A 61591-nucleotide genomic window follows, 5' to 3' on the forward strand; every position below is an offset into this window, starting at 1 on the left:
TAGTCACATTTGATCATGCCATCTTCCTTGAGACCCAAACAATTTAAGAAAATACTCTTAAGGAAGCAACTCTGAGAAAGTATTTTAATTGTTTGCACATTTTCCCTCGATATATTGTTTTCTGTCCTCAGCTGGTTAGCTTACCTTAGGTTAGCATTAAAACGGAAGGATATAAGATATTACATGATACTTTTGGAGCTTTAAACGTACTGGTAGGCAGATTTAGTTCCCTTTGGACAGAGGCAGAAAAGCTTTTTGAGATGTTTTTCAGTCTTTATGCTCTAGCATTACACTGAATGATATGAGTATCTATCTTTTCATATAACTCTCAGCTCGGAAGCAAATAAGCATTATACTCAAAATGTCAAATTCTTCTTTCAAAAGAAACAATTCACAAACCCACACTGACACTTTGCTTCACACTCACGCATCTATGGCAGGAATTGCATAACGTCCACAGTTGGTCAGCATGGCTCCTTTTATGCTGGGATCATCCACCTCGACCATGAAGGATCGAGGGATGCCTGTACTCTTCTTTATCCGCGGAGGAGCCTCAAAGTTTTTATCCTGCTGACAAACACGCACATCTGCATTTACTACTGGGCATAAACAAATTAGAAGAGCTGATAATTAACACTTGACTACAAATCTGCAAAAGCCAACAGCATTAGCACTCAAATAATAATAGGCCTGGATAGCAGAAAATGTAAAGTGCACGTAGGTAAATGTGAAAACACATTCATTAAGACGGTTTCTTTGCACAGCAAGATTTGTGCAAGTCGCTGGCTCATTTAATAATATCAAATGATGTGCGATTACCCTGCTGGAGGGACAGTTTCTAATGTGGTGTCCAGTATTTCCACAGCGATAACACGTGTAGTTCACAGGAAGGACGGTGCCAAGCTTCATGTTCAAACTAGAGAGAGACAGAGGCAGAGAATGAGAGGGAGAGGTGCATGATGGGAAGAAAGTGAAGTGTAAAATGTAATAAAAAACTAAGGATGTAGAAAGGAGACATGAGAACAGATTTTAAGACAAAAGGAAAGCAGGTGGAGAAAGGAAATGAAAACACAGAAGCAGACATATCTACACGTATGACTCACTTTGTGGATTCGTAGGAGGACTGAGAGATCATAACCTTGATCTTATCCTCCTCTGACGCATCCACATCAACCAGGTTAGCCATCTGCATCTACATGCATGAATGTATGTGTGCCACAAACATGTCGGGTCAGGATCAAAGGTTAACATGAACTGACACAAATATGTACCACAGAAACAGAAAGCGAGCATACCTTGGAGAAAAAGGTCAAGGCTCCGGTAGAACTCTGGTTATCCATCTGTTAGAATTAAACACATGAAACAATGAGAGCCTCCAGGTTACATGTGTTGGGAAAAGACTAAACACGGGAGAGCTACACATTTTTGAAAATAAACTTAAATAAAAAATCCTCAGAGATTGTCTCTAAAACATGAACGTTTGTCCTACTGAACTGGAAGCTTTAACCGCAGTTACACGTGTAACATTTCAAATGTTCACCTTCATGGTCTGACATGAAATTTGTACCAGCATCCAGCAGTGATTTTCTTAGTATGGATAACAAAACGTCACTCTTCCCAGGATTTCTGGCTCAGCGCCTCCAACGATCTCACTTTTCATCCCTCAAAACTGTTACATTGAAAATGAAAGCTCCAGCAATGCAACACAACGTATTCTGTGTTGGATGAAAACATCTTTGCTCTCGTAAGCTAACGTCGATGACAATTCTTCCGATCGCCTCGGTTCTTTATTGTTTCTGAGCACCTGTTTGCGGTTTGTTCCTTGACTGTGCTGGAGTTGATCAGTGAACCGAGAAAGCAGAATATACGTGAGACAGAAGACGCCATTTGAGCCACACAGTGTGCTTCTCTGGACAGCAGTGACGTTCCCTCAGTCGATCGATCAGCAACACACGTTCGGTTGAGACTGAAATATCTCAACAGTCACAGGATGGATTATTGTACAAATATTCATGTTCCTTTCAGGATGAGCTGCAACAACTGTGGAGATCCCTTCAGAGCTGTAGAGACATTTGTTGAAAAACCGGAGTGCGCCCGTGAGGTGCGAGCGTGCACGAGCACGCACATGGGCATGCTCGGTTATGTTTCTGAGGTCGTGTACCCATTGAAGTGGCAAGTTCACATACAATAGTAAATAATGAATATTTCCATTGCTTAAAGTAATAAAATCAACAACAATCCTTGTTGTCAGGCATGACGCAGCAACTTGAAGAGGGCAGACAGTAGTGGATCAAAACGTGACTTCAAGTTGACATCATGAATCAATCAATAAACCTTAAATGGCTCTCTTGCATAACATAAGCTTCAGAGATGATTGGATCTTCAAGTGCTTAAAAAATATAAATGAATTTCAACTGGATCACCAGAACTGTGAACATTTTCAACAAAAGTGGCAGAGTGTTGTTCCAGTGTGTCCTGGCAGCACGACACCCGCACCTTTAACTAGTCATCGAGAAACATCTTCAGGTGCATACTTTAAATAGGCCAAATAGTTGAATTATAACCACTTATATAACAAACTAGCAGGCTATAGTAAGACGGTGAACAGGGTACAATAAACATGCCAAACAAGAATGTTAACATGATGGCATTAGCTTTTAGCTCAAGACACCAGAGTACAGCGTAGTTAGGTTCAGCCTCAGAGCTGCCACCTTGTAGTAACAACATCAACAAGTTCACTCTCAATAACTGTCAAAAGTTATAGTATTCTGAAACATCCGTTTTGTCATTTAAAGCTAAAAGTCATCACTTAAACATAAAAAGTTACCCATACAATTAAAATCGTGGGTCCTACAATCAGATCCAGTCCAGAGCCAAACCAACAGGAAACTCTTTGACTGAACTACATAACGTTGTGATGGGAAATGTAGGATCCAGTGAAATACTGGGGATCTAAATCTCAGGACATCTCTGCTTCTGCTGCTTTGATTTTGGATTTTCTTTCCCAAGTCTGTCCCCTGAGTTGAAGAAGTGCAATATTAAATGGCTGAAGTAGCCCTGTAATCAAAGTCTCTGTTTCAGTTTAGTTTGATTTGAACCATTGATCAAAAATATCAATAATATCTGATGTGACATTTCAAATGTGGCTGTCACATCAGTCATTCTCTCCAGTGGAGTCAAACACATAAATACATAACACAGATTCATACAAATGACTTTATTTGTAGAGAAACACAAAAGGCAAAAACAAAAACAAAAAGTTTGTGTAGTCCAACAAAATCAAAGCACTAAGAAGAGTGGCAGACACTTCTCCTACTGAGAAACCAGAGAGAGAATCAGGTCAGGTCAGTGCACACCAATTCAGACGGCAGCAAGTTCAAGCTTTAGGCTTACTGGAATCTAAACAGCACATACCTTGGTTCCTGGGGAGTTGGTATAAAACACGACTTCCATCTTTTGTTCTTAGTATAAAACTAACAAGATTGTAAACTAGACCTCAACAAATATATCGACCAACCGCTTTAATTGGCTGAAATTGGCGTATGTATCGGTATCTGCACATATTTGGCAGCGAGGCACTGATATTCAAACTGTTTACAGAACATGATGCAGCAAAATATGCTTGAGGTAACTTCTTCTATGTGTTTGTGTTTTATTCTTAAATTAAATTGCAATTCTTTCAGTCCTCAAGACGTTCACTGTTTCAGTGCACTGATGTCAGTGTGGACGATGCACTGTAAAATATCAAAAGTGTTTGATAACCCCATTTGATATGTCATGGCAAAACATGTGTGCTTACATATAAAATATATATGTATTTTATATAATACATAAAGAAGATCGGATGATGTTTCGGTATCAGAATTGTTTTGCTCCCTAATATTTCGCCATCAGAAAATACCCCAAAAATCCAGCATCTGTTGGGCTCTAATGTAAATCCATCTTAAATAAAAATGCTTTTTAGGCTGGTAAATGTTAATGAAGCCATTTTCTTTTGAAAGTCTGGTGACATTTTATGCATGTGTAACCTTTATTTTAGAAAGTCTGAATCCTTCATTTTCTTGACTGGATTTAAAGTTTTAGTGATAATTTTGCCTGCTAGAGCTCAACAGAGAGTAAAATTATTCTGATGCTAAATTATTCATTGTGATGATATTTTACATTTCAAAACTTAAACATAAGCAGTCTGTAATGTCATCTCAACAGCCAAATTAAATATGGTACCTGTCCAGTGGCTGTAAGGTGCCTGATTGGAGTCAAACAATGATAAAAGCTACACCACAGGGTGCCTGTCAGCAGAGCCTGTGTCCTCTAACAACAGTTAGGTTTATCAGCTGTGAATAGCTGGCCAGCGTGATAGTGTTTGACCCACCCAAGCACCCCCCCCCCCCCCCAACCCACCCTCAGATAGACAGATACTGAATGAAGTTCAAAAATGAGCGCTGACTGGTGACACAGCAGCTTCTTGAATTCACAGCTGGAAACCTTCTCTTTTAAATAATATATACAAGCGTAGTTGGTTTTCTTTATGATTGAAAATACCTCATACCACTGGTTTAATTATAAACCTCACTGTGACTGCAAATACTACTAATATTTTACCCCTGTAAAATATGATTTATCTCAGGAGCAAACAACGTGATCTTTGCAACAGGAAGTCACACAGAAGAGGCTTTAAATGAGCTCGATCAAAGTCTCAATGTATTCAGCTAATAATACCTGGCAAATATTTGTTTTTCCTCTGTTAGGAGAACCAACACGGCATTTTAAAAGGTTCACGGATTCAGACCATTACTGAAGTCCGCTGTTTAAAATGTGTGTGTTTTGTGGAGTCGAAGGAGAAGTGCTGTGGGATTTTGTTTGGCTACATACGGCTCTGCTGGCTCCAAAGGCGTAGTGAGACTGGCCATCTGATCGCACACTGAAACACAAAAAGAAAACATTTTTCAAGGACAGTGACGAGGACATGTTCACATTTTGTAACGTCTGCCGTAAGATAACAGTCAGATGCTCTCAGTATAAAAGGTTAAGGAAAGAATCCACAGGTGACCTCTGAGTAGAAATTAATTCTAAAGTTCAGCCAAGGCTAATACAAGCTTAAGTAGTCTGTGTTGGACAAATCAACTGGATATCTTCCAGAGAGTCCTTATACTATAAATTCCCTCATTGTGTTTCAGACAGAATCATACAAGGGTATTTTTTTTTTAATATTAAAAAGAGTAACTTTGATAGATAACTACTTGATTTGCCAACTCGGACTGCTGAAGCTCGAGTTTGGCCTAAAATAAATAGGAAGAGGGCTTCTAATTTTGTCCTCCATCATTAGACCGGGCTCATACTGAGAATGTATTTCTTAATGTCCAGGATGAACAGGTCAGCACAACCTGTTTCAAAGTTCACATGCGCATGTGTTTGTTTTTCAGAATTTATGCTCAATATGAACTCTTTCTCGCCCCAGAACACCTACAAACTAACTATAAAGGTTTTCTGCCTCGACCCTGTTTGCCGAGCCTGAACATGCTGTCTGATTTCCTCATTCATACAATCGATATCAAGAGTGCATTCATTTGCAGAAGGTCACAGTCTTCACTGGTAGATGACAGAGAGAAAGAACGGCATCCATTCATTCAAACACCATGACGATGTTCACATGACACAATGCACCACATATCATTCCAATGATCACTATAAAAAGCCAAATCTGTGTGATGTTTTAGACACATAGGCTGTATCTTAATGATCTAAGTGGTCGGTCTAAAGTGTTTAGTTCGTGTCCAATCCCACTTTGGCTACTTTAATGATGGATAAGCTGAGTGCAAAGAGCAATGACGTATGATTTAAAGGAGCCCGAAAGAATCAGAGGTGGGTTTTAAGTGCAACATCGTCTCTGCAGGGGAAACCGATCTGCTCATGCGCAGATTGGTCTTCACAATAATAATCCTTCACATTGTATTCTGTTTGTTTCTAACCTCTGGGATGTTTGTGCGGTGCTGCATGTCCCTGTGTGTGTAACAAGCGGAGTGTACACACATTGTGCAGCTCCCAAATTGGGTGCGTGTTTCTATCTCAATGTGCCCAGTAATAAATGCATCGATGACTTGAGACCAGGTTTTTGTTGGTCAGCAGTGCAATTGCTTCCCGTTACCTCAACATAGCAATGCAGTAACAATGCACCCGACCACACCTCGTTTTAAGACCAACAACACCAATGGATGCTCAGATGGGCGCAAGTACATTTGCTATTGAAACAATGTGGGCGCTGGACAGGAAAATGCACCCAAAGAAACAAGCAAAGACACTTAGATTATGTTTGGTACCGCTTCGCAGCAGGTGTAACAGAGAGCCCTTAGACTTTCAGACACATCTCTATACTGGAAATTATGAATATTTCAGGAGCGAAGATTGCTGTAGTGCAGCTAAAGAGAGTTTCAGATTGTAAAACTGGCCTAAATATAACTAAATGTAGTTTTCAGTCTTTTTGGAAAAGTTTAGTGGAGCTTGGCAGGATATTTGGGGAAAAACAAAACAGAGCAGAGAGGAAAGGAGAAAAAGAAAACGGCCAACCAAGCGGGTATTTTCACCCTGGTGGTATTCATTCGAACCACTCAACCATTTGGTCACACATGTACTTTTAGAAGTGGCTCTTTGAATGTGGGCTCCATAAAGTCTTCATTTGTTTTAACACTATAGATATAATGATTCTTGTTGAGCAACATTTCTAAAAGAAAAATAGACAATTCAGTCAGGTTTAGTCTGGACAGACCTCATCATGATGCCTCGGACTGTAAAGTTACTCATTACTGCTCCGTTTGATTTCATCTTCTGCTGCCACATCAGGTTAAAGCTGAATATATATATATATATATATATATTTAAAAATTAAATGTAACATACAGCAGGAATCCAGCACTCCATCATCCATTAATGAAATTCAAGTCTTTTAAATAATGAATGAATTACTGTGAATAAAATGTGATAGTGTGACTCTTGTCTTTACAGCAGCTCAGGCTGCTGCTGTGTCTTTACAGATAAATGCGTCACACATATTTGGAGCTCTGCTGGATTAAAATGGAGGCTCTGCTCTTCATTTACCTGTTGCCATGGTGAATCATCGTGTCAGAGCTCCACTGTTTATGGCCTTTTTTTTTCCCTTTCTTTTTTTAAATGCACCACCCACTTAACTCCGAATGACCTTACTGAGAGTTTACTGAACTAACCTGGATCAGCTGTTATGAAACCGAAAACTCAGAGTCATCTCCGAGTTCACGGTTGCATTTAGAGTTTGTTATACCTGCTTTCGGCGGTAAATCCGAGATGCGTGTTTCAGGCACATAAAGTCAGTTTAATACTGGATATTCTTGTGCTTTTTAGTTTCCAGATTTAAAGACTTGTAAAGCCAACAAGAAAAAGCACAACAAGAAAAACATGCTCATGATTTGTTGTCGCTTTTCTCGGAAACCTTTTGAGGCTAAATGAGCCTGTTTGTAGAAGTGGAGCGTTCATTTTGTTTTGTTTTTGCATTTAATCTGGCTGGCAGCGCGACACCACCCTTCAGTCCTCATTCCTCTCCACCGGGTGGAGCATGGTGCTGACGGGGCTGCGGGTCACATGACCGCTGGTTTATTCCAGTGATGTCCTGCATGCTCTCCAACCATAAAAGCTACAACACTGCTGGGCGTCCTGTGTGAGCCTGACTAATATCTGGGTAATCCCTGAACATGTCAGCATGTAGTTACACATACACTCTTCTCTATGACTATTTCAGCATGGAAGCGTCGGGCCGAAACCTGTTTAATTACCACAATGATGTTTGTAACACCATAGAAATCATCCTTATATGCTAAAACAAAGTCTCCTCCAGTATATTATGTCCATTAACCAAACTTACCATAATAATAATAATAATATTAATAACAATAAGAGTTTATGAGCTACATTCAGTGCCAAGTCAAGTGTAGGTCTTTAACAGGAAATCCATATTTAATAAAGGCTTGTTGTTGAGTTTTTTGTGAGCTCATATTTTCATTTAACACGGAACAACTAAGCAGAAGCTGAGCAACAAAATCAAAACAGAACAGAATTTCTGACCATTATCTCAAATCATTTCTATATTAAAATGATCTACTGCTGAGTCTGAAGCTGATGAAGCTTGACTGGAGCTTCAGTCCTTTACTACCCTTGGTTTGTTCCTTGAGAGCTTCTCCTTGATGGAGTGAAATTACACAACTACAGGTAGACTTGGAGGTGCCAGGTTGATCACCTGCTCAGGCAGGCCGGAGACTTTGCTATCGCAGGGGAGATCAACACTGTGTACAGGGCAGCAATTCAGCTGCCAAACCCAGAAAATATACACTTACATGTTCTTGCTGCTGGACTTGCCTCCCTTGACGGGGATCCTCCTCACGATGACGGAGGAGCCTTTGGGGATGGGACTCTCGTCGTCAGTGTATTCTGACGGACAGAGTTCAAAGTGTCAGGATTAGTTCTCATTAAAGAAATTAATCTGAGAGCCAAATAAAAAGATCACCTGATGATCTCTCAGACTGAGTGTTAAGAAATCACACACACTGCTTTGATTGTCAGAGAGCCTACAGGAATAAACTAGTCTGGGACTATAAAAATAATATTTGATTAGTTTTCTGTGAAGCTTCTTCATTTAATTTATAGAACGGTGAAAAATGTTTGTGACATATTCAGTTGGCTTGTTTTCTCTGACTAACACACGGTTAAAGTTAAAGATATTAAGTTTAGTACTTGAGATGGCTAAGAAACCCAGTTAAAATTAATATCCAAGAAGCTGGAATTATCATATAATACATATAGACAAAAAAACAAACAATTTATCAATCATCAAAACAGCTGCTTATTAAATTTCTGTCAATCAAAGACTTGGTCATCTACTAGTTTTGGCTGGTTTTAGGAAATCTCCTAAAATATGTATCAATGTGATACCTGGAGGGAAGAGGAGGAGTCCTGACCATAAGATTATAAAACACACACACACACACACACACACACACACACACACACACAGGAAAGTCAGCAATATAGGAATCGTCAAAATGTCTGCTGACTTAGGTAAACTGAATTAAAGAATAGAAGAACCTGAAAATATATGAATGTCAGGTTACTTTAATTGTTCCCACAAGTACATTTTGTTCACAGTTGACAGGATGAAAACTTTTCCTTCCCTCTGAATCACCAACTTCTCAGATGTTAATCAAAGCAGAGCAACTAGAAACACTGACATCCTGCATTTGACTCGTGAGCCCTTCCTATTGTTTTAGTACACCCTGATGAAATTTCTGAACCGTGTGTGCCTTGTCTCTCAGTGTTTGTGCGAAACCCTCATCACACAACCTGGATGGCTTTCAAAGCTTATCTGCAGGATGTTGACACCATCTATGGTGAAACTTACTGTGGTAACCGAGTACTATTTCATCATATTTGTCTATTTTCTGTGGTGTTTTTAGAGTGTCTCTCCATAGATGCCCACCCCCTCCCCGTCTACTACAAACCAAATCTACCAGTGGTAAAATATCCTTCACCTGATCAGTATTTCACATCTTTAATTATTCTTACCTGCGAGTCAGCAGATATTCTAATGATTCCTAAACTGCTGACTCCCCTTTACCTGGTGTTCGTGTCTGCACTTTAACCTTATGGTCAGGACTGTGCTATTTTTAATCCACACCTCTCCTGGGACTTGCACACGCGTAGCACCGACACGGCTGATCCGCCAGCGTCAGGCCGCCGAATTGAAGGCATGAAGCGTAAATGCAGCAGGAATGTGTCCCATTCATTATCGCCTTTTGTCCTGGTTTGACTTTTCTGGACCCTCGTCAGCCTGAAAGAGGTGACGCAACCCCCTCCCACCAGACAGCTGTCAAATCTGGACCACGTGTTTACTTCCAAAGTTCAAACCTGCCACTCAACGGTCAAGGGGCGCACACACACACACACACACACACACACACACACACACACACACACACTCTTTATAAGTCCATACACGTTTAAAAAAAAAAAAAAAAGATTACCCTCCTTGGTCTGTGCGTTTGTGATCTGCAGGTCGCAGTCCCCGGCTCGCAGCTTCTCCCTGCCCATGATCTGCCTCTTCAGGTCACTCAGCGTGATGCGTGGGCCGTCAAACAGCACCGTGTCGTAGCTGAGTTTAGAGGAGAATTTATAATGAATATGAGTCATGCTGAAAGTGGGCCGACGCCTCGACCTAACCTGTCCAGAAACCCGACAGCTCGCAGGTTTCTGCGACGACGGAGAGCCGGTATCGCTGCAGTTGCTACGGGACCGCAAAGTCAGAGCTAACTGGCGTTAGCAGCGGTGCGTCAGTTGCGCGCCGCTAACGAGCCCGGTCCTTAACGAACAAGTGCCTGATAAAGTGGCGTTCACAGGATGACATTTCCCGGCGTCCGGTGGACCGGCAGCAGAGACGAAACGAAGCGCATTCCCCCCGGTTTCGAGTCTAATTTCAACTTTTTTTCCGCGCTGATGTCGCTTTCACCCGGAGTGTCCGCTGACAGAAACCACCAGCTGTTTCCACAAGCAACGGCTCGTCAGCACAGCGCGCTCACCGCCTGCTGCTGCGTTCAAAGTCAACCGCGCACAGTCCGACTTCTAAGCTTCCGTTAGTTTCCGTGGAGTTTCGCTGTAAAATTCATCCCTCCATAGATGTTACAACTCCGACCAAACACCAAATTCTTATCTCGTGAAAGTGCCTATTGTAGTAGCCTAACTTTGATTTTTTTTTCTCTCTCTCATTGTGTTGTTTATAGTGTCTTTGCGATTGTGAAAATGGTTTAAGATAAAATGGTTATTATTAAATAATGTTGCACTTTCTGCAAAGATAAAACAAAGTTGTTACTATCAAGTGTGCAACTTATGAGGTGGCAGTATTTTGCGCTGAATATGTGATTTTGTTCTGTACGGTTATGTACCGTCTGATGGTGCGTTCATTCAGCAACTGGGGAGTCGGAAATTAATATGTCGGAACTTTCTCACGTCCCAGCTGCCTGAACGCACCATAACAACTTAATTTTGTTTTAAAGGTAAGAATTTGGCGAGAATTTAGTGTTTATCAGATTTTATATTCAATTTAGCTTGAAATTTAAGCACCTGTTGGAGACTGGTTAAAAATGCAATCAAATTATCTATAGTAATTTAAAAAAAATTCCCCTCGGGGATTAATAAAGTAAATACCTACCTACCTAGTTCGAGTCTGAATTATAAAGCTCTGGTGTGACTGCAGGTTGGAAGGGAAACAGTAAAATGCAATTGTTACAAAAGCTATCAATTATTATTTTTTTTTTTTTTAACAAAACCACCACCAAACAATTACATAGGCCTATGAGGAAAACAACTATGCAGCCTACCGACACCAAACTAGCCTCTAGTTTTTGTGTTGACAGTCACCTAACAATTAAAAGGGACCCTGTTTGATTTCCACGGTCTCTTTTGTTTGATAATTGCGAAAAACCACTTTTACAACTGACACTTGAAAGCAGCATCTTGCCTCCACGCAGTGCACCTGTTGGGGCTCAGGGGGGGGGGGCACACAGGCAGCAAAGGCAGGCTCAAAGACAACCAGATTTACACTCCATAACGATTAATAAATAATCACTTTCACTTGTCCAATTCTTCTTTGGGAGATTTTACGTTTTCATATAGGCTGTTTTGTTTGAATTGCACTGAAATATCAGCGAGAGTAACTCCCCAAACCAGCCGAGCCCACTGAAATGATCAACACACGGGGAGAAACACTGTTTTAACTTCTTGAAATCACAATCTGATTTTCACTTTAAAATGACATCAATTAATAACTACAATTTTGAGTGCACCCTTAAGCATCCACTAGAGGGAGATAAAGCACCGTTTATGATGCTATTTTGTGTTTGCTGAATTACACTGCAGTGAGTCCACACTTGGACTCATTGGGAATCAGAGCCAAAGAAAAACATGCTCAATTCTTGCCCTGCACTAAAGACAAAGTGCGGAGTAACTGTATGATAATCATTCCTGACTTCCACCAGGTTTCTTTACGCTGATCATCTGCAGTTTTTTGTCACAGTGTGTGATCACTTTACAATGTTCCATATCCAGAAATTAAATTATAGATAGAATTAATTTAATTTGGAAAAATAAAAATGCTCATTCCTGATATCAGCACTTGCATTTGTGAAAAATAATTCTTGGCACCAAAAAAAAGCAAATTTTTGATAAATTCCATGTAATTCCTAGTGATGCCGGTCTCTGTTCAGTAAATGCCGTGTGCCAGATTATTTCTTGGCAGGGGTCAGTGACCTTATGGAGTCTTCAGTAGAAAATAGTAACAGCAAATTGGCATTTTTATGCTTTACATTTTTTTTTTTCATGGATTTAATGAACAAGACGTCGGGAGGATTTTGTTACCTTTAGAAAATTAAAGGAAGTATTCCTCTGATTAAGTAAAAGAAGCATTACAGTAATTCAAAATTACTCCAATAAAAGTAATAAAGTCTGCATGAAAAATTCTACATAAGTAAAAGTACTTAAGTTTTAGCAGCAAAATGTAGGCTAGTTAAAGTATTAAATTAAAATGACTGGTTTGGTCCCTCTGACTGATGTATTATTATATATGACATCATTAATAGTGACAACTCATGAAATGTGATCCCGACTACACACTGATTATTGTATGACGTCAGAAGACAAAAAGGTTGCAAATCACTGGTTTAACAATTTAATAAGGTTAACGGGGAGTATTCTAAAAGTTTGTTTAAACGTCTCAAATCATCTTAAAAGGAACTAACAGTCACATACAGTAAATGTGGAGTAGAAAGTACAATATTTGCCCCTGAAATGTAGTGAGGTCAAGTATAAAATAGCATTAAAAGGAAATACTCAAGTCAAATACAAGTACCTCAAAATTGTGCACAAGTGCAGTACTTGAGTTAATGTATTTAGTTCTTATAAATGGAGAGAAAGGCCAGATGAGAGGAGAGTGGTTGAGGAAGTGTTCTGCACTCCTTCTCTCTCCTCGGTCTCTCGCTCTGTTTCTCTCCTCTCCTGCCTGCTCTGCTCAGAGGAGGGATTTGCCCTATCTTCCCTGGCTTAGCACACCATTGTGAAAGCAGTGGGAGGATGGAGAGATGCAGAAGGAGAAAAGAGGGGGAGAGGATGAAAGGGAAACAGCTGCTGCCTTTAAACTGATGTTCTTCTTATCGTGATATGATACAGGATATGTTCAGTGACTCAGCCATCAAAGAGCTGCTTGGAAACAATTATATCCTCAGCTTTGTGTGTGTGTGTGTGTGTGTGTGAGGTTGCACATGTTTAAATTGTGAATTGCATACAACGTGTTTAGATGCAAGAATATCTGGTCATGTTTTTTGTCTATTGAAATCTATTTCTCCAAGAAAAACAAAAAATAGATGAAAACATATAATTTGCATCAAATAAAATATACATTGTACCCTAACTTGTTAGAATTATGACAGTAAGTCAAATGTGCTCGAGGTGGCTCATCCTCAAAGGTAAACAAACCTGTGCCTTTCAGGTGCTCGTATGCAGATCTTTTTAGGCCAGCTGTTTCTCCTTGTTTCTAGTCTTTATGCTAAGCTAACCTAGCATTTTCCTGCCTGAAGCTTCTGTTATCCAGGTACAGAGTTCAAAACAGGAGCAGAAGCTTTGTATTAAAAACCAAACTCACAAATCTGCCCATTGTTCCCTTTAATAACCGTTCTTTATTATTGTGTCTCAGGTACAGTGACATGAAATGTCTCCTGTGACAAATGAAGAGGCTGTTTAGACACGAAATGTTGTGGATTTCCTCTGTGTCCCAATAATTAAGAAGATTTTAGAAAGCGAACAGTCTACACTGAAGCCCGTATTTATCAGATACAGGAGTGGAGTTGGTCTCTTTTAATTTAGCCCAACTCTCATTACAGTAAGAGAACAGCAGGTGTACACTCTGATGCAACAAATTACACTTTTAGTTGTTTTGTTTTTGATTGAAAAAAAAAAATGAAGCGTGTAAAGTGTGGCGTAATTCTACCTTTTTTTTTTTCATGTTTTAGATAACACAATGTTTGAACATTACAAGCCAATTAAAACATGATTTAAGCCAGTTGTTAATTAAATGAAAACATTTTAATATCAAAATGTCCTGTAAAATGTCTCTCACAATTATCCTGTGCCAAAATGGGAGGTCTTGAAATTGTTAATTCTTCCTGGTCAACAGTCCAAAAATCAAAAGAAATTTGAATTCCAAATATATAAAACAAAGAATAGCAGCAAGTGTCTGTGTTTGTGAAACTGACAATTGTGAGGCATTTTAATAAGTTATGATTATGTTTGTTGAATGAATTTCTGATTGTTTCATTCCTCATTGTTCATCTGCATCTCAGAGTCCCTTTTGAAAGTTTAATTTCCTTCTTCCTTCTCTCTCTCTCTGGTACCTTCACCTTTGACTCCCCCGATCATCCCTCCTCTGCTGTCTCAAGCTCTCAACACTTTCTCCCCTCCACCTTTCACCCTTTCTGCTTTAGCAGCATTCACAGCTCCAAGGCTTTTTTTTTTTCACACTTCAGAGGGCCATAGTGTTACTCCACTCAAGGCGCGCGCACACACACGCACACGCACAGACATACTCCTCACTCACAGTTTGCCCTCCTCAGAAAAGCACAATTGTCTCACAAATCAATTTGGTTCACCAAGTCTGTCGCTGATCTCACGGCATGCGTCTCTACGGTGTCTCTACGTTCAGGCTGGATGGAAGTTCATGAACGCCGGACTAACGTCACGTAATGGAGGGAAAGTTTCTCGGTGAAGGCCAATAATTCAATTTGTCAAATCTTTTGGTTTGAAGTCAAATATTTGCAGCACTAATGACATTACCAAGGTCACTCACATTTGTCAGGAGTGTCACAGTGTACACATTAGCATACTAACATTATGCAGCTCTACGTACAGGCCGACAGAGCTGCTGGCACGGCTGTAGGTAGACTGTCAAACTTGTTATCCTATAAGCAGCTGGCGGATTTTCAAGGAGAGTTAGCGTTTCAATATTTGTCTAATATAATGTCATTAACATTTGCATGCTGTGAGTCAATTATGAAGAATTATAAAAAGGGCAAAAAGTACCAAGAAGACAGAGTGTGTTGTGAGTACAAGTAGGACCCAGATGCAAAAATGAAACATTAGAAAAAGATTCACAAGGGGCTTCACAAAAACAACAACAGACTGACAACAGGCCACAACAACAGACTGACAACAGGCCACAACAACAGACTGGCAACAGGCCACAACAACAGACTGACAACAGGCCACAACAACAGACTGACAACAGGCCACAACAACAGACTGACAACAGGCCACAACAACAGACTGGCAACAGGCCACAACAACAGACTGACAACAGGCCACAACAACAGGCCACAACAACAGACTGGCAACAGGCCACAACAACAGGCCACAACAACAGGCCACAACAACAGACTGGCAACAGGGCATGGACACTGAGGGAACATATAACTGAGGTGATCGGTAAGTGACTGCAGCTGCGGCTGATTAGGGAACTGAAAGCAGGTGAGGTGTGTGTGGCGGGCAAGAGACTGAACATGGGAATAAACATGCTGATGACCTCTGGTGGGAAAACACTGGGAACGACACAAATACAAACAAGGGAGCATAAATGAAAGAAAACAGGGACAGACACAAAAGGAAAGTAACTTTAAAAATAAAACAGAAAACATCAAACTGAAATAAATAACAGAAAAAAAGTTTAAACCATAACAGATTGCCTGAACATTCACATTAAAATGCATTTTAAATGTTAAATGTTAACATTTACAGAGTGAAATGAAAATGTGAAAATGGCTATACATTTTTATGCTCCCACCAACCATGGCTGCAGTCATTATGTTTTGAGTTGTCCGTCCATTTGTCCGTCCATTCGCCTCGAGGGAGTTTCTTCAAATGTTCACTGACCCAGGGGTGAACTGATTAGATTTTGTTGATTGAAGATCACTGTGGCTTCACAAAACACGTTAATGTCTATAACTCAAGAATTCATGTGCTACTTATGACAAGTTTTCACACAAATGGGAGGACAAAATAATGAAGTAACAGCATTTTTATATCCAAAAGGTCAAAAGTCAACATCACTGTGACACCATAATGTCATCTAAAAGCTATTTTTCTGGCCGATATTCAACACCATAACTCGGGAACAAAAGGAGAGTTTATTTGCACATTTGGTCAGATAATGAATTGGTGACTGATCTCGAAACTGTGCTGCTTGTAAAGATCTTCTGCTCTGCTGAGTTAAAGATGTGTTTGAAGCATCCATGTTAAGGATTTATAGCTGGCAGCAACATCCATATTTGAACCATGCCGTCATGGCTACAACTGTGTGCTTTATCGGAATTAGATTTATTTATATAAATCTGAACAGAGATGGATGTAAACTGCAACTTGACTGGTTGCTTTGTAAAGTGCCATTGAATACTGAATGAAATAGACGACAGCAAATTCAATCTCATATATCAGCGGCACAGGGACGCTAACCACGGACGAGAAAATGCTGAGTTAGAGAGCAGAGTAACTCAGATTTAAACACATTCACATGATAAACTCAAAACAGACAGGCTGATAAATAATTAGGACATCAAAGCTGGCAGCAACTCTCCCTCAGAGCCTCATTCAGTCACAAACAGCTGTTATAGCTGCGTCCAACTGGGACACAAACACACAAACATGCAGACACTTGTATTTGTGGTATAATATCATTAAAGCAAAACAAGTAACTCGGTGCAGCAACCTTCACTATTCAGAACAAGTTGTCACAAATCTGTGTTTTATTTGTAGACCATGTGGAGGTGAGACATGTGTGCCTGGTACAGATGCGGGCTTCCCGCCGGGAAATGCTCCGTGTCTTTTGTGGTCTATCAGCATAAAGGGCCATTTTCGCTTATTGGGCCAATGGAGCTGAAGAAAGCAATTACTACAGTACCATGCTGCTTGATGGGAGGGTGGGGTTTCAAAATAGAACAATGTGGCAGAGGGAGAAAACGGCTAAGAGGATCATGGCAAAGGGAAAAAAAAAAAAAAACAGCATGGTGAGCCGGGGCAAGAAGGGGAAAAAGAAAAGTGGAATAATAAAACATCGGCGATGGTCACAGTATCTCTGTGCAACAGAAGAGATGAGGGACGTGAGAGAATGAGTGACAGAACGGCACATATAGAGGCCGTTTAGAGGAACAAAAGTGGAGTGGCAGCCAATCCCAGTGTGGCGCTGAGACTCTCCCATAATCCCGTCATCCACTTTAATCTCTATAACGACGACACGGCGCTCCGTCTTTGACGTCATAGTTATGAATATTCATCAGGTGAAACTGAGCTGAAACCTTCCTTGTCATATTACGCATCCTTAGTGCCCTACTATTAAGTTGGCTGTATTCAGATGATATATAATATTGGACCTGAAGCTAACCAGTGTAAATATTTGTAAGCACAACCTTAAAGCAATCTCATTTCTCAGCTGCCACTCAAAATGCAGAAATGCTTCAGCTATAATTTGACATTGACATTGGAGGCCATCTGTCTTCTTTGCTTTGAAAGAATGATTGCTCTCGGGGATTTCCAGATCATCCATCCTTGAACTGGGCTCAAACTCTTTTGCAATGCCTGGAAGAACTAATGAGCTCGATGAAAAAATAAATAAATATGTGCACACCTCCAGATTAAAACAGAATTACTGGGAAAATGCTTAAATTATTTTATTCTGAAATGAGGAAGTGTTAAAGCTCGGTATGCATCCAACCACGTCACTTGTAGCTGTTTTGAATGGACACATGGGAAGGCAGTGGGGCACACATTTTCTGACAATCATTCAGTCATTTTCCTGTTTGCTGGATGCACCCCTTCAACATGTCTGACCATGTAACTGGCCCTTATGTTGGAGCATATTGATGTTCATGTTGTAGAAGTTTGTTTGCTTTTCTTCAAACCAGTCACAGTCTTCCTGGGCGGCACTAAGCGCAGGATGCAGCAACGATGCCATTGCATTGTGGTCGGTAGGGGAACTTTTGTTTGTGAAATATTTGCTCAGGCAAAAGAAGTGAAAACACTGAAAAGAACCAAACAGGCCTGTCTCGTTGCACGATCCAAATCTGTGTCGGGACCTCGCTCGGACGTTGTTGTTGTTTTCCAATGCAACGGAGATTTCGCAAACGATACCACGCAGATAGTGGGAAAGGAGGAGAATGTCGACTGCCAATTGCAAATTTACACCAACATCCTGAATCCGGTGGGTCCGACTTGGTCGACCACAAATTGAAGGTTGGCAGAAGAAGATTTTCCAAGAACTTCACCTCCAGGTTCTGCACTGTTCACTTTGGCATCACTGTGGTACTTTAAATAGGGATGGGCAGGTCTGGATATCTCTTTGAACCTCAATCTAATCCAGCTTGAGCTTTAGATGGTTCCCACTTAACGGTCTGTTGGTCAGAACACACACACACACACACACACACACACACACACACACACACACACACACACACACACACACACACACACACACACACACAGTCCTCCTGCAGCTTCTTTCTCTCTATCACCGTCAATCACCTCAAATCTGGAACATCCTCCAGTCACCTCATTAACTTTTCCTCTCCCCCCTCCCATTTCCCCTCTTAACTCTCATCCTCTACCCGCTCCTCTTTCGCTCCGTCTCTCGGACATCTGTGCGCTGGCTGTGGAGATAAGCAGAGGTTTTATCTATCAGGCAGCTAATTCAGAGCGGTTGACACAGCACAGCTGATACACATCTCATGTATCTGAACGTGCGTGCAGGTTTGGAGAGGAGTGTGTGTGCCCTGCATGTGTATGTTCTCTCATCGGTATTGTGCAGGTTAACGTTGGTGTGTGGTGAAGTTTCTGACTAAGATCAGACAACGTTAATTGTGTGTGTGTGTGTGTGTGGGGGGGGGGGGGGGGGGGGGGGGGATAAGAGCAGGAAGTCTCAGAAACACACATCATACATTCACACACACATATTCAAATAGAAAATGAACTCACCACAGGCACTTTGAAAAGGTGACTCTTTATTTTCTAATTATTATACTGTATATAATATTCTTCATATAGGTAATCATATTTATATCATGTAAGTAAAAGTGTGCTTTTATTCACAGCATGTGTCCATGTCAGACTGCTGTTAGTTGGAGGTTTACATTATAAAGTATACAGTGAAACTGGCTGGCAGCTGTGTGTGTGTGTGTGTGTGTGTGTGTGTGTGTGTATGTGTGTGTGTGTGTGTGTGTGTATGTGTGTGTGTGTGTGTGTGTTTGTGTGTGTGTGTGTGTGTGTGTGTCTGTCTCGCTGTATGTGTGTGTGTGTGTGTGTGTGTGTGTGTGTGTGTGTGTGTGTGTGTGTGTGCATATGACCTGTGAAAGTTATGCAGTCAGTGTTCCTGTATATAGAAAGACAAATGTGAGTGCCAGCATGTTTCTGCATGCATGTATGTGTGTGTGCGTGCGTGTGTGTGTGTGTGTGTGTGTGTGTGTGTGTGTGTGTGTGTGTGTGTGTGTGTGTGTGTGTGTGAGTGTGTGTGTGAGTGAGTGTGTGTGTTTGGAGAGGACTAAATATCTCATGATAGGGCTCAGAGGTATGGAGCAGGATAAGAAGCTGCCCACTGATACTGATTTCACAACATCTTCAATCTTTAAACCCCATTCAGCCATCACCACGCTTTTAGGTGTTTTTAAAATTATGACCCATATTTCTGGGGATTTTTTTTTTTTTCCTTTTTAATGCTACTTGAGGTTCCAGCTGCACATTTGACTGTAGGCTTTCATTTTTCACTTTCATCACTGCTGCAAGGAAACACTCTCAATCCCCAAGTGTGACCCTCAAAGACACACCGAGTAACAGCTGTTTGCTGTTTCTCATCCTCGTCTCCATCTCAACTGTTTCATCTTAAAGCAAACTGCTACAATGCCGGCAAGATACACTCCCTGAAATAAACCATGGCGACACATACAATACACATGATCAGAGAATAGTCTCTGGATCTTTGTGGTATTATTTTTTACTCTGTTTTGAATTTAAATGCAACAAACAAACACAAATCGATAAACCAACTAACAAATATAAAAAAAACCTAAAATGTCACTGACTCTGCTGCTGAGTTTGTGCTCCGGTGTTTGTTTTCTAACAGTCCTCAGGTCAGTTTAAAATGGACAGAGTCAGGCTACAGTCATTTACGTTGAAATTATTTTCATTTTTCTGTATTGTACTGTAAATAAATAAGAAGACTCAGAGTCTACAGCCATGCCAGCGGCTCTGTCTTTGGTACAGCAGTGCTCTAAGCTAAATACGGATGTCAACTTAATAACATGCTCAACGTGACAATGTTAACATAGCAGGCATAATATTTACCATGTTCAGCATCTTAGTTTTGCATGTTAGCATGCTAACATTTGCACTAAGCACAAAGTACAGCTGAGGCTGATGGGAACGTCACGACCTCTGCAGGTGTTCGGTCGTGAACCAAAGGATTTGACGAATATCAGGGTTCAATATAACCAATGGCACCGTGAATCATGATTGTCACAGGTAGCCTGTATATACCACCTACCCTCCTTGTGCACTTGAGGTTTTCAGTCATAGCCATTTAATGTTTAATTATTTGTCTTTATTAAAAGGTTCCAAAACTGCATATTTTATCAAAAATTAAGATTATTTCTACCCATCACTTAGAGGTATTTCATTTGCTAACGAAAGAAGAAAGCCTGCTGGGACATGCAAATTTGTTTTGTCGTGTGTTTGGGGTAAGTGGAGGGGCTCAAGAAAAATATTGAAACCAGAGCCAATCACAATGATGTCACGCTACTGCTTACCTGGACTAAAATTTTTTTTTTCAGTTAAAGACAATTTTAAGGCTGAGGAAAGAAGAAGGGGCTTTCTACTTTTGTGGAAGAAACAACAATCTTGAGTGGAAAGCAGCAACTGAAATGTATTGAACAGTTTTCTGGTGATTCCAGGCAAAGACGGACTTCAGTGCCTTGAAACGGATCAAGACCTTTACACAGCCTCTCTGAAGGGCGGACCAATCAGCCACCAGTGTCAGTGGCTAAGTGCAATCATGCTGAAGTCAGGTGATTTTTTTTTTTTTTTTTATAGTTGCAGAGATGGTAGAGTTTTGATACATGTGGTGGTCAATGCTGATTGGTTAAAAGCCACGCCATTAGTTTAAAAATGAACCAGAAGTCTATATCTGGGAGGAGGCAACGAATGGAGATGCCTCCCTATGGAGCAGAGCCAGACCAGATATAAAGAAAAATGTACAGAAAATCACTGACATACTGGCCAAGAAAGAACAATGTTATGTTGAATCCTGAATATTAGATTTGATCCGATGACACTTCTAGATGGGATCACTAAGGTTGTGAAAGGGAGTATGAATGTTTGTACCAAATGTTATGGCAATTCACCCAAAAGCTGTTGAATTTTTCACCTACAAATCACAAACTAGTGTGTGAACCAAAGTAGTCGACTGTCATTGCCGCTAGCATGGCTAAAACCCAGCAGTCACATTTACTGCGTTGTTTTCACTGCTCTCAAATACACCTGGTAGCCTGACTCTACTCATCAACAACATGGCTCAGTAATTGGGTAATTGGGTAATTTAGACTCTGTGGGGCATGGCTTTGTCAGAATTTGTCTCATACAAACATCTGAGTCGTAATCCAATAGAAGTTGATCATTTTGAAGGAATCGCCCCATGGTTCTTCTGTAAATCAATAAACAACAGATCTCAATAAGAATCCTTTTTGTATAAGACCAACTTATATTTTCACTTGTCCAGGAAGTAGAAACCTTTAACACGTCTTGTTGGTACCGCTCAAAAGCAATTTATGCAAGAAGGAGCTCGAATGCACCTTAAACAGAGCGAAACTCTCCCGGCCCAGTAAAACATCCTGCATCCTTTTGGGCCTTTCAGCTGTGGTCGGTCAACCATGCCAGCCTCAAATATATTCTGTAAACTTTGTGAACAGTTTTGTCTGAATGCAAGGCTTGAGGCAAAACCGTAAAGAGACGATTATAATCGCTCAGTACTCCCCGTTAAAATAATGCATGTAAAATACAAGACAGGTACAAAATCTCTTGAGCTAAAGGGCTGAATGTTGGCACAAAAAAACAACAACAGGAAAACAGGTTTAATAGGCACCAAGGCCAGAGTGATACTTAAAATAATTGCTGCTGTTTTAGTCATAGGTTGTGTTTAGGGAAGTGAAACCAATTTACCTGTCTAGAATCTCTCCTTACATTGCCACCCATTAGCAATGTTTACTTCTAATTGCAGTACAAGTGGGAAGACCTCTCAAATCATCTGGAAGAGGAAATCTGTTGTGACCATTTTACAAGCAAGTCTCGCGGACCAAACAAGTCGGTTTTTGGGAAGTTTGAGAACACGAGGAACAGCAGGCTCCACCAGGCTGCGCTGATTCAAGACCAGGTGTCACTAGGGACTCGGTGGATCATCATCTATCCCGCTAAGTCCCCTCTGCCGATCCTAAATCAGCCTCAGACTGACACGACAAGGTAAGAAAACAAAGTCAGAGCTGAACAATAGATATGCCAAAAATAAAACGGCAACAGTCCAGTCAGACCTTCAAAAATAAAAGGTGGAATCCACCAGAACCCGCTGAACCCAAAACAGTCCTATTAGCTTTGTATGGCTGCGTCTGCTGAGGAATGATCGGGGCAGTTAGCTCTAAAAACTGATCCCAGTTCAACCAGTAGAGGTTGTGGGAATGCAGAGGAGGTTATACTGGAAGCCCCATGGCTGATCTTGGAGCTGTCTGAAGGCAGGACAGGCAGGCACTGGGTGCATGGGTGAGGAGAGGCTAAGTACACGCACGCGCACAAACACACACGTGAATATTAACACACACAAACATGCAGGCACATAACTCCACCTGTAAGCCCTCCTCACACAGTGACCTTAAATGTGTTAGTGTGTGTGTGTGTGTGTGTGTGTGTGTGTGTGTGTGTTGGTTGCAAGTGCAAAGTGTAGAGTGCTTATAGCGAGTGTTTGTCTCACAACTATTCCATTAAATCCACATTTCTCAAAACAGTTCTTCTCATCGTCCGTGTTGGATTAGCTGGCTCAGTGTACTTGCAGTTCCATTGAGGAGTGACACAACGGCGACACATCAGTCACAGTTTGTTGTTTTTCTCCCAAAGAAACACTAAACATGACACAGTGATTTTTTTCTTTCACCAGGAGACCACACGTCTCCCCGCACCGCACTGGGCAGAGCTGAAGCTGAGTACCCACTGTCCGTGTTTCTGTGCAGGTTTGTGCATGTATGTGTGTGTGTCTGTCTGTGTGTTTGTGTTGTGACCATTAATGAGTGCGTATTCGTGTGTGCTGTGTTCTTGTGTCTCTGTACTTCTGAGGACCAACACCCCAAAATAAAGCCTGCGACAATTATCCTGTAGAATATGAACATTTTCTCTGTTCGCGTCTTCATTTAGGTTCAATTTCAGTTTGAAACTCGAATGCATTAAAGGGCCATAATTTAGACCGGTTAATCACAAAATGATTAATATCTTCATTTGCAACAAATATCCTAGCAAATATTTAAATGAAACTGGAGTTCATTTAATGAGACATTTGCATTACGAGACCATTACATCATCACAATATAAAAATATTATATATTGTGTATGTGTGAATATGCCTACTCCTAATTTAGCTTTTAATTTGAAAGAGCCAAGAGAGGACCAGGATAAAAGACCTGGTTCTGGAAGGAAAATCATGATACTTTTGGTTACCATAACTATCTAACGAGGTGTGTCCCCATTAAGGTGCATTATTTATAATGGATACATTTCAAAGTTGTAAACATGTTGATGAAGTTGCTTGCTTCAAAGTGTGGACTTTGTTCCTGTAAGGACGCAGTACCATCAGTTATTATGCTAAGATAATTTGGCTAACTGCAATCTTCTCATGTACTTCATGACAAAAAGTGAAAGAAAACAAGTCCCCAAACGTTAAAGGTTTTCCTTACAGGAATACAAGAGTGGACATAGTGAAGAAACCCTTGTGTTCATTTGAACTGCAGCCAAAATATTTTTTGTTGTTGTTGACACTGTTGGAGAGGCTGCAGTTTAAGATTTGTGGTAGGTCTGAAGGTGGGTATTGTAAGCTGTTCCTATTATTTTGCCGCCGACAGTCACTTGACACTTTCAAACTTCGCAGAGGGATTATTCCGCCTTGGGTTAAAAAGTCCTCAAAAGTACAGTAACGTGTCAGTGTAGTTCCTTGGAGTGCATGTGTGTGTGCGTGTGTGCTGCAGTGCTGAGTGTCCCGCTGGCAGATTGTAAAGTGGCCTCTGGCACCAGTGAGGTGAGGTTTATGTCCGTGAGAGATCCTCCGAGCGCTCCACTGTCTTCTCCTACGTCCCTCCTTGTCAGAGGCTTCAGATGTGATCAAAACAACACAACCTCACAACCACATCAAAGTAGAAAATCAAACTAGGATAAGATAATATTAGAAAGACTAAGACCCCCTGCTTCCCAACTCAGCCCCCCTGCAATCATCCCCCCCCCCCCGTCCCAATGAATAGATTAATAACTATAATATGTGACAGAGTTTTTTCATCCTCTGCACAGTGGCACCTTTAGAATAGAATATTTTTTAATTTTTTTTTTTAATTTTTTTTTTTTTTACTAATAATACAATTATTTGTTGATATCAGAGTATCAAAGCTGTATGGTGGTAAGAAGAGATAGACGGTGGTCCAGTCTCAAAAAGCACCCCGTGCTCTATTGGAGTAAACATCAATACAGCACAGGCTTACGGGCCCACACACCCTTGTAAGGCGTCTTTAATGTAGCAGTCAAGTATCCCGACAGAGTCTAGAGATTAGGGTGCCATTTGAGACTTGATTTGGAGATACAGCGGATGTAAGCACTGGAAGCGAATGGATATGGCATGCATGGTTTGAATGGTCAATGCTGACATGGCTCATGGATGGCAGTTCTAAACTTTGACCCCTTCGCGGACCCTCAGGATCCGAAGGGGCCCCTGATGTGCTGAGCTACATTGCTACTACTGCTGAGTCAGTAAATCCTATGCAGAAAAAGAGTACTTACAGCAGCGAACCTATGATCTAAAGCTAACCTGGAGGCCATGATACACAGGAAGTATTTTGAGTAATATTTGGCACCAAGTATGATTAACCATATTTCGATAATATATGCTTGAATCTTAAACAACTCAAATAATTCCTATTATTTATGAATCCTACCTCTGCTTAAGGCAATATTCTTCATTCCTAATTACTTCAGAAAGTTACTGATCTAACCTAAAGCAGCAGAGTAGAGGAGTCACCATCGAGTCTTCTCTACCTCCGCTCCTCTTTTGCACAAAGCGTGTTATATTATTGGTTAGCTATTCAGCTGGTTTAAAAACAGTTGTTTCTGTGCAAATGTACTTTGCCTTTTCTTCCCTCCCTCCCACATAACACCCTTAAAACGACATTGCTGCAGTGCTGAGCATAAAAAGCCCTTGTGTGCTCCTGTCCTTTAAAAATTAAAAGCCCTTGCTCGGAGAAAAGCAATTTTTTCCCTTTCACAGCCCATGACAACCGCTGATGTTGTAGTTAGCTTGCAAAATTAATATTTACACGTGGAGGACAGCAAGAGCGAGTCCGTAGCGATGCACGTTTTTCCCTTTAAGCTCCCTTTATGGCGTAAAAGACAGGAGATAAGACAGCAGCATCATAAATTAAACAGTGTGACTGAGCTTTAAAACATCTTTTATTATCAGGGTAGTAACTGTCAGAGAAGTGCGTGACGGTATCAGCTTGGTGTTGTTTCATGTTTAGTTTTTACAAAACAGTGCAATGGTGGCTCAGGGAGGTAAAGAACAAAAATGCATTTTCTTCCTCTTTGAATTTCGCACTCACTTGTTACTCAGAGTCCCAGAAAAAAGGTTGAGAGAAATACTGTGAAAAATGCTACTCGTGCTCGGTCTCCACAGCTCTCACTTCCTTTCAGCTCCTGCGCGCTCTGTTTTATGGCTATTTAGCCTCCCGCTCACTCTGTCACAACCCGTCCCTTTGTGTGTGTGTGTGTGTGTGTGTGTGTGTGTGTGTGCGTGTGTGTGTGGGCACATATTGATGTGTGTATGATAAGGTGTATTTCAGTAATGTACTCATTCAAGTCTCTTGAATTCAGACAATATCATCTGTTGTTTTAGTGTTTTAAAGTGGGGTAAACTTTGTCTGTGTTGCCTCTGGGGCCGGGGATTGAAAAACGACCTTACGCAGTTTAGAGGGGGAGAGCAAAACCCAGGTTGTGACACCTAAAAGCCTCATGCGCAAGCTGTCACGAGATGCTCCAATTTCACCGACGTTCCCTAAACGTCCGCATACTATCTGTAGATGCTGGCTCGCTAACTGTGCACATAGATGCCTCCAGATACTGCAGGCCGCTCAGACAGGGAGAGACGATAGATGGTAAATGCTGTGGCTCACTGACGCTGATGAGATTTACTCCTGCTGAAACATAGTAAAAGAATGTTTTAAAATGAAAATGTCTAGTCTGAGTAAAGCCAAGGTTTTGAAATTTGGCAACGAATGAAAAGTTATTTTTCAATAGTACACGGGGCTGAAGCGTTTTGGTTCTGTACTCAGCCCAACTGTCACAGGCTAGGAGATGGTTTTCCAGAGGCAACAATAGGTTACTAGTTGTTGAAAGATTAAGTGGAAAACTGACTGCAAATAATTGCTACATACAGGATAGAGTATATAATATGGCCATGTATGTATCAGCTTGTTAAAAAAAAAAAAGTCTGATAACTTTTACTGAAGCAACTGTTCCAGTAAATGTCAGCGGCACAGACACATTTCTATGTCTCACTGTGCCTTAGATGGCATTAATAAATCTCTAGAAACACAATCATCTCAGAGCCAAGTCCTCACATGCATCTTCAGAACAAAATCAAGTAACACTTTCTAAAATTTCTCTGCAAAATTTGGAGGTTAATTGAAGTTTAAAAATGAGACTGAGCCAGACCGTCGCTTCTCTCGTCTTTCATCTCGTTACGGTGCTCTTCGTGCCGGACTCGGATCACGCTGGTGGCAGAGCCAGCACCCAAACTTTTCACGAGAAATCCTGTGCATCTCACATTCATGTGTCTGATCCGGTTGGATGCGAACTGAAATGTGTTGATGTGTCTCTAGAGTCTGTCACACTGAAAACTGTAGAAAAATGACAGGGCCATCGCTGTCACAGCTCGCAGACATGTGAGGAGATGTGTTTGGACTTTTGCTGTGTAAGTGTGTGTGCTTGTATTTGTGAGGACGTATACAGTATGTGCTTATGTATGGGCGATAAAGAGGAGTGAGGAGGCTGTGAGTGACAGCTGGAGGAGATGGAGGAAAAATGTTATGAATAACGTAGTGGATTTCCTCCAATTCCATCCACCTATCTTTAAATTGAGTGCCACATACAAACGGAGCCTCCATTGGGGGGAGACGCGTACTTTCGACTGAAGTGAGCATTTTCTCACTGTTTATTTCTGCAGCTGAAATTTCGACAGTTGTTCTGGCAAGTAGAGACAACGTTATAATTAAATCATCTAGAAGATGTTCACCAAGAGGTAGCGGGCAAACACAAAAAAAAGTCCATCGCTTGTTTGTTTAATGTCTTTTTGGCACTGCCTTAAAGCATATTCACAGCTCAGTGGTCTCCTCTCCACAGTTCCCTGAACCAACAAGCTGCGAGTCTGAACGAGTGAACGAGTCTACGAGCGACACCAACGGAAGACGGGACCTAAAAAAAAAAAATCGAGTGTCCCTTCGAGTAGAGGAAAGACAGGGTGATGTGAGGATGGTGCCAGTGAGGTGAGCTATGGGCAAACATAGAGAAACGTGGAAGGTGAAAGGTGATGCGTGAAGGCAGACAGACTGACAGACAAATATATCTGATCATCTCTTTAGGTTTTAGGTGAAAAAAAGAAATCAAGAAGTGGCAGAAAAACAGAAGTAAAAGGAAGCACCGATGGATCTAACGTTACCATCTAAAAGAGAGTCATTAGTTTTGCTGAGTCATAGCTTTTCTACCCAGCCTTCAACCGCTGATCTGCAGTCAGCGTTTCCACTCATCAAAACTGCAGGCTTAACAACTGACCTGGGATCAGAGAGTGGGTGGTGGTGGTGGTGCGGGGGGGGGGGGGGGGGGGGGGGGGGGGGGGGGGGGGGGGGTTACCAGGAATGAGCTCAATTCAGTTTCAGTTCAGGCAGTAATGAAGTGAGCTTCTCCATGATAAAATCAAACAATCAGTATGAAAGGACGATATATACAATATGTATAGAAAATGAGAACTAGTGCCACAAATGTGCTGCCATAAATGGACAAACTGCATCTTTAGTTATTTCTAAATCCAGCTGAACTGAAAATGAATCAATCCTTAAGCTGAGGTTTTAACTTCCTCACTTCTAAAATAGTTTTGCAAGCAGAGAGTCAGCTTGGAGCTCTAAGGCTGTTCCCTTCACTGATCCATCTCTGCTGCTATCCACAAGGTCAGGAGGACAGAGGTCAGAAGGTCAAAGATCACACAAAGTCTGTCACCTCTTTCCTCTTCTCCTCAAATTCACATTATTTTCATTTTTAGGAGAAGTTGCCCCAAACAGGAAACCACTTACGATATGCTTTTAAACTTTTTGTCAATCCTGTTTTTCCCCCTTTGAGTCAATTTATGGACATAAAACTCATGAACATAAATTGAATGTGCCTTCATATATATCTATCTATCTAGCTATCTATATATATAGATATAGATATATACATATATCTATATATATATAGATATATATATCTATATATATACAGATATAGATATAGATATATATAGATATATAAGGAGTTACAGGTGTAACTACAGTGATATGTGGTGAAGTGGAGTTGGGAACAACTTCTCCATCCAAACCAACCCTGCTACACACTGAAACTCTCACAGGGCTCAGGATTCACAGTTCAAAGGCTAAAAGTTCACAGTTCACAGTCAAAGTTTATCAAAACCCCTGTCCCACCCCGTAACCCTGTGTGTCCCCTGCTTCTGCTCGCACTCCCCCTGTATTTCTCATCCTTCTCCTCTTTGATACTCTGATTGGGCGATATGTACAGCCAGCACCTCTCAGACAGGCGTGGTCCTGCGGTTGGGGTCCTTGCTGTAGTCTTTGGTGAGCGTGCTGCTCTGGAGGAACTCCCTCTCTGAATTGAGCAGCCCGCCCATTCCACCGGATTTGGAGCCGGCATTACCGGCCTCTCGTGGGTTCAGCGTGTACATGGGCATCTCGGAGGCGGCGGGGCCCGTGTAGCCACCTTTCCCCAGAGGGGAGGCATCGCGGCTGGGGGCCTCGGAAGACCGCACGCTGGAACGGCGCCGGAAGCGGGTAGCGATAGGACGGGATGCGGCTGAAGGCGGACTTCTTGATGAGCTCGGTGCGGGACTTGGCCCGGAGCTTGCGGTGCTTCTCGATGAACATGTGCACAGCCAGCACGCCCACCATTTCTGCCATGATGAAGGAGAGGGCGCCGAAGTAGAAGGACCAGCCGTAGGAGTAGGACTTCTTGCTGTCACTCTGACCCGGGTCGCCAGAGTTGGCTGAGATATAGACAATAATTCCAATGATGTTACTGAGGCCTGGAAGAGAAAGAGAAAAAGAGATAGAGTTGAAATCAACCTGAAAAAAGAAAAACAGAAACAGAAAGTGCTTTTACACCAACTTTGTTTGGTCCAGACCTTCAAACATTTTTAGTTTGGCCGATGCGAATCAGTCTGGACCAAACGACCAAAACATGGCCCAATGAAATGAGTCTTCCATCAAACTGATTCATGGTTTGGTTGGTTTACGGTTGAAAACACTTTCTGCATGGTTCAGATCTTTTGACCAACAACAAGAAGTTGAGGCAGCGTATCATTACTTATTAAAACAATGCAAAAAGAAAAAGTAGAGTATTTAACCATAATTTGGTCTGACGGAGAAATCAAAAGTCAATTTAAAAAATGCTACATTCATTTTCTGAGAGAAAAAAAGTGCTGCTGCTAACGCCATGAAATGAATCTGTTCATCAAATTTTCTCCATTCAAAAGGCTACTGACTGAATGGACAACATGCTGATGTCAGATGCTCGTCGTCTATAAACCAGTGAACGTCTACTACACGGGCAGTCATGCCAAGTTCGTGAGTGCGCTTGCAAAACTGCAAAGAAAAATGAAAATGAGACAAATTTAAAAAAAATAAAAGTGCAACAAAAAGATGATCCTTGATTCAGACTTTCAGGTGTGAAAATGCCGTTAACAGTCTACAGTCATGCTCGCTGCTCCTTGAGGCTGCACTTGTACATGGCGCTGCTTTGAGCCTAAATGCTGACATTAACACGTTAACAGGCTCTCGTGTTGATTCTTAGCAGGTATCGTGTTAACCACGTTAATGTACCCTGTGTTACACGGAGGACGCACAGTGAATTATAGAAATGTCATGTACAGACAGAGTGGAGCCTGACAGAAACATTGGAGAGAGTCCCGCAGCTGGGCTCCCTTATTCCATATCACTGGTCCAGATTACTGTGTTCATCCAGTGTGCTGGAATCCACAGAATGGGGACAATTAGTCAGCTGTAATTAACCAGAATGAGCCGCACACTATTGTGGTAAATAATTACCAATTTGGCTTCATGAATTCACTACAAAACCCACTGGGACACATCACAGTGAACAGCAATTACAGTCCTTTGTGTGTGTGTGTCAGGAGTGTGAGCAGAAGTGTGTGTTTGTTAAGATGTTATGTATCCACGCGGTTCTGCGTGTGTGTGTGTGTGTGTGTGTGTGTGTGTGTGTGTGTGTGTGTGTGTGTGTGTGTGTGTGTGTGTGTTTACACTGTCATCCCCTCCCAGTGCATCACAGTGGCATCATGGTATTCTTGTTGATTGATTAATCAGCTACTGGGTCTCACTTCCACACTTCTGCTCCTCACACGGGCTCTTCTGTGTGCTTTAGACGCCTAATGGTCTCCTCAACAAATATTTGAATCTTGCATCTCCTCTGCCCGAAGTGTTGCCACGGCGCCACAACTACACACACTCGTAGAAACACACAATTCAGACACAAAAGCCCTCGCAGCTATCTCACAAGGAGTGGCTATACTTGGACACGGGATGTAAGTATGATGCCAAACACGAGGTGTAAAATGACCAGGGGTGTCCCGATCCAACGTCAAACATTAGCTTCAGGCCAAAGGCATCTTTTAGATGATTAGCATCGGCTGCTTTGAGCCCCATCCTTTGTTTTATGTTCGCTGTCGTACGGGTGTCGTAAACGGAGAGCGCAATTTGTGGCTGAAGCGTCTGCAGTGTGCAACTATTTGAAACAAATCGAAAACAGTTTGAGGTAACGGAGCTGCATTCAACACGGCACCTAAAAACGAAACACTCAGAGGAATACAGTGAGTTCACGCAGGTAACTCAGGTAAAGGCTGCTCCCAAGTGACAAACACCGGAGGATACTTTTTAAAAGAAGAGAGACATTTTCTCTGGACGGTGAAAGGGCAAAAAGAAAATGAGAGAGAGGGTGACTGAATTCACTGCTGGAGATGAGCAGTCCGTTGTTGTGGTCGACAACGCAGCGTTTTGACATCTGGACGCTGCATTTCAGACTCTGTTCGACCGGAGCTTTACAACAAGGTCTGTGAACATTTATGAGGTCATTCAGCAAATGTGAGGGTGAACTAGTTTTACTACGATGCTGCACGAAGTGGAATTAATAAGAGCTGCTTATAAAGACATCTTTAAGTTATTTATTTATTTATTGTGATGAAAAACTAATGAAAAGCAATGCAGCACCAACTGGGAATTGAGATAAGAGGGACATAAACATATCTAGTTTATTTACTTTATTTGGTAAAATAATATAGAACTTTTTAAAAAGCATGAAGGGAAAACTTGGATGCAGTCCTTTTTTTTCCCCCTTAATGCACATGCAGAGCTATTCAGAGCATACACATTGGATTGGCTTGAGTAACTTTAATGTAGTTGAAGTTTGCACTGTGCAGCTATATCATCGAGGAAAATACAAGAATCAGATTGGCACTAAATCAGAAAAGACTCTCAAGATTAAATGACACAAATTGGGGGCAAAAATAAACTTGATCGGGACATCCCTAGAAATGACCTGTTAGGAAATGCAATGTGTCGGATTAACATTGAAGAAACCTTGAGTCCATTTGGTCGAAGACAGAATACAGGATCTACTTTATGAACATACGATGCACCGATGACTGATAACTGCTAAACCTCCACCCTTAAAAACGACAAAGGAGACCATAGGACCTTTTCCACTTCTCCGTTGCCATAGCAACACTGCATAAAACTACGGTGGCGTCATCCTTAACGTGACACACGCACTCGCTGGATCTTTGACAACCAAACAGACGAATGTCGGCGCCTCCTCATTTGACCTCAGGGCTGTTTTGTGGTTTGTCATATAAGTCGTCCAGTGACTCATTAACAGGGGAGCGTTTGTGGAGGATGTTCTGTGTTGTGCACGCAGTGACGCAGTGACTGTGACGATTCAGTGGTCTGCAGTTTTTGCCCGTCACTTTTTGGTATTGCGTCAGCTCGCTTGGAACCTCGATGGAGGTGCTTACAAAAAAATAGAGTCAGATACAAGGTACTATCCACAACTTTTGCCCCGCGGAAATGAAAAAAATAAAAATAAAGCAGAGCCGAGGTGGTACTGGCAGTGGAAAACAGGCTTAATTCACACACACACACACACACACACACACACACACACACACACACACACACACACACACACACACACACACACACACACACACACACACACACACACTGACAGACCCTTGCATAGAGTCTGACTAACCTGCAGACACGAAGAAGATCCCTGCGCTCAGGATGACGTTGTGTCGGCTCCGGTAAAACTCACTGGCGGCCACACAGAGGCCCCCCAGGAACAGCAGTCCCACACTCATGATGGGGAAGATACTGGAGGCACGAACCGCACCTGTAAACACACACATGAAGAAGAGCTGAAACCCGTTCAGAACTGAAAGCTACAAATCCTTTTTAGCTGTGTTAAGCCGTTGCCTTTAAATTTCAGAGTGAAATTAACGAAGGATAATTTGTGTTGGAAGTGCAGAATGACAACAGCGCCGATGCCAGCTCTTGAACATCACAGTCTTTGTTTCATTTCAGACCCGCTGCGCTGGAGGACGGAGCCAAAAACGACCAAAAATGTGCCACTTTACACATAAACAGGAGACACACATGGGCCAGTGTGCTGCTGCATGCTTGACTGGGTCTGAATCCAGAACATGTTAAAAGCCTTCAGAGGCCTCGACAGAGAGAGCGGGAGAGGGAAGGATGGATGGAGAAGTAAAAGATGGACAAAAACCAAGACAGATGGAGAGTCACACTGACATATGCAAGGCAAAAATAATGAATAGCAGAGACGATGAATATGAAAGCGAGGCTGCAGTAGGAGTGAAATATTTGTCAGAGCCCCATATGTCTGCATGATGCGATAACATATTGAAGAGTATTTGCAGAGGAGAACTGATTTGTGTGGTATTTTTCGACATGTGTGTATCTTTGTAAAAATTTGTTTAAATTAACAAGACAATTTTTTTTTTTTTCTTCATGTTTCTGTTTTCTTGCCATGACTGACAGCTGCAGTGACTGAGCGTACAAGCCCCGCCCCCCTGGCCCACACCCCTGGGCTGTATGAAATGCCGGTCACTAGGTCCCTGCTCCTCATTGGCTGGCCAGCTCCGAGGCCTGTGATCTAATTGGCTGCCTCTGGGGATATTGCTCTGTGTTCAGTGAAGCAATGAAAACGAGGCACAGGCTGAATCCATTTTCCCTCTTTTTTTTTTTTTTTTTTTTTTTTTGATGCTGTTTTCTTGCTGCGTCCATCTTTACTCTTCGTTTACAGTGAGAGAAAAAAACAGCGCTCCCTCCTCTGTGCTTTCTACCAAATCCCCTCTCGCTATCTATGTGGCTGCTTCCTTTTTACTTCTGTCCTCATGTTATCTGCAAATAACAAGGTTTTCCCTCTTTTTCCCTTTTTCACTTTCTCATCATGGGATTTTTTTTTCCGTTCATTTATCTTAGGTATGTACTGATAAAAACCCCTCTATTTAAGTCTCTTGTTCTCTGCATTATACCTTCTGTGTCCATTTATTTCCCGTCTATACAAATACAAACAGGTCTCTCACCTTCCTATCCAGCTGTTACATTCACTTAAACATCATACTGTTTTCTATCCACCCCATCTGCTTTGTTTTCCTCTTCACTAGTCAAAGCTTCTATGGGTTACGGTTCCTCCATTCAGTCCAGGTTAATTAAGTGCTGATCTGTTGAATGAATTAGAGCAACATTTGTGGGAAAAGCATGATAAGAAAAAAATTGATACCACTCTCATGATAGGACGGCTGTCGAGCTGTAATGACTGTAACTGTAATTATGTAGCTTCAGCCAGCAGCTGGTTAGCTTAGCATTAAGACTGGAAAGGAGAACAAATCTGTGGGCCGGCACCTCCGGAGGTCACTAACAGACATCTTTCATGGCAGATGTTTTGTCATGTCATATCACACGAGTAGTTGATAACATTAACGTGTGCCAGCTTATTGGCAACGGATACTGGGACGCTTACATGAAACAAAACCATTATTGTTGTTACATCCGTGCTTTTTAGTAACGACTAGTTTAAATGTCTGCTGTGAAAAAGTTCTGTTAACAGGTTACATGTAGGGCTATCACAGTCGTGAAGTTTTAGTTGGCGATTAGTTGTCATACACATCATTTTGGTTCATGATTTAATGGTCTTGTTCTGTTCATTTTATGCCACTATTATTTTTAATTCTAGTTTTACTCTTTATGAAGAAAAAGAGACATTTATTGGCAACTGAAGTCATTATGTTATGTTAATGTCAATAGATGCTTATCAAAATGCAGTTACTTGAATATTATAAGTTAAGCGCCCTGAGAAAAAAAATACTTTTTTACTCATGTGCCATTAAACCACAGAAGAAGAAGGCACAGCGAGAAGAAATTATTAAAAGAGCGCATGTCAAACCTTTATGGCTTATATTGGCTTATTGTACTGTCAGGAGTACATAGATTAATGTTTTAATGTCATCATGTGTATGATGCAGCACTTGAATGAAGGCCCAGCATGAATTATTATTTTCTTCTTTGACTTGGAATTCTGCAAAACACAAGAGATATTGCAATACATCGTGAGACATTAATTTCCAGCCTTTCTCTCAGAGCACTAAACCTAACAGAGAAGCTCACTTAAGGATGTACTCCCTCTTGTGGCATAAGGGGACAACAACTCGTCTTCATTTATTATGTACGATGCCAGTGCAGCACTCTTTGCTAACACATGACACGTGACATACCTCTAATCCGGTGTTTTAATCATTGCTCGTCGTTCCAGACTGACAGGACAACACGTGTATTGGATTGTGCGTATGCATGTGGTCACATTGCTCCCGTGTTCATGTCAAACTTACGGAGGAGGTATTCAGCAGCGTCTGCTTCGTAGTCGGCGTCCTCTGGGAAGTGATCAATCTTCTTACACACACCTCTAAATGTTCCTGCAGAGGAGAAACACATCAGTTCACATCTTTATTCTTCTGGAAGAGAAAATTCACAGCAAGTGGAATACAAGTTATTTTCCTTACACACACACACACACACACACACACACACACACACACACACACACACACACACACACACACACACACACACACACACTGGATTCCATGCTTATTTACAAGTGTGAACCAATAGCAGTAGTATCGCCCAGTTATGTCATGTTGTGTTAAGTCTGGAATAAAACCTCAGAGTATTTTACTGATGCATTCACTGTCAGTGAATCAAAATGGGCCTCAGCTAAATGCATTAAATGTAAAATCCTCCATCATGGAAGCAGAAGCTCGTACCTCTCCTGATCAGGTACAACTGCAATAATAAACTCAATCTGTTATGTTGTTGATTTAAAAAAAAAAAAAAAGGATAAATATAATCATGAAAATGTTCGGTTGTCATTTACTCATCTTCTCCTGTGATTGTACCGCATCAAATCATACATTTAAGGAGATCTGACATGACAATATATACATAATAGAAGAAGTAGCAGAGAGGGAGAGAAAGACAGATGACAGATGATGCAGGACAGAGCTGTAGCCTTCAGGCGATGTATGGGAAACACTCATGAAAAGCCTTATCACACACACACACACACACACACACACACACACACACACACACACACACGCAAAATTATACACACAGCCACTAAACTACGAACATCGAGTGTTTACACACACAAACCGATCTCATTAAAATGATACATGAACACTATCAATCATGCATGTAAGTAAAAGCCTTCTGTATCTCGATTGTTTATACGAGTGTGTGTTGGTTGGTGTGTAACTGTGAGTGAGTGTGTGTGTTTGTGTCGTATTGACCAGAATGCAGTCTCCTACGAGTGTGCCGTGTGGTGTCATGCAGAGAGTGACTCATCCTCCTTAACGTGCACACACACGCGCACACGCACACACACACACACACACACACACACACACACACACTCACACACACACACACACACACACATTCACCAGCATCCCTCGTGCGTGTGGAGTTGTGTTCGTGTGTGCCGTGCACGTGTGTGACTCCACAGCGTGTAGCCTCCTTCCCACCCAGCTTTCAGTCCCATTCACACATGGTCAACACCACGGGGGCTCTGAAAGAGAGCGGGCCTGCAGGGGGGGCGGAGGGGGTGTGAAGGGGAAGAGCAGAGAAAGGGAGATGAAGAAGGATGAAGAGAGAGGAAGTGCTGGTTGAAAGAGGTTTGGTGGTAAAACGGCACGGGCGAATTAGAGAGAAATGGGAGGATAGAGGCTGGCAACGAACAAATGAACGACTCCACCTAATTGCTTCTTTGCACATGAAGAGGCTCTTTCCAGCACCCACACTCACAAAATCATTCATAAATTGATTCATACAGTCATGGATAGAAACTAACATCTGAGTGAGCCAATGATCGACAAAAGATCTTTTATATATCTAGATCTAATAAATAATCTGTAACATATTCATATCAATCAAAGTCTGTTTTGCTTCACTTTTGCACACATAGATGCATCACTAAATCAACGAGTAAACACAAGTATGTATGTACTATCACCTTTGCACACGCTGTTAATCCACGGCCCTTTCATTTTTCCATCAATGACTTTCTTCTTCTTGGTTGAAAGTGCAACCACCCATGATCAGAAATGAATATTTTAAACATGAATTCATATGTGGACGCTTGATTTTCTCGCTGTATTCCTGCAAGAGATTTAAAAATTGTCTGGATAGTTGCACACTGAAAGCTGTTTCCTCCCTTTTTATTCTCTGTTGAGCGCCGGGTACCGAAATATGATACTTTTAGGGCACTGACTGAATTACTTCTGGACTATCTAGTATCAACAAAATGCCTTGTCAGTCGGCACAAAATTTTGATACCTAGGCTACATTCACACGGAGACCTTTTTGTTTTAAAAGCATAACTCGTGCTCCATCCACACTTAGCCTTGACTTGGGCAGCCTGCCCATACAGATAAAATCACTTGATTTCAATGTAGGTGAGTAAATCTTACATTAGAGCGCCTTATTTCACTCTCTTCAAACATGTTTTTGTAACTATTTGGATAGTTGGTCATCAATTATACAATGGGAAACTATTTGGAAACTGGAAAACCGGAACCAAAATGAGAAAATAAATTTAGTCAAAATTTGTATATTTTGTTTACCTTAGTTTTCTAAGACACTAAACAATATCTTTGAGTGTAAACGAATTGTTTGGTAGATAAAATGCAATATTTGAAGACATGAAAAGAAGGTCTGAGAGCTTGAAAGGACAAGAATCAAGAAAATAATGAACAGCCGGATTAACAGACAGATCATGGAGATGACATCACAAACTGAGGACACATGAAAGAATGAGCAACAAACGGCCAACAAACAACATGAATAGACAAAAACCATCGTTTCTATACTGCAGAAGTTCATCCTCTGAAAAAGTTCCTGAAACTACTACTAATAATAAAGAAGTAAATAAGGGTCTGATTTCAGATGAGCACACACACACACACACACACACACACACACACACACATGTAAACCAGCAGCAGAATGGTGCATGTGGGATTGAATTAAAAATGCCCGTGCTCTCTGTAATGAAGGACCACGTCACACACTCCTGTGGTGTGACTCATCGTGGCAGCTGGGAATTGGGAAAGTTCCCATTTGGAAACGTCCCACCGTTGAGAGTGTTCACAAACAGGCTACATGGCAGCCCTCAGAAAATGTGCTCTGCAGTCAGATTACAGAAAAGGGACAAACAACCTCGTCATCATCCAAATAGGGTCAACTTTATTTACACACATGTTCATGAAAAACTGCTGTTTTTAACATTTAGCACAGCTCGCAAACCAGATAGTTAAGTACGTTTCTTTCTTTCACCACACACGCTGTCAAGTAAAGTCAGGTTGAACCTTTTTCTCTGAGCTTTCAGAAACTTTCCTAGTAGGATATTCCCGGTTCAACAAGCGCTCAAGTGTATTTTTCCACTCTGAGGTCTAAACTTTCCAACTTCCCAGTTGCTCATGAACGCAGCGTCGGTGATGTGTTTTTGGACAACAATGGGGGATTAGCTGTGTGACGGTATTGATGCAAAAAGAAAAACACAGGAAGCCTTTCTCTTTTAATGTGGCCCAGGCTAATTGGATGATACAGTGTAAGTGGAGTCACAGGAGGTAACTGGAGCCTGAGCTGTTGCTGTTGCGGGCATCAAGGTGTAAAGCATCATCAATCAGAGCCGCCTTGTGTCGGGCGGCTGGGAAATTCATTATACCTCCTGCCTTTTAAATGAACAGATTTGTATCGAACCGTTTTGATGTATAGAGCACCAAACGGCCTCACACAATGAAATACGCATGAAGCGACACACACACACACACACACACACACACACACACACACACACACACACACACACACACACACACACACACACACACACTTATGAACATAGTGAATGGGGAGGAAGGAACACAGAGATAGATGACTGCCTTTATTTCTCTCCGTGGCAGAGAATCTAAATCACAACTGAATAAACACAGTTAAAAGCAGACAAATGCAAACACACACACACACACACACACACACACACACACACACACACACACACACACACACACACACACACACACTGCCTGCTTGCACAAATGTGCATCCACAATAAAACACCTCTGTGTGTACTTTTTAGAGAAAGACGTCAGCTAAAAATAACCTGAACATCCACCCACACACAAACACACACACAAACACACACACAGACAGACACACACACAGACACACACACACACAGACAGACACACACACAGACACACACACTGTCGTTAAGGCTGGTGTGGTGTGTTGGACCTCCAGGTCAGTGTGCTCATCATGATGATGTGTGAGTAACAAACAGCGCACTAGAAATCTTTAAGCTTCAACACACACAGATACAAACACACTGTCAGGAGGGAGGATGTTATTGATATGTCCCCTGTAATATAAATTCCATTAACTAAAAAAATGTACCTCCAAAACAAGCACACTGTTAAAGTCCTGGGATTAATAGTGAGCCACATTGTTTGCTGAATTTAGATAAATACGAAAATAAATTCTGTCACTATTGTCCAACCCCTAGTGGCCCTCGGTGGTATTGCACTTTAAGGCAGTTTAAAGTTGTCAGGTTGCTGAGATGGTTATAAGAATTTCAGGATCAGAACCAATCAGAGGCAGTCGAGGGGCGGGTCTTCGAAAAATGCAGGTGGGATAAACAAGGCAATCAAACACATGATGTATAACTTTTACATATGTCACAATAGGCTTTGCACCGGACGCAATATTACATTTTTTGACATGGAAAGCAAAAGGTGACCCTACTGAATATTCCAGCCATTCACTTCCATTATAAGAGTAGAGCAGGTAGTTCCAGCACTCCTGACCTGGTCGCCACTGGCCAGGTAACATCTCTGCTGTGGGTTGAAGTATCACATTAACTTTGGGATCGGCAATATAATTGCTGCTTTCGTTGTGTGGACCACTGCCCTCAGCTGGGGTCTTTATTGTTTTCTTATACCCATCTTTATTCATGAGCTGCTTTCTGGCTAAACAAACAACTCAATGGAAAAAAATTCAACGAGCAACACTACTTAGCTAGCAAGGCACCTCGACTGTATAAGGACTTATTCAAAATGACTTTGCAAAGTTCAAACGCAATACATAAATCGTGACAGCGAACAACCAACAGTGCTGACCATGGTTCTGAAACAACAACGCTATATTTCAGCTTGATTGAATGCTGCTTACAGAAGGAAAAGAGACTGAATCAAATTACAAGCTTCATATATTTTATGGGGGAATTAAACATTTGAAATTTATGCACAGTCGCTGAGGCTACATCATGCAGGTGAAAAGTATTAGAATGATCTGTTCTGTGTTCAGACTCTGTAAAAATGCATCAATCCAGCAGCAGCAAAAAGCAAAAGGATTTCCTCGTGTCTGGGTTATTGTGGTATTTGAAATGATGAATTGTCTCTTTATTTGTCCTCTAAAACAAACCTGAATATTTTCTGAAGCAGTTAAAATTTTGATAAGTGTTAAATATTTTTGTGGAGGTTTATGCAGCAGCTTTTAGATGAACTGCTTCTTTCGGGATATCATAGCTCGTTGGTTTCTGTTTGGGTCACAGTGTGCTAACGTTCGGCTTCCTGGTGATACGGAACTGCTTTAAAAGATTTATGTCGGTGGGAACAAATGAACCGAGTGCCTCAGATGGAAAGTAAGTCAGACAGACGCAAACTTAAAATGTAGTTTGTTAGATTCGAAAATAACAAAACCACAGAATCACCAGCTTTATTCGTTAACACGTTTCCTGTTTTGCTGTTGTATTAAGAGGCATCAATACTGTACCTTCATCAAGGGGATGTGTGTTTCTGAGCACGTTTGTCTCACTGACTGTAACTCAAATAATTTCACTTCCTTCACTGATTTTATTTAAATCTGGCAGGAAGTTAATCCAAAGCTTAAGAAATGAAATAATTGGTTTTGCAGCTGATCCAGGATTTTTTTTTGAAGGACTTCTTCACACAGATAGATTTTCCATGATTTTCCAGCGTGTTTGCATACATAGATACAGCTGAGTTCTCTTAACATGATTGATTGGATCTTTGGCTGAGGTGTGCACTTTCTAGTTGTGCGTATCCATGTTTTTTTTTTTTATTATTCTTGCTTTATTGTTCAGCTCAGGTGGGCTGCAGCCCATCACAGCAGGCAATGAACAAGTAGTAAGGAAACAACTTGGACAAGCTCCCAACTTATCAAAGGATAAATATGGATCATAGAGAAATCTAAATAAAAATGATTTGAAGAAAATAGTCAAGAAGGACCAAGTGCTGTCTAACAGTCTAGATCTGGATCACTGTCAGTCCAATGCACTTTCCTACTACTGTAGCTAAAACAGTGTGTGTGTGTGTGTGTGTGTGTGTGTGTGTGTGTGTGTGTGTGTGTGTGTGTGTGTGTGTGTTTTGGTGAGCTTCCTTCAAATACTGTATCAGTGAGTCACTAGCTGTCACACAGACTTATGTCAAGTGTCACAACCAGCCTATGATCCAACACCCCTTCAATGCGCACTCGCACACACACACACACACACACACACACACACACACACACACACACACACACACACACACACACACACACACACACACACACACACACACACACTTACTTGTTGGAGAGTTGGACAACCCTGTTTCATGAACTAAAAAACTGTAACTTGGACTACATCGCCCATCTCACTTTTGTTCTTTCCTCTTTGACTGACTTCCAACCTTTGACGTATCTTCACTCAGTGTCTCCAAATCCTTTCGCCTGTTGCTGTCACCCTCTCAATCTAATTCAGACTGATTATGCTGCTGCCCTCAACCTCAACAATGTTAGCCCTCCAGTTTACGATGGCGGAGAAAGACAGAAGAAAAAGGGGGGATAAAGTATTTTAGGAGAAGTTTTCATTTCTCTCATTGTTTCCTTTTGGATTTTTTTTTTTTTTTACAACAAAAGGAGAATGAATGGTGGCACCTACAGAAATCCAACGCACTCAAGTGGCTGGTTAAATCAAAACCGCTCAAAATGGGCTCAACGCATATTATTAATTAATGTAAATCCATATTTCCTCCAAAAAAAAATCTTACTGTCTGTGTTACAACATTTAATAAAACCATTAAAACAAGCACATAAATGTCTCACTCAGGATAGGAAGGTGCTCTATAGTTTTATTTTAGTTTTTGTTTGCATTTCATTGCTTTAATAGTTTTTTTTATTCCAACCAGAAAACATCCACATCTCTTCATGGAGGCTTAACGATGAGTATTTGAGTTAAAATGCCTTATATTGATGCAACAAAAACATCCATCCATCCATTCATTATCTATACCCGCTTTATCCTGCACAGGGTCACGGGGGGGCTGGAGCCTATCCCAGCTCACTTTGGTACACCCTGGGCAGCCTATCACATTTTATTACAAACTATTCACCATAGCAGAGCTTCTTGCGGCAGCTGAGGCCTCCTGAAACTTCAGCGAGCAGCCATGTCACTCATACTGAAGGACAGCGATCGATCAAAGCGCAGCTCCTAATGGCCACTTTGATTATTCTACGTGCGCAGCAAAAAGTTCAACTCTATCAGCTGCATGTTGGATATTGTCCTTTTAATATCATCTGACCTTATCAAATGGTTTATGAAATAATGAGACGACATGTTCAGTTTGCTTAACAGTTTGTTTTGGCACTGAAGGACATTCTGGCCCAGATATGCATCTGTCAGGCTTTGTGTGTCTTTGTGTAGCAATCAGTTCCCAACAAATACTGAGTAGTATTTTGGCGTAATGTTTCCATCCCTATATTAAACATAATGTCTGTTTTGTGTAGATGATATTAACATTTAAAAACTTACGTAATTTCTACAACTACTGTAACTCTATCAAATGTGCAGAAATGCCTCAGACAGATGCCTTTTCAGCTGTCTGTGTATAAATTTGAATACCTCAGGATAACTGGAACATCTCTTGTAAACAAATTTCCCTCAAACATCGGGATCTGCTCCCACTGTTGTGACGCTGCAGAATAAATACAGTTAAGAGGAGCCTTATGCCAAAGCTTTTACGTTTCAACAGCTTACTTTCATTTCAGTAAACAATGAGGAGAGTTTGTTTCCTTCTAATCCACCAGAGGTCTGAGCAGAGCATGGATTCACTTCTGTAGCTTGATTTGAGTCCTATCTGCTCTTTTGTCAATTTCACACACATATAACTCTTTGATCCTTGCAAGCATTTATGATCATAAGCAACAACACGCATTCATTTGAACATACAGTAGCACTGACATACAAGCTCATTTGTGACTGGTTGTGTGTCTCTAAGGACACGCATGTGTGTGTTCTTGGGCTGCCGAGTGTGAGTGTGTGTGGTGTGTGGTTCAAATACACAAACTGTGGTTGTTGTGTCGTCTTTTTTAGTCTAATCAACAACAAACTAACGAACCCACACTAATGACATAAGACACACAAGAAAACATACATTGACACAAACTACTTTTCACACACACACACGCACGCACGCACGCACGCACGCACGCACGCACGCACGCACACACACACACACACACACACACACACACACACACACACACACACACACACACGCACACAGTGGGAACATCTATTAGGAGACATTTGCCTCTCAAAGGTCAGGATTGCCCGAGGGCAGCTGCAACCATAGCCACAGCAATGCATTATGGGACACAGCAAATGGAGATGGGAGTCCAGTATGTGCAATATTGTCTGCCTGCGTGTGTCTTATCTGAACCTTGTGGTCTAGTTTCTCCTGCTAAGCCTCGTTTGCTGCTGCTGTCACTTACGTATGAACACGCCAGAACATAAACATAAAGTGAGATAAGGGACCGATAATAGTAATAATTATAGTAAATAGATGAACTGAGCTTGTTACAGATGTAGGTCTTGCATCTCATTATCAGATGATATCCTTGTTTTATAACTCTGCAGTTAATATTTCAACATTTCACATAAAATACGCTGCATCGGTCTCATTCTTCATGTGAAATTACAGGCAAGTAATGTGGCAGGCATACTAAACACGATAAAAACTCCCCTCCAAAAAAATGCTGCCTCAAAACAAGGTCAAAAAGGAGACAAACACAAACTGCACTATGAGTCCAGATATGCCCCATGACTGTGACAAACTAGCCATGAGGTGCCAGATGTTTGTCCTTGATCGCAGACTCTCTCGCACACAAACACTGAATTCAGTTCAGAGGACCCAAAAGCACGACTGGTGAAACAAGGCAGTGAAAGCGAATTGCGAGTTTATCTTGCAAAGAGATGAAGTTTACATAAACCAGGCAGGCGAATCAGAGACAGGGAGCAGGAAGAGGCAAGAACTCACATCAGAGGCAAGATTCAAAGACAAAAACTGACTCCTGGAAAGAAGTGGCACAAAAAAGCAATGTGGAAAGAGAAATGTTTAATTCCAAATATCTCCACTTCACCGTTCCTGCAGACCCATTGACCTTGGAGGTGTGTGTCTAAGGTCAAAACCCACAACCCATCTATTGTAACAGACTTCTAGAGAGTTGGCTCAGGGTGCAGACTTCACAAGACTTTAACAAATTAATTACCCACAATTCTTTGCGATACAGCCATGACGTTGTAGGTTTTTCAATTGACAAAATTACAATGTGAAACTCAAACTAACCGGATCAAATGTGTAACAAAACATGAACCTTTTCCTGGACTTTCAGGTGTGAAAATGCCACTCGGTCGAAGGGAGCAAAGCAACCACTGAAAACCAAAACCATGACAGGGGGGATACATTATCTTCTGCTACTAAAAAGCGTCAGGCCACAAAACATGATGGAAAAATTACTACCGAAGGCAATTTTAACTTGGACAAATTGAAATTTTGACCTTATGATGGCACAAGATGGAAAAGTTAGGGGATCACCAAAGTAATTTGTCACATTATCTAGAAACCCTGAATGTCTAGAATATTTCACGTCATTCTAACCGGTGGTTCTTGAGTATTTAAATCTAGATGGAACAAAAATAAACCGACCAACCAATAAACCGACTTCTTCATGTCTGCAGAGCACACGAGCTCCTGAAACATAAACATAGATCCTTTTCGACAGCTGAACAAATGACCAGTGCTGTAGTTTGTGTGTGTGTGTGTGTGGGGGGGGGGGGGGGGGGGGCAGCCTCAGTCCCAGGCGAGCTGTCCCCAATCAGTTGGCATGTAGTCCAAAAGCTGCATGTGAGGGGTCTGTGTAAACCCGGCCACATGCACACACAAACACATGCGCTCAAAATTTAAATGGCTTTGTCAACTAGATAACAGAAATGGAGGGAGTGAGCAAGGGACAAGAAAGAAAGTTGAAAAGCAGAGCAAATTGGACCGCTTGTTTCCTCAGAGCGCCTCTGACAGCTCAGTCTGGGTGACTGTGCCGCTTTCTCTCTCACTCCCCTCCTCTCTGGGTCTCTACCTCTCTCACTCTCTCTGATTACCTCTTCGCAGGCGAAGGAGGGAGAAGCCGGGAGAGGAGAGGAAGAGGCTAGTTTCCACGGTGATGGCTGATGAAAGAGAACGAGGCAGGTTCTGCTCGGTTGCACACCTCTTTCTCTCCCCCCCCTCGCCTCCCCCCTTCCTCAGTCTGTTCTTCTCTCGCTCGGCCATTCTCCAAAACATCTCACTGTTCCTGTTTCACCCCCCCCTCCCATCCCCCCCCCCCCGCCCCCCCCCCCCCCCCACACACACACACTCCACCTCATTTTACTCACATCGACAAAACATCCATTCATCCCATTCCAGTCTCCCCTTCATCTTCTCTCGTCTTCCATCACTGTCATGCTTGTTTCAGACATCCTTCCTCACCAAAAGGCCAAAAGTATTTAGACACAAGTACATTACACCTTTACAGTGATCAACCACAACATTTAAACCACTGACAGCTGAAGCATAAAGTATAATACAACACCCCAGCAAATATCCCCTTCATAAGGATGCGACTGTTGATGAACTGCACAGGATATTACTCGAAAGGGATCCTAATATTTTAGCAGGACCTTCAATTACAGCCTCCAAGATGAAAATGAAAATAAATCAATACATCTCTCAAATAGAATGAATAACAACTAAACATTGTAATTGTTATAAAGGGAAGAATTACTGTTGGGCCTTTTAATGCTTCACCTGTCAGTGGTTTTAATGTTATGGCTGATTGGAGTATGTTAAACCAAGAGTGTTAACGTGCTCAATTCTCTTGAAGGGAAACTGAGGAGCCTCCAAAAATTGTATAAATCTGCACTTGAAGTCACCCTCCACTAATAAAATGCTTCTTCTCTAGGATGTTTGACCTTCACTGTACAGAAGGATAATGCTTAGAGTTCGACACTAGAAGTCTACATCCGGAGAATACATTAAACACTGAATACTCTGAAATACACTAAATTCAATAAAATAATGAACAGACTTCTGAGTGTCTACTGCACTGCATAATAAACATGATTTCTACAAGTGAATACAAAATGAACAAATACAGCAGCTTTCTGCAGATACAACACAGCCGAAACAATACCAATGTCTCTCTGTGTGGGAGACATTTCATTGTTTTAGTTTAGTCCAGTTTTAGACCAATGTTTCCCAACCTGGGGATCAGGCCGTCCCCGAAGGGTCACAGGTGAGCCGGTCAGACGGCTAACGGCGGTTGTGGCTGGTAATACAAATCTTCTCATTGAGTCTCTGCTTAAAGTCCGTCATCTCAGTCACCAGCTTCCTTAACATCGACAGCATGTCCCCGGTGTGTCTCAGCATGGACTGTATGCTGCGGCGGTCTGTGTGAAACGAGGACACTCTGTGTGCAGCTGCCCGATGTGAGCACACAGCTCGTGTCTATTAGAAGCCTTCGTCAACACAGATATCCACACATTTACTCGGACAGGAGAAACAAGCCAACACGATCACAGCCGTCAGAAAGTTGTGTGTGGAGCTCATTACAAAGAAAACAAAAAAAAAGACGATGGGGTGCAGCTAAAGCTAGCATATTCATCTACCACAGCTAAGCAGTCATCAGAGTGAAGCACCAAGCAGACGGTCCATCCACTGATCAGTAATCAATCACCAGATGAAGTCAGTTTGATGTTGGACTTTACAAACTCTCCAAGATGAAGCTGAAGACATTCTTCTCATCAACTCCGTCCACGGCGACGGTTTTAGAAGTTGGATGGCATCTGTTGAGCCTGAGTTTACGACGCCAGTAAATCTCTCCTTCTGTGTGTGTGTGTGTGTGTGTGTGTGTGCGCGTGCGTGTGTGTGCACGTGCGGGCGGGAGGAACTAATCGATTAATTGTCAATCAGATACAGTAACTGAGCTATTATGGAGTGGCATTTTTGCCTCAAATTTCCCTCCCTATTAACTATTATTAGTATTGGTGTACAGTAGCTGTAGCCTACAGATGATTAAAAATGAGTATTTGCCTCAGAAATTAAACTAAAGTATAAAGTAGGCTACCATACCAGAATAAAACCACTGCTTTTAGCAACCCACTTTATCTGTCTGTTTTTTTCCCAAACACACTATTTTTTTCTTTTACTGTATGAAACAACTTGCTTGTAATCTTCATATTCAGGTTTTGTTTTGTCCTCTCGTTGCCCCCCATCTCTCCCACATCCCTGCTCTCTCTCTGTCAGGTGGTCAAGCCTCTTCCATCGCTTTATTTACTTTCACTCCGTCTATTCAACCCTCGTGACTTTTTTCCACTTACTTTTTCACTTCCTTTGGCTGAGTCAAACCTCCGATCTCCTTCTATATCTCCTCCCTTCCCTCCTCATCTCCCTCCCTTTGATAATGTCCTTTGAAACTATGGCCAAATGTCCAGTGTCTCTTTCTAAAATGCATCCTCCCTCTTTTCAAGCTCAACAGAAGTGTTTTTACATACTTTTCCAACCTTTTCAGCCTGTGTAGCGACTCTATTCCTTTTATCATTTGTATCACATCCTTTCTCAACCGACCTCTTCTCTGTCATTACCATCGGTTTTTTCTTTTTTTTAATTCTTTATTCATTCTTTACACCATCTCCCTCTGCTCACTCTGTCTATCTATTTCTCTGTTAAAGAGAGGTCGATTGTATCCACACTTGGCTTCATGCTGCTTTCTTCTGTCTCTCCTGTCACCTCCTGCTCAGAAAAACATGAATATTCACAGCTTTGTCACAACAGGAACATTTTCACTGATATTTTGGGAAATGTGCTTATTTGCCTGGCAGGAAATTAAATGAAAAGATTAATACCAATCTCATGTCTGTTTGACAGGAAGCAGTAGACAGGACACGGTTAACTAAACATGGGGGACAGGAAAGAAAGCTCGCCTGCTCTGATCACAAATCACCACTCGAACTCACTAATGTCTACGTTATATATTGTTTGTTTAATCCCTACAAAAACTGAAGTGTGCAAATGTCAATTTTCTCTTCTATGGGGAGTTATGGAGGTGTTTTTTTAAAAAAAAAAAAAAATTTTTAACTGAGAGCAGTAATTTACTGTATCTCTGTTCAGGTCCAGGACAGTGGCGTTACAGTTTGGCAGTGGGAAAAAAAAAAAAAAAAAAAATTGCATCAAAAATGTAAACATTGGCACTGAAACACTACAAAAGTATTTGCACTGAAAAATAAAACACAGGTATAGAAAAGTAAAATCCAAGCACTGATTAAAGAATAAATGCTGCTTACATAATTTAAAGCATGTAATACACCAGTTAGGTCACTAGAGGTGTGACAGTGTGACAGTTTGCCGCCTCGGTGTGAAAAGTAAGCTGCCTTACGTTCAGGCACCAAACCTACTTGGAGTTAGAAAAGTTCATAGTTTGGGTTGAAATACGTAATTTGAGGTAACTTTCTGTATGTTAGGTTACTTAACATACATTTCCTAAGTTAAATATGTAACAGTATGTCTGTAAATTATTGAAAAGAAATCCACTTTTGCTTTCTCAGACTTGAACACTGGTCTCCTGGGTCGAAGTTCTGTTTGTTTGCTTGTTTGTTCTATCCAACCAAAACCAATTTGCTCTATGTGTGTTTTTCACACCTATGTGGGGCATAAAGTGACACTGACACGTCTCCTCTAGTGGACTAATGGGTGTGTTGCACGCTTTGGCACGGTACAGAGCTTTATTTTGACCATGCCTGTTTCACTGATCACTCAGAGTTCTGATGTTTTTTTTAGAAGCAATAATAAACAAATTTTCTCATCCTGTCTTTCATATTAATTGCAATTTTTTCTTTAATTGGCAATTGTCTTTTCAGTGTCTTATATGTAATGGACATTTATGAGGCTGGTGTCAATCTACTCATGTAACTCTCACTAAGCAGGCAAACAGGTCAAATTTGCCAAAATGCAGAACTGTTCCTTTAAATAAAATGGTTAAATTTCTTAAAATATCACAATGATTGGCTACAAATGAAAACGGAAACGAATGAAAGACTGTGTGTGATGAATTTGGCCTTGTCTGCTAAATGTCTATAATTTCAAATCCCGGTTGTATTTCCAGTAGATTGCTCAACCTCCTCCTCACCCTTCCAGTCCCCCTTTTCTTCCCTCTCTTTGCCCTCCTCATTGCTATTGCTATTCCACATTAGTCTCCATCTTTATTCTCACCTATCTCCGTTTGCTTTTTTATATTCAGGTAATTATTTAGCCGCCCCCCTCCCCCCCATGCCCATGTATCTTGTATCTCTCCCTCACCCTCTCTGTTACCTCCTCTATCTTTACCCCCGGGGTCCCTCTCTGTCAGGTGATTGTTTTTATCCCAGACACGGTCAAACACCCCACATCTTTAATTAATGCCTATCTCTCTGTGCTGTGACCTCCTTTTTTCACTCTGTCCTTCATCCCTCCACCTCCCTCCTCCACCTCCTTCCCTCTTCCTTCCTGCAGCCACCTGTGCGATCATTTCTATCCCCGTCTCGGTTTTAAAACCCTCTCCCCTCTCTCTATTACCAGGTGATCATTTAGATCCCCGGTGTGGTCAAACACTCCCCAGAGATTCACCCTGAAACAGAGGCCATGCACAGCTCATCCATCACTGTGCACCGACCCGCCCGCTCCACCACTCCCCCCCGCTTCATTCATGCACATTCTGGTTTCTCTTCATTCATGCTTTGTCACTATCCTCTCGCTCAGAGCTCCCCCTCCTCCATCCTCCTCCTCCTCCATCCTCCTCCTGCACCATCCTCCTCCTCCATCCTCCTCCTCCTCCTGCACCATCCTCCTCCTCCTCCTGCACCATCCTCCTCCTCTCATTTCCTGGCTTCCTCATGCTCATTTATCACAGCACCTCAGTACACCTGCAGAGACACAAACATTTACTGCATGCAAGAAATCACGCCGTGACCACACAGTCAGTCGGCAGAGGAAGCATACAGATCCTGTGAAGCCTGCTGCACTGTACAGAAACCTCCATTCATAGCATGTGGATCTGAATATGTACATCTCAATATTTATCTATGCCTGGTATTAATAAGCTTCCCTGTTACCTAAATTCGGTGTGTGTTGTGGGATGTGTGCCCCTTTGCTACAATACAAATAGGACGTTATAGATGCCTCTAGAAAGATCTTTAATTTTATGAACTCAACATTTCTCTTTCACTGACTTCAATCCTTCTTTTCATTTTGGACTTGTTCCTAGGAAGGCACACATTTTTCTTACTTTGCTTACTCCGTGTTTTTGCAGTGTTGGTGATTAGTGACTTGCAACAAGTGGAAGGTAAATGTAGCTTGTGGAGTCATTCAGTCACAATATTCTTTTTTTTTTTATTACATATATTTTCATAGTTTTCTGTGGTTTTGGCTGAAAAGTTGGGAATAAGTGATTTAAATTTACTCTGATATGAAAAGCCACATTTTAAAAGGATGTTATGACATCTGTTTTCATACACAGACATTAAAAGCTTATAAAAAGCAGGATGGCTACACTTTTATTGTGATATTTTTTTGTTAAGATTGTATTTTATGAGGATGTTATAGATCTATTTGGATATTAGTGCATTTTATGCTGTCGTCCTCCTCTTTTCCTTTGTACTCTTCTTGTCGTTGTTTGTTCCTCCACAGTTGCAGAAGGGTTTGTGCCTTTACATTCCTCAAAGACTGTCCGGAATCTTAATTCACAGATTGGGCAGGAAGAGCTGACATTTTTTTTTTTTTTAACAGATACGACGCTCCCCAAATCAAGTGGAACAACACGGCTGTACGGGCAGCGCTCATTTTCACTTTGCAGAGAAAGGCCTTGTCTGTAGCTTCTAGGCGGGGTGGTGGAGACATGAGGAAGAGACGGAGTTAGACGTGTATTCAACTGGTCGGGCAGGACAGATTGCATTTATACCTGGCTTAGATACGTTTACAAAAACCACACAAACCTTCCAGTAACACCCATTTTTCTTTATCTAGATAAGATCTTAAGATAATACCACATGCAAATGGGGTCAGTCCAATTAGAGCTCATTATTGGCTCATTTATGAATGATGTTTGGAGCAAAAAAATAATTTTTGTTTCCTTTGATGAAATAAGATGACTCCTCAGGCTGTTTTTTTTCCTCCGTCCCCGTATCGACTGTTAAATAAATTGTGCCACTGTAAAATGCTGCACAGTCTGCATGCATGACTGCTCAATGCCTTTACTGTAAGAACATTGCATACATGATGTTTCTCTACCGCGCTCTCTCGTTCTATCTCTCATTCACTCACTCGCCGATGTCGGGCAGAGTACGAGCCACATGTACGGACATCCACTTCCTGTCAATTTATGAGGTGTTTATGAATTATAAAACCATGACAACCGGGGATCTGGGGATGAGCGAAGACGGGGAGAGATGGACAGAATGACCAAAGAGAACTTATTCACTGAAGTTATGCATGAGTGTGTGCATCTGCATGTTTCTGTGTCTTACACGTGAGCCTGTGTGTGTGTGTGTGTGTGTGTGTGTGTGTGTGTGTGTGTGTGTGTGTGTGTGTGTGTGTGTGTGTGTGTGCACTGACATTGTGCTGACATTGGGTTAACATGGCGTACTGCTCCCGCAGCTGTGCTTATTTGGTGGCTTGGGAGTAATATGTCTATTTATTCATGCAATTACAAGTGTGTGCGTGTTGGTGACGGTGTGTATGTATGTGTGTTGGTGACGGTGTTTATGTGCGTGACGGTGTGTATGTGTGTGTGTTGGTGACGGTGTGTATGTGTGTGTGTAGGTGACGGTGTGTATGTGTGTGTGTAGGTGACGGTGTGTATGTGTGTGTGTCGGTGACGGTGTGTATGTGTGTGTGTAGGTGACGGTATGTATGTGTGTGTGTCGGTGACGGTGCGTATGTGTGTGTGTCGGTGACGGTGTGTATGTGTGTGTGTAGGTGACGGTATGTATGTGTGTGTGTAGGTGACGGTATGTATGTGTGTGTGTTGGTGACGGTGTGTGTGTGTAGGTGACGGTGTGTATGTGTGTGTGTGTCGGTGACGGTGCGTATGTGTGTGTGTTGGTGACGGTGTGTGTGTGTAGGTGACGGTGTGTATGTGTGTGTGTGTCGGTGACGGTGCGTATGTGTGTGTGTTGGTGACGGTGTGTGTGTGTAGGTGACGGTGTGTATGTGTGTGTGTCGGTGACGGTGTGTATGTGTGTGTGTCGGTGACGGTGTGTATGTGTGTGTGTCGGTGACGGTGTGTATGTGTGTGTGTCGGTGACGGTGTGTATGTGTGTGTCGGTGACGGTGTGTATGTGTGTGTGTCGGTGACGGTGTGTATGTGTGTGTGTCGGTGACGGTGTGTATGTGTGTGTGTCGGTGACGGTGTGTATGTGTGTGTGTCGGTGACGGTGTGTATGTGTGTGTGTCGGTGACGGTGTGTATGTGTGTGTGTCGGTGACGGTGTGTATGTGTGTGTGTCGGTGACGGTGTGTATGTGTGTGTGTCGGTGACGGTGTGTATGTGTGTGTCGGTGACGGTGTGTATGTGTGTGTGTCGGTGACGGTGTGTATGTGTGTGTGTCGGTGACGGTGTGTATGTGTGTGTGTCGGTGACGGTGTGTATGTGTGTGTGTCGGTGACGGTGTGTATGTGTGTGTGTCGGTGACGGTGTGTATGTGTGTGTGTCGGTGACGGTGTGTATGTGTGTGTGTCGGTGACGGTGTGTATGTGTGTGTGTCGGTGACGGTGTGTATGTGTGTGTGTCGGTGACGGTGTGTATGTGTGTGTGTCGGTGACGGTGTGTATGTGTGTGTGTCGGTGACGGTGTGTATGTGTGTGTGTCGGTGACGGTGTGTATGTGTGTGTCGGTGACGGTGTGTATGTGTGTGTGTCGGTGACGGTGTGTATGTGTGTGTGTCGGTGACGGTGTGTATGTCAATGAAAGTGGGCGTTCAATAAACCTGATACTTGCGCCATCTGGCCCTCTAATAGCCTTCTCTGACCCCCCAGAACGAGATGGGCTTTTGTTTGGCGCAGACACACACACACACACACACACACACACACACACACACACACACACACACACACACACACACACACAGATACAGTAACTGAAAAGCAACGTTTACTGGCCTCTCCATAGAGGTTGTCAAGTCATTATGAAGCATCAGACAGGAAGTACTGTGGTGAAGGTTTGGTCGCCTTCAGTCTTCAAGGAATAATGAAACATGAAAGGAGCTCGATGACACCACCGACGTCCCTTTCATGTTTCGAGCTCGCTCAGCATGAGCAGCGGCTAACCACCTTTCAAAGAGGTCAAAGTAAACCTTCGGCCTTTACTGTCTCAGAAAAGGTCCGCCAGCATGTGAACCACAAAGAAACGCAAGGCTCTCCTGTTTTGGTTTATTGTGAGGCTGAAAACGGTGCGGTGGCTTCAGCCCTGCTGCGACGGCTCCGGGCGAGGCCATGTTTGTTGTTTATCTCTACAAATATTAGCTGGCTCGCCACGAAGCTTTACGCAAACACTCGCGGTTCATTTGGAGGACAAGTCCTCGCGATGTCGATCACGACGTGACGTTCGCTTTCATTGGGAAGGAAAAGCAACAGAACCCCGAACAGACGAGGTCGAAGCCTCTCCTTCCGGTCCGGGTTTTGGTTGTCAGGTTTAACAGATGATAATAAAGAGAGTCGATCCAACGCCGAAGTCCGGGTTTCCCCGCGTGGAGCTAAAGACAAACAGACGTGTCTCTTGAAATCTAAAGGCGTCCCCGGGGGGACGTTTGTTTCACGTCATCCGTTCGCACGTCCGTTTGGGTTTTTTTTCAAACCGTGTTTTTGTTTTGGTCGCGTCGATATTCACCATTTTGAATCCATCACGATGAGCCGCCGTGAATCTATTTGAACCCTTTTCCTGAACGAGTGTCGCAAATTTCACATCGTTGCCATTATGACTGATTTGGACGAGCATGTTCCCCCCCCCCCCCCGTGTAAAGAGAGCCTGAGTCATTAACTTTTGGGCGTTCCTCCGCCTCGATCCTCCAGTTGCTTGCGATGGCTGGGGATGACTGCAGGATGCCACCTGAGGCCGTGGGGAGAATGCGATCCACACTTCAGCGATGAATGTGGATTTGCCTTAAGATGCGGTTCACGTAGTGGACTCCAGACACCGTATTTACAAAGTTTCCATTCGATGGAAAAAAACAAACAAAAACCCAAACCCGTCTCCAGGAACAGCTACAAACTCCTTATTCCCCGAAACACATCATTCTCTTTTATTATCAGCGACCAGTGTGCGATTTAGCGAACAAAATTGGTCGTGTTGTGACTGTGTGTTCTCCTAATCAACAGGTGATCTCCACGGCGGACCCCGGAGCCGGCCCGGGGTCAGCCCGCCCCAGACCTGCGTTTTCCGACTCCCTGCTGCGGGACGACAACGTGACTTCAAAAGAGCAACCTGGTAACAACGCCGCGTCCCGGCAGCAGAGGCGCACGTCCGAGGTGCTCGTGCTGCTGACTGGCCAATAACACGACGGCCGGCTCCTTGTGTCTGTGCCCGTTGGTGCTTTATTTGTACCTTCAGCTGTGCAGCGTGATGACGGCCTCGTGCTTCCTCTCGTACTTTATTCTGCGGCGGAGGAACGAGATGCCGGGGCGAACTCACCAAGGGAACTGCTTCTTAAGAACTGAGTTACAGGGATTAGGCTGCTGTCACACTCACACTGGCAAACACACACTCACACACACACACCGGGTACACCATCGCTCCTCTGGTGTTAGATAGAGGCGGACAGTAGGGGAGACAGGTGTGTGTGTGTGTGTGTGTGTGTGTGTGTGTGTGTGTGTGTGTTAAACCAGCCATGGAGAGAGAGAGACATGTCCACACACACACACACACACACACACACACACACACACACACACACACACACACACACACACACCGCAGAGAGACAGCCACAGCCAGTCAGTCAGACTGATCACGTACCTTCCAGACAGCAGGTTCGCCAGAGGCCGGAGTGCGTCATCACCTCCTCGTTCTTGCGGCTCGTGTCGTTGTCGCCGCTGTTCTTCACGCGGCAGACCCCGCGCGAGTACAGCCAGTAGTCGGTACCGACGGCGATGGTCATGAGGCTGAAGGCGGCGAACGCGCCCACCGTCGTCACGAGCATCTGGACGCCGCGGTCACACATCAGCATCTTCATAAAGGCGGCTCCTGTTTGTCTTAACCTTCTTTTTTTTTTTTTTTCCTCCGCGCTTTTAGATTCACCCTTTTAGTTCCTTTATATCCCGCGAGACTTGGAGAGTCGGAGTGAGGGCTTGAACGGACAGGCACTCACAACAATGAATAATAGTACAAATAGAAATAGAAGTAAAAATGGTGATTTTGTGGGAGAAAAATGAAGTACTTGGCTGCCTTGTTCGTTGAGTTGACAACAGACTCGTGGCAAAGGGCGGGAAGGTGGGAGGGTGGCACGTCACTTTCTCGCGCATCAAAAACTGGTTTTCACCACCACCACCACCACCATCCTCGTACACACGCGTGTGCACAAACACACACTCGCACGCACACAACACCCATACACCGGAGGATTAACGACCACCGGTTGTCCCCAGCTGCTCGACACTGCCCACACTCATTCAGACCGGAGGGGAACGGCGATGCCACATCCTGCCTCTCCTCCCCTCCTGCCGGTTACTCCCGTTTTGATCTGTCCCGGGGTTACGCGGGGCGAGCCGGAGAGCTTCTCGTCTCCTTCTTCCTCTCAGTGTCTCCTTTTATCTTCCAGTTACCTTCTTAAAAAAAAAAAAAAAAAATCCCCGTCGTTGGGTCTGTGAGCCGTTAACAGCCACGGTCTGCGTGGGGGGGCTCCATCTTCAAAGCAACGACAGAAAAGGGGGGGTCGTTTGGTGTCTTTACTGATGTCCCCCCCGCAGCATGAAGCTCCAGTTCGCTGGATGTCTTCACGGGTTTGAAGGATCTCCTCTCTCTCTCTCTCTCTCTCTCTCTCTCTAGCGCCAGAAATATGAGGCGGCCAGCGGATTTATGATCTTTTGTTCCGTTTCCTGTCGAATGACTGAATGAATGAAGGATGAATGAAGCCCATGCGCTGCCTATCAAGCGGACGTTGACCGAGATCCGTCTTGTGTCTTGCGATCCAGCTGTTGACTCACTGACATGTCGTCTGTCCCCCCTCCATGTCCGAAGCGGGCTCCGGAAACTCGTTTCAAACCTTTTAATCGGAGATTTCTGCAGCGAAGAGACGCGCAAGTTAAACGGGCTTTAAAGAGCTGCAGAAATGAGACCAAGACGAGGTTTGATCAAATGTCGCTCTCTTCGCTGTCGAAGTTCAACCGCCACCGGGACAAACCGGCCGATGTTCGCCTGGTGATGGAGCCGATAGGACAGCTACACCCGCCTGGGTTCGCTCCCGAGAAACGTGCCCGTTGGTACAAACGAGGGGTGTGTGTGTGTGTGTGTGGGGGGGGGGGGGGGGATGACAGCCGTCGCCTCCTCCTCCTCGTCCTCCTCCTCTTCTTCTTCTTCTTCTTCTTCTTCTTCCTCCTCCTCCTCCTCCTCTGTCCAACCAACACAAACTAAAATTAACCGCGCGTCTCCTCAAACTCCGCCCGAGGCGGCGCGGCTCGGCTCGGATTGGGTTCGTGTTTGACAGCGGCCGTCAGGAGCTAATCTTCTCCCTTCGCCGCTGCACGCCCCGCCCACCGCCGCGACGCCGTCAGTCGGCTATAAAACACGCGGGGCCCCGGTTCAGAGAGAGGAACACTTCGACTGCCAGCGATTCTTCTTATATGTCGCCAGACGCGCCACTTCATGTGTTTGAAAGCGAGCCCGCCAGCTTATGTTGCACTGCGCACGTTTCACAAGCGATCAAATACACTGTGACTGGATGTGGGACTGTGTTCACACAAAAGTTCCGTTACAAAGCGGAAACCATTTGTTCTCAGACCGCCTGCTTGTTTTGACTGCAGACTGCAGGCTTTTAGGAGCGACGACGGCCCGACGGCGGGTCTCCGCCGCGTCTGGAGAGCTGTCCGTGGTGCTGAGCGCGGCGCTGTCCGTGGTGCTGAGCGCGGCGCTGTCCTTGGTGCTCATTTGAAGCGTGGCGTTATTCTCCCGTCTGTTCTTCTGTTTTCCTCTCTCCTCCGCCTGCGCGGCGCCAGCAGCTCCTGCACCGCACTGATTAGTTAGAGGAGAGAGAGAGAGAGAGAGAGAGAGAGAGAGAGAGAGAGATTGGCAAGCGATGCATGGAGAATCGCGCCCGGGAGAGAAGCAGAGACGCCACTTAAAGAGCCACGGACCGTTTTTAATGAAGCCACTCCAGCACGGCCTCCACACAAGGCGGCCCGCACTTCATAGTTCACTTAACGCAGCGGAGTTGCGCGCGTGCACGTGGACGCACAACTGTGAGGGCAAGTGGCCTACTGTAGGCGTTCGTGTCTGCGCTCACGTGACTCTCTCTGATGTGTAATGTGTGTGTACATATGGAAATCAGGCGGCTGATCAGATCTGACTGTTTTAAAGCGCGCTGTATTTCCCGTTTAGACGCAACAAATGGAAGAATGTCTTCTTCACCGGAGATCAACGAGAGGATGACAAGACTGCAGTAACTACTTCACGTATATGTTTCCTCTCTGATCGTTATCGTTATTTACTGGGAGGCTTTTTCTTTATTTCTACGTCTCTCGTTCTTTCTGAACACACAGCCCCATTCATTAATCTGTGAGTAAAGAGTATATAGACTCTTAAGCATGTCTGAACCATTTGGACTGTTTGTTAAAGTGGACATAGCATCCAGGTCTGAAAAATGAGGAGTGCAATACCACCAAGGGCCACTAGGGGTCGGGAGGAAAATAATCCCATAAATTATTGGATATTAGGGCTCCACAAGCGGTATGTTCTGAAGCGTGTCTGTTGATTGTAACATCGGTGGTGCAGTCAGGTTTCCGTTATAGGTGGGAGGGGCTTAGTGTCCTCTGGTTTCCAATCAAATTGAGTCAGATCCACCTTCCTTGCTCCTCCCTTGCTCATCCAAATGTGGTCACTTCTGGTTCCAAACCACTCTGAACTAGCAAGATGGCGCCGGGCAAAATCCAAACTCCAGGCTTCTTAAAACGGTAGTTAACAAACCAGTGGATGAGGTCACTGCTGGTTGCTGCTTGGTTTAAACTGTTTAATTAATATGCACAGACACGTTTCCATGCTATCCTTTAAGTGACATTGCTTTGACTTCCATTCATTGAGGACAGCATAACCCCAATTCTCAGCCTAACCTTAACAATTCATGACACCTAACCTCGCATCAGACCTCACTCCCAGTCAGAAATGACATTTTGCCTCATTAGGACCGCACTTCGTTCTTCATGAGGACTACTGGTCCTGATAAGGTCGGTGTTTATACCGGAAAAGGTCCCAAGGAGGTAACAAATATCCACACATATACTGTATTGTAATACACAGGAAACAGGCATTTCTTTCTCTTTGTCTGTCCTCCTGTGGACAGATGAGTGTGATTCTTAGACTGGGGTTGTAAGCATTGGTATTTTGAGTAACTACACAATTTCAGGATTCTGTCGTCGGTGTTTGAGTAATTGAATTTAAGATGGAGGGAGTGATGTGGTGACCTACAGAGTGACTGGTTGTTTAGCTGATGGAACTGGCGGTCGTTGTATTGACTGCAAACTAAACACGGGAGGAAACACAGGAATTAAAGTGATCAAAAACAAACAGAGAGAGGAAAGTGAGGCGAGAGAGGGAGAAGGATTACAGATAAATAAATGCATGAACAGATCAACAGAGAGAGCGCTGACAGGTCCTATCATCCCTCTCACTTGCTCTGCCACTGTGTGTGTGTGTGTGTGTGTGTGTGTGTGTGTGTGTGTGTGTGTGTGTGTGTGTGTGTGTGTGTGTGTGTGTGTGTGTATGCGTGCGTGCGTGTGTGTGTGTGTGTGTGTCCGAGGCCCTTGCTGCCTGCGTTATCTCACAAGAAGACTCATTAACATAGAAATGACTTCAGGAAGAGAAGTACAGCTTCTCACCTCTGGTAAGAGACAGGAGAGGAGGGAGGGAATGTGGAAAAAGGAGGGAGGAGGAACGACAGCACAGGGGGAGAGTAGGGAGGAAGAGGAAGTGGATGAGACTGGTAGGAGGGAGAGAAGAAGAGTGGAGAGATAAGGAAGAAAAACAAGATGGGAAATCCACCGATGGAGGCTGCAAGTGTGAAAAGGGCAGATGGAAGAAGACAGAGAGGAACGATGGGAAGACGGGGATGGAACAAGAGAGAAATTGACGTGATTGGATGGAGAAAAATCAAAATAGTGACAAATTAGGAGCAGTTAGGTCTTGTTAAGGGAAGACAGTTGTGTTGGTTATATGTTAATAGAGTAAACATGCCTGTAGTCTGCTCCCGATCAATGTCGACTTTTTCAATATCCAGCCATTTTTCCCGAACGTCAACCAAGTGTGATCGCCTAAACATAATCATAACAGAATCATGCTGTCGTGCTTATGAGCTGATGTGGCGGGTGCAACTAGGATGAATAAATGCATAATACATATTTGTGTTTTATGGTGTTAAAAATAAACAAAACATTTTGTTTCCTAAAATGAAAATGATTAAAAATCATGATCTTACTAAACATTTTAGTGTGTTTTGCGTTCGTCATCCTGATTTTGATTAAAAAAAAAACAAAAAAAACCACACAGGTCATTTGTGTCCTTCTGGTCTAAATGATCCAAACAGAGCTGACCTTTTGGGGTGCATGGTGGCCAAAGTGCGCCACCACAACTCCCATAAACCAAAAAAGACTTTTTCTGATACAAAGTCATTGGAAAAGTGGTTGAGTTGCCTTACAAATCCCACAAAGCTATTAATTTATCAGAATATGATCTAGTCAGTCAAATAATACTCAGGAAGTTCAGAAGAGTCATATGACTATTTTGTTTCATCCTGAGGAGCCAACTGGAAGTCGACCAGCAGCAGTGTCTGCCTCTACTTAACGAAGGCCTGAGTAGACATGTAGTGGTTCTCTTTTTACTTCTGTTAAGTCCACTTGTACAGGAAGATGTTTTCTCAAACCCTGAGCAGTTTCCCTCTGTAAACTGTTGCATATTCAATTGTTTTTATATTGTTTTAAAGATGAATTGCTGCAGCAGTAAGCTCCTCACAGCCTCTCCAAGTTCATTTAAGTTTTCCAGCGCTTACACAGTTGAGGACCTTTTAGCGTGTCGTGTCCACGTGGTCGTGCACAACGGATTGGAGGTACGTGGATGTCCATGTATACTCCGCGATGATGAAAGTGATGTCACCCTAGTGAACCTCAGTGGTGTGAACACTGTAATACTGATGTAAGGGGGATGCTAATGTGCATGCTCTGTGGGCTCAAAATTGCATATCGAGAAAACATGACATTTTTTGGGGGGATGTGTGCCGCTGAATAGCTTCAAATGAACGAGGTGCCACTTTATAATCAGGTATTCAGTTCTTCTTTTGAACATGCAGGGATGTAAAGATATACTGAGAAAAGAGGCCGGGTATGTAAAATAAGGTGCAATGGAGAACAATTTATAATGTGTTTTAATTTGGTATAATTACATTAAAGCTAATGATCATCTGCACCTCACTGTGCTCTCAAGACAGCAAATTTTAGCATTGCATTTACATTTTTTTTATTTTTTATTTACGGTTGCAAATTGGTTGTGTATGAACATAATTTCTCAGAGAAAAGATTGATGAGCAAAAGTCAAATGTCGAAGTGAGCATTTAGCTAAACAGCAATAAGCTGCTAGCATGGTTGTAGTCTTGTTGCATAATTTTGTATCTCTTCTTGCAGGTGGTGGAAATTT

General features: G+C 42.8%; 2 protein-coding genes across 3 annotated transcripts in view; both read right to left on the reverse strand.

The window, feature by feature from the left end:
• Positions 1 to 10573, reverse strand: part of LOC138198334 (E3 ubiquitin-protein ligase RBBP6-like) — a 22145-nt gene extending 11572 nt beyond the window's left edge. The window contains exons 1-7 of one of the 2 annotated variants that reach the window (XM_069149697.1): positions 10041 to 10573; positions 8358 to 8451; positions 4873 to 4921; positions 1296 to 1340; positions 1104 to 1192; positions 820 to 916; positions 428 to 567 (exon numbers count right to left, since the gene is read on the reverse strand). In XM_069149697.1, the coding sequence (XP_069005798.1) occupies positions 428 to 567; positions 820 to 916; positions 1104 to 1192; positions 1296 to 1340; positions 4873 to 4921; positions 8358 to 8451; positions 10041 to 10206 (680 nt within the window). In that variant the 5' untranslated portion in view covers positions 10207 to 10573. Of the gene's footprint in view, positions 1 to 427; positions 568 to 819; positions 917 to 1103; positions 1193 to 1295; positions 1344 to 4872; positions 4922 to 8357; positions 8452 to 10040 lie in introns of those variants that run through there. The other variant, XM_069149698.1, reaches the window with a different exon arrangement.
• Positions 10574 to 28283: 17710 nt separating this feature from the next.
• cacng3b (calcium channel, voltage-dependent, gamma subunit 3b) lies at positions 28284 to 57191 on the reverse strand. The gene is given in 5 exon segments (XM_069149699.1): positions 28284 to 29473; positions 29475 to 29725; positions 32965 to 33105; positions 35621 to 35704; positions 55715 to 57191. Coding segments are annotated over 5 exon segments (951 nt in total). The 5' UTR covers positions 55932 to 57191; the 3' UTR covers positions 28284 to 29215.
• Between the last annotated feature and the right edge of the window lie 4400 nt (positions 57192 to 61591).

This window comes from Embiotoca jacksoni, unplaced genomic scaffold (assembly GCF_022577435.1).
Source record: "Embiotoca jacksoni isolate LCO1_2020_lvr unplaced genomic scaffold, fEmbJac1.0.p SCAF_15, whole genome shotgun sequence".
Classification (NCBI taxonomy): domain Eukaryota; kingdom Metazoa; phylum Chordata; class Actinopteri; family Embiotocidae; genus Embiotoca; species Embiotoca jacksoni.